Source organism: Physcomitrium patens, chromosome 25, assembly GCF_059467195.1.
Source record: "Physcomitrium patens ecotype Gransden chromosome 25, ASM5946719v1, whole genome shotgun sequence".
NCBI lineage: Eukaryota > Viridiplantae > Streptophyta > Bryopsida > Funariales > Funariaceae > Physcomitrium > Physcomitrium patens.
The window spans coordinates 2,008,504-2,080,592 of NC_143434.1; the positions used below are offsets into that span (position 1 = coordinate 2,008,504).

Below are 72,089 nucleotides of genomic sequence, written 5' to 3' on the forward strand. Positions count from 1 at the left end.
GCTGGATTCAGAAACTTCCCTTGCGCCGACGGTGATTTCCTCAGCGGCATTGCAGTGAGAGTCTGGCGCTTGGAAGAATGCCGATGGTCCCACCCCACCATGCTGCTGGGTACCGCTGGGTGCCGCCATATGCCGCCGCGAGCCGCAGTTTCTTCCTATTCTTTTGCCCCTATTACCGTGTATTCTCATGTAAAACTTTTTGGAAGCCTTGGTTCCCCTTATGGGAATAGGGCCACCTATTTCCTCTCATACTTTTCGCTTCTCTTTTTGGAGTGTTTAAAGTAGGCTTCTAGATGTTGTGACCCTCTTATTTTATTCATCCCATGCCTTCCTCATGTTCATATTAAAAACCTTAGTTAAACTTTATTGTAAATGTGAGTGATTTTACGTTCTTGTACTAATAAATGAACCCGAATGCACCTGAATTTTTGAAAATAAGGATTGTGAAAATACTGAAACAAAACAAATCAAAACAAAATAAATAAACAAGTAAATAAAAAGAAGGCTTCAGAACTATGAAGATGCCATTTGATAAATTATTGATATCCAAGGTGTCAGAACCAGATTGATTTGGACATGCAGATCTACTGACAGTTTTGTTGCAATGACAAGACTTCATTGTTTATGCTGAACCTATCCTTTCGCATCATGGGTGACATTACTTTTATTATGGCATCGAGGAAAAGTGTTTTTTTTTCCTTCTGAAAACGAAATTCAAACAAAAACAGAAAAAGGAAATTATTGTTTTTTCTGTAATTGTATAACTAATTTACATATAGACTTGTTGATGTACCGCATTTAAATTTTCTGGTAGGCTAAATTATTGTTTTTTGTCCTTGAAGTTTGTTGAATGGATGACTTTTTGGGAAAGCAAGTTATTTCTTTATTGCTTAAAATTAAAGAATATAATGTAAATTTAGCTTATTCCTTACCTACGGGTTATAATTACTAGAAATACGCATTAAATCTATTGATTGAGAATTTTTTGCAATTAGAAAATTCAGAAAACATGGATGTAAATGCCTTCTTTTTTAATCTTTTGAAACTAAATACAAAAAGAAAAAAAAAAAAAAATGCTTAAAAAATTAAGAGTAGAAATCATCTCAAATTATTTGTGTTTAATTTTAATATATATATATATATATATATATATATTAATGTAAACTAAGAGAAGTGGCAGCATTGATATTTTTATACAAACTCTACAAGTTAATTGTCAAACTTTAACTCTAAAATATAATAATAAATATTATTAGTACAATGCTATTATTGCAATAATTTTTAAAGTTATTTTGTATATTGATGACAATCAATATTGTTAGGTAGACAATCCCCTTTTAACTAGATGGATGCCCCTTGAGCCATGCACCCTTCCATACACACCCTTGCAAGTAATAACTAATTTTAATTTTAAATTATGATTTTTTAAAATTTTATTATTCTATTACCACAATTTGTTCAATTATATATACTCATCCTTTTGTATTCTATTGCTTCATATTACAATTTTTTTTTAATTCTTTTGTCATTTCAAATAATTATTGATTTAATATTTTAAAAAGTAAAAATATGAAATATTATGTTTTATCATTTTCATTATTCATCATTATCAAATATGAAGTTTAAAATATCTCATATGAAATCAAAACTAGTTGCTTTTTGCAAGGTGTGCATGACAGAAAAGGTAGATGTGTATGCAGAGGTGCATGGCACAAAAGGGAGGTGTTTACATAGTGGTTCTCTATTAGAAATACAACTTCACGTAAATTGAACAATGTTGATTATTACAAAATTCTTAAAAAGTGCAATAACATAAACTATGTATTTGTTTGTTTGTATGTTTGTTTGTTTATTTTTTTCATCAAAAAAATATAAATTTTTATGTAGTTGGAAAATATTATATAAAGAACATAACTTTTATGCTAATATTTGAAAATCATAAATTATTAGCTGATTTAAGATTTCATTTACAAAAAAAGTATTACATGTATCAAAAAACTACAATTTGATAATTTGAGAATATTCTCTATATTTTTTTAAAATTTTAATACAAAAAGTTTAAAAAACAAGTACATTGAAATCATAATGCAACAACAAGTTTGTTATGTCCAAGCAATGAAACATCTATACATTACAAGATAAATACTATTTAGGAATAAATTGAACATAATTAAGCATATTTGTAGTTTTACATTAATATTATTTTGCATCAAACAAACCTAAATTTTATTTTTTTTATTTTTTTATTTCAACATTGAAAGCATTTATTTACAAAATTTTATAATTCTATGAAGAAAATAATGTTACACCGAGCTTTTGCAGTGCTCAGTACAAATACACACCCTTCGATCATTCACTGCAGGGCAGTAACAAATTATACGGCCTTCAATCACTCAATGCAGGGCTGTAACAAACTTATGGCCTCAAATCAAACTATGAAGGATTGTAATATTTATAGCATGTGTAGGAAAACCAAACCCGTGGGCCTAATTTGAAACCAATTCCCCTTAAAGCTTTTCATTCATCTGCCACTTTGAATATTCAGTGTATATTTCCTTTAACATTGTCATTATTATCATAATTAGTACAATTCTTATTCTTATTTAAGTTCTACATTATTTTGTTATAATAGTGGCCTCATAAATTGGGAGCTACAACATGCTAGTGGTGGGCACTGAAGGAACAGAACCCAAAGCTACAAAATCAGGTGCTTGTTCAAGACACAGGTAATCCTGCTGATTCCGCTCCTGGACTACGGCACAGAGAAATCAACCTAAACCGTAGGTTTTGTATTATTACATGCAACTTGCCAGTGTCTCTCGGTTCGTGGAGTGTATGTCAGTTAAGGTATTAAAAAACAGAGTAAAAAAACCAAAAAAAAAGATTCCACCATACTCGTGTTGACAATTGGGTTTCCAATCTTGCGTCATATTGACCACGGTGTGCTGCCACGTTACAAGCTAGCTTGGCTGGAAATGGTTATGATAATGCCATGGAAACAGTAACTAGTAAGCATCGAAAGGCCAGAATTTGATTGCAGCAAAGCGGGAATTCTGAAACCTACGTGACCCTGTCGCATTCGGCAGAGTGCTTTCTTTTTGTCCAGGAGGATGAGAATATTTGTACAAATGTGCACATGGTTGTACATGTAAAGAGGGTTAGATTGTTGTTGATGCGGCAGAGTAGTTGAAGTACATAGTGGTTTTTGTTGAGGAAGCTGGTGAGGGTGAGGTCCAGCAAGATGGGCGTCGTCCATGTTGTGCTGGTGGTGCCGGGTGCCACTGGCCATGCGATTCCGTTCATGTATCTTGCGACGAAACTAGCATCGTTTGGTGTGAAGGTGACGATGCTTGTTTATGAGAAGTTCGAGTCGATGTTCCAGACATCGATTATGTACAAACAACATAGGAAAGCCATCCAGGAAATGGATATACAGATGGTGGGAGTGGATGATGGGATATACGACGGCACGCCTGGTACCTTTCCGGAGTCGGTGAAGGAATCCTCCGAACTGAAGCTTGTTGACGCGTTTACTGGTGCAATGTCCCGCTTGATGTCGAGTACTTCTCCCCCCTGCTGTATCTTGTCCGACATGCTTGTTGGATGGACACAAATTTTGGCTGCAAAATTCAACATTCCCCGTCACATTCTGCACATACAATCAACACTTGACTTGTCAGTCATGCTTCATGTACGCCCTTCGAATGACACCTGTAAAAACTTCTTTTTAGTTACTCTTAGCAAAGCAGCTTCTTTGCGATGCGTCCCACCTACTTCGTCATGTTGTGATGTCATCTAAGTCAGGGTTGTTTATGTAAATTTCCTTTCTATGAGCTAATTTGGCAGCGAGAGGGGTGCAACTTGTCGAATTGGATGGTTACAGGTGTGCTTTTGATGTTTGGTTTGAGTTTTAGGTTCCGACGCTACTAGCAGAGGGGCGGTTGCCGTTTACTGAAAAAAGCCGAAATGAGCTTGTAAAAATTCCAGGAATGGAGGTGCCATTGCACCCTTCAGAACTGCCATCAGATCTACACCCTGAATTCTTGAACATAATCGATTTCAGCTACGAATTTTTTCTTCGGATGTCGAGGAGAGCAATCGAGGCACCAATAGTTCTAGTCAACACACGTTCTGGGAGCTTGAAGAGGGAGTTTTGGCCGCCCTTGACGACCTTCACGCCAGTGACCCTCAGTGAACAAATATGAAGCCCTGGAATACCTTTGATAATGTCCACATTCTGCTGCTGCGTTTATCTTTGTCCTGGTTAGTGATCATGCACTGTCATATTAGCATTGCGTTCATTTTTTGCTCTCCTCGACACCTCGACAATTGAAAACCTCATGAATATTTCTGACAGATGCCCAAAGTGATACCAGTAGGCCCCTTGCACCCATCAGCTGATTTGATCCAGCGCGACTGGGATGAGATTTCAGAGGAACCCACCATACAATTCTTGAGCAAGCAACCACCAAGTTCCGTGATTTACATTGCGTTCGGTACTGGTGGGACGCTTAGCCGGGAGCAGGCAGAGGAACTCGCCTTGGGGTTAGAGGCCAGTGAGCAACCATTCCTGTGGGTGGGGGGCCCAAACAGACTCAATCCGTTGGCCGAAAATCTAGACAAAATTCTTCCCCAAGGTCAGTTCGTCTGTTTGTGATAAAATCAATCTTGAGTGGATTTTTAAGAGCGGTTGCTTAATAGGTAGCGACCTTCCAACGTAGGAACATCCAACTGAGTCAGAATGCCCTTCGAAGTTACCGACAGGGACTCATGGGCAGTAAGAGCATACTTAAGCTGGTTCTCCAGCGACGATGCCCGCTATCAAACAATCACAATCGACACTAACTTGAAATGGGACACAACGTGGGATTGGGCGATCACTGTGGGCTAACAGGATTTGAGAACCGCGTCAAGGACAGGGGCATGGTAGTGAGCACATGGGTCCCGCAGCCAAGCATACTCAGACACCCATCCACAGGCGCGTTTCTGTCGCACACTGGCTGGACATCGACACTAGAAGGGATGGCTGCCGGGCTGCCGATCCTGGCCTGGCCGCAACGTTTCGAGCAGTATCTGAACAGCAGGTCTGAGTCCTGCACAATCGGATCCACCCCATGGGTTTCGTAACACTCAAACATCCTAGATTCGTAAAACAAAGCTCTCTCGCTCATCTCGTTGCGGGGGTGATGTTGATGCAGGTACCTGGTGGACGTGGCCAAGGTGGCGGCAGAGTTCCGGAAGGGCAGCGATGGGCTGGTGACGAGAGACGAAGTGGAGAGAGTCGTGAGGCGCGTCATGAAGCAAGACGAAGGCCGCGCGTTACAATCCAACGCTCATGCGATGAAGGAAGCTGCACACAAGCGCGCCGCCTCTCCCCACGAGCTCCAAACTTTTCTCTCCTTGATGACCCAGGCCGGGCTGCCTCATTAGCCAGCGGCAGCAGCGCCCCCGCCTTGGGAATGAAGCTTCATCCCCGACTTCTTCATTTACGACTTCATCCACTTCCACATTCATCCACTCGTTCGTTCTCGCTAACTGTGCAGACAATGCATTTGTTCACACTTGTTATCCTTTCATTTCACCTGTGTGAACGCGCGGAGCCAAACCCCCGTTGATTATTATAAAATGTTATCAAATGCGGTTCTCGAAATTTTGCTGTCGGATTTCCCGTTTTGATTGAATTGTTAGGGGTTGAGATGTTGCTCTGTCTCAACGTGACAGTATTTTATAGTAAACGTGTGTAATGCATTAAAAACAATGTAAACATTGATGAATAAGATAAATTTTGAGAAAATCTTAACAATGTGTATTCTACATTATTTCTTTTGAAGAAATATTTATACAATTTTAGAACATAGAATTTTATAAAAAATTGACAAGCCTACATTTGGTTGGAGCACCAAAAAATACCATTGGTTGGAGTAGTAGGGTGGTAAAACTAAGTTACAAGTTTAACTTAGTTATTCCTAAGCTATCCAGTTACTAGGATCAAAGGATTAGACATGTCAGATTGGGATGGGTAGAGATGGGATGAGATGGATTGGACTAAAATGGAACAAGTAAGGATAGGGTGAAATAAGCCAAGCTAGGATGGGAAAAATTGAGATGGGATAAGTTGAAATAGGTTGTACTGAGATGGTGATAGCAACGATAGCAGTGCAAATAATCTTGATTTGCACTTAGCTAATGCGGCGCCATTTTGTTTTGTTTTGTTTTGTTTTTTTTTTAATTACAGTAAAGAACATTGATTGGATGTCAAGGTATATTGTGTTTTTTTTTCCATTGGCTGCCAAAAATATACTTGGTGTTGGCAAAATCAATGGATTTAACCAATTCAAAATATATATATATATATATATATATATATGAATCAAACTTTTACTAAATTGATCTATCCTATCTTAACCATTATTGCACCTTATCTCTATTTCTCCTTCTTTTTTTCTTTTTTTTTTTTTTTTTTTTTTTAAATCTTCAATCTCCATTTCCATCGTTTCCAGTCCTAGTTCTCAACCCATGTCTTTCATCTCAACCCCCCTTTCTTTTGTCGTCCCTTTAGTAATGGATTAGAAGAATTCTCTAAACTTGAGGTTAACAAAATAGATCTCTCCAAGTATAAACAACCTCAAAATTCCAACAATATTATCTAGATGTCGACCTTATGTCTATCTAAACCCAATTTGGAGTACTTAGTCAAAGAAAAGCAATCAAAGTCTGACATAAATTCAACATTGAAGCTACTACCAAAATCCGCAAAAAAAATTGCTATCTAATCAACAAAACTATCACATGCAAGTGGAAAACATGTCCAAATAGCAAATATTATTAATAACTACAATCTTTTTCATCTCCACTAAAGATGAAGCATTCAAATAGAACATGAAAATCCATCTATGATTTCATTCAAAAATGTTGACAGAGCTTGACCATATAAGCCTTAGATGCTTTTAGTATAGACCCGACTTTTGATGAGAACAAAAAATTAAAAATTAAAAAATTAAAACAAATAATTGCCATTTGAATTTTCCAATCATATCCTAGCTTCACTTTTTCAATGATCTGCATGAGGAATCAACATTATTTTTGTCGGAGGTGAGAGTTCAGCTCACACTTTGAAGTTATTTTTAGATATCATATTTCTATCATGAGCTCAAGTTTCATCCCAATAAAAAGCTTGTTGTTATTGTTGATGACAACACATCATTTCATGTTAGGATCATTTTAACACTTTTAACCTATAACTAGGAGGATGATGAAGAGAAGGGAGATTGGAAGGGAAGACATGAGTTGAGAATTGAGACTAGGAATAGTAGGAACAAAGATGGAGGATAAGAATGAGGGAAATAGGAATGGAATGCAATAATGGTTATGATAGGATGGATTGATTTAGTTAAAGTTTTGATCATTTTAATATTAAATCTTTATTGTGACTTTTTATTTTATTTTATTTTTAAAATTAAAAAATTACTTTTGTCAATAATAAGTATTTTTTGTTTTTTATTATATATTTTTTTATGATGGAATCAACTTTTCTTTGAATTTTTATAATGTGAACCATGGCTCTTAAACTATCTATGATATCTAAATGTAAAACAAAGTTGGTGTTTGATTTTAGCATATTATTATATAAATTGAATATGAAAGAATATCACATCTTTGTATCCATATTTATGTAATCATTTTATCTTTTGATTCAAAAATAGTATGTATTTAATACATTAATGGAATACAACTTAAAATTAACTACTAAAGTTTTTATATCCAAAGGTATTAAGAACATAGAATAACTATTAAGGCCAGCTAATTGTCATAACTTTGTATAATTGCATCAGACTAAGGTATTTTAAATTTCTATTTAATTATTTTGTTGCATCTAGAACCAAGTATGTATTTAGCCATGCAAGAATTATTCCATTTCTTGAATAGAAATGACTTGTGTTGTAAGTATTTAGTTAATGTTTTTATAAGAAACTCTAATAAATTTGTCCATATTCAAAAAAACTCTGCCAAACTATGCTTGTAATATAGAGTGTACATTGTATTTTGTTTTAAAAAAACAAACGTATTTTTTTAAATTCAAATAGTCCATAAACAAAGTCTTCTTATAATAATAATAATAATAATAATAATAAAATCTTGTAAAAACTTTTGAATCTAAAAAAAGTTTTTTCAAAAATTATAAACATAGCTTATTATCAAATGAAGGATTTTTAAGGACCTTGATTTTAAGAATTAAATATATATATTCTTCTATATTAATATATTCTAAAAAATATGGTAGAATACTATATTAAGATGTTAATTGGACATTCTTTTTTATAGCTTGATTTAATCATTAGATTTTTTTTAAAAAAATATTACTTTTCAGTATATATATATATTTTCAAAAAAAAATATAAAATAATTCTCAATTAGAGCTATTAAAAATAGAAGAATGTCATATATAGATATATATATTTTTTTGCAATAAGTAGATATATATTTTTTAAATAATAAAATAAAGAATTTTGCTTTTATAGAAATCTAGGTGAATTTTAATTAAAGAAAAATAAAAATCCAACTATAAAAATTTAATCCATATATTAAGAAAAGGAATAGGAAGATTTAGTTAAAGAAATTTATACATATTTGAATATAATTTTCTAATATTGTTCCATATTTTAGACTAAATGATCTATTTAAGGTTATTTGGCACATGATCAAATCAAATTTGGTTCTCAATTTTTAAAAGCTTTAGATTTAGCATTCATCATTTGATATTTAAGAAATTGTCAAATATTTATTTGGTCATATAGAAGAACTATCAATAGTTGAGGCTACCTTCTTTTTAAGCTTTGCAACAAATAACTCATGTCACTTTGGACCAAGTTAAAACATTAGTACTATTTCATAAAATTTAATTTCACCAAATAAATTTCATAATTTAATCTTTTGAATTGCCTTTATAAAACAAATCCACATAGCTAGAAAGTAGTACAATGATAAAAATAAAATATTATTTGGAATAATAGTTCTGCCTTTTATGTTGATATTAATCAAATACTAATAGTATAATTCTCTTGTCATTCTATTGATGAAGAATTGATCAACACCCTGCACTATCAAAGAAAAATCTAAAGAACTTACTAATATTGAAGTTAGATGTATATGTCCATGTAAACTAATTAGTCTATGCAAGTTTTTTTTTTTTTTTTTTTTTTTTTTTTTAAGCTGCCAATGGGAAAAAAAATTTAATTAATTTATTTCAAGATTAGACACCATGTTGAATTGCTTAAAATTTCCACCAAATAAAAAATATTTTCTTCTTTTTTATAGACTTTGATTATAGAGTTATCATTATTTTGGTTGATAATTTTTTGATTTAGATTTTACAAAATAGAAGTGCCTTGTACATGGCATTATTGAACAAAATTTTAAATAGAAATATTAAAAAAAAATCCAACCAAGATGAAAAAATAAGATGCATTTGGCATTTGATATTTGGTATCTTATTTCATTCCTCTTTATAATAGAAAATATTTTGTAAAGTTTTTATTAATACATAAATCTATTCTTGCACTTAAAAAACTAATTTTAATCATGTGAATAAAAGAATTATCAAAACCAATTGATTCTATTGCCTTTAATATAAAATCTAAAGAAACTTGATCAAAACCTTTAGAAAAGTCAATGTATAAATTAAAAAGAGGTTTTTTGGAGGTCTTGGCTTAATTTATGGTTTTTTAGAAAACTAATATATTTTCTAAGATAAATCTCAAAGAGAAAAAAATATTTTGGTGAAAGTAAATAACTTCTATGAAATTTATTTGGACACATCTTTAGATTATTTTAGTATAGATTTGTAAGAGGTGATTAATAAGGTTATGGGCCTTGAATTTTTCAACTTTGTTTATTCATTGCCTTTGCAGAAAAAAACTATATGTCCTTTGAAAATACAAAATGAGACTTAATTTGTATCTAAAGCTAGGATAATTGAAGGAATACAATCTTTACTAATGATGTGCCAACATATCTAAAAAGATTCAATATTAAATCTATCTAAACAACATACTTTTCTTTTAGCCATATCTTTAATAACATATTTAATTTCATGCATATTGAATGGCTTAGATAAATTTTTATTTATACTATTTGTGACCTAGCATGAAATGCTATTAAGCATTATAATGGTGGCTTTCTTAAAATCTTCACATTGTTGAGGTTTCTTATATAGATTAAAATAAAAAATAAATAAAAATATTTTCAATTGTAAGAGTCTCTTTTTAGTTCATCTTGAGAACCTTGAAATTTTGTGATAATGGATTTAAGACTATATTTTTTTAATTACAATATAAATGGTTTTTTTAATACTATCTCCAATTTTTTTTCATTTTATTTAAGCTTTTATTGTCTTTTCTTCTTATTTCCAATCTTTATGTTGGTTTAAAGATTTTATAAAATTTTTAAGAGTAGCTTGAAGGCCAATGTATTAAGAATTTTCTTGAAGAGCAAAATAAACCTTATATACTTGCCTTTAGACATTAATGTGACATTTAGTCTACAAAAATACTTATTATTTGTATAAGGATTTATAAAATCATATAAAAACTTGGATATAAGAAATAATAGAGCCTTTAGTAATATCTTATGACCATATCTCATGAAAATGTTCAAAAATCTAAAGATTTTTTAAATAAAAAATATTTATTTTGAAGTTAAAAGATTTATGTTTAGATTTTTTTAGCTAAAGTGTAAATTCAATAAAAAAGTGATCTAAGAGTCAATAATCGTTTTTAAGATAAAAATTATGAATTTTAATTTTTTGAAAAGAATTAGAATTTAAATAAAATCCATCCAACCCTGCAAGGACTCACACATAATTTTTTTTGTGGTTCCATGAATAATTTAATAAGAAACCTTATTTGAAGGCATCAACTAGACAATGACAAGAATAAAAATAATCCTCAAAGTTTAATTTGTTTTTTAAATAATAGTCTCCATCTAAAAAATATATATATATTTAATTTTTTCTACTATATTTTAATCTCTAGCAAATATAAATAAGAATTAAAAGGCAACATTTTGCTAAATCTTCTTATAGTTGACATCTTTCTTGTTTTTTGTTAAATACATAGGTATTTACAATTCCAATGAATCTTTTTTAAGGGTGATTCACAATGCTCTATTATATCTAAGGATAGTCACATTGCAACTAAGTCTTGAATTTTCAGAGAGATAAGTGTACAAACACCTCCAATACCAGTACCACTAGGGTTGTATGTATAATTTAGAGCTCATTCTAAAATATAAAAATATGTATTAAACTATAAAGAATTACTTAATTTTTTAGTACTAGAGCTACATAATTTGTACTCTTTGACAAGAAAAATATTACATTTTGAAATAATACTTTGTAAATAAATTTAGAGTTTTAGAATCTAGTTGCAAATCTGTGTGGACCTAACCTTGCATCTCTTTTTGGAGAATTTTTGCAATGCAAATTGTTCTAATGTCTATATCCATATTTTATTGTTCAATATTGACTTCCAATCTCTGTAAATTCTTGGTATTATGTGAATAGTTTCCGCAACCTAGTTCTTTGATGAAAGTTCTTGTACCAAAGATAATATTCTTTCTTGTCTAACCCATCATATTAGAATTATATTCAATGCAAATGCTTATGGATAATAATTTTTTTCTAGAGACTATAGTATTGTATCACCTAATAAATTACTGCAATCTCTTCTTAATGTATAGAATTTTTTTTTGATAAGCTTTGATTTCTTTTGAGACCGCCTTATATCAAATACAATTACATTTCTATACTTAAGTTAACAAAGTATGTTTATAGAGTCTATTTATAAATAATATTAAATTAGACTTCCTACACTAAAAATGAATTTGGCATGAACTTAATCACTTTTAGTTCTAATATCTCAAATGTATTCACATTTGGAATCACTAATAAATATTTTTTGGCAATAAATTTGGCTCTTTAATATTATTATTATTAAAAACTACAACATTTTTTTTAATCAAATTTAGAATAAACTTGTCTTACTTATCTTGAGCAAAAGAACTACCTAATGCTTAAGAAGATAGAGTTCAAAAAAAAAATAGATAAATCAAAAGTGTTACTAATAGATGGATCCAAAAACATAAAAAAAATTGAATCTAAAATTACACTAGTAGATAAATCTATAATCACATGTATAGAAGGTTCCAAAATTATTTAAATAGCTAGATTTAATGTCAAGTGAGTAAAAAAATTCAATCTAACTTGCTTTGAAGCATTTGAAATAATTTGTATCTAAGTATTTTATATAATATGTGTTGAAGCATTTGACGTAAATTACAAAAAAAAATACAAACTTTGATGCAATGTTTGATTGCTAAATAAAATTTATATTGGTTTAAAATATATAAATAATTAATAAATATTAATTTTTATTTTTATTTTACAAGGTTGATTAATGTGAGTTTAAGTTCTTAGAAATTCCTTGCCTCCATCTCTTTGCAAACTTTTGACTTTTGTAATGTAGTATTATCTTATCCAATTCTGATAATATGAACTAAGCATGAAACAAATTTGCAAGGCCATTGGCAAGAATTATTTGGATTTTTTTTTATTTAAAGAAATTTATATAGGAGTGTTTTAAAAATAAAAATAAAAATTCATTTTCCTTTGAGTTTCAAATTGTATAGGAATTAAAGTTTGATTCTCAAGGTTAAAAGATATAATTGTGAATAGTATATTAGTAGGAAGTTAGAAGCATAATATGGTGCTTGGTTTCTTTTGAAGTTATTTTAAATTAGAAGTATTGACAACTAAGATTCTTTCCAAGTAAAATAGATCAGCCATCAAGATTTTTTAGCTGCTCTTTTTATACATTTGAGCATAAATCTATTGGCATACCTTAAATGAAATACATAACAATAGTCTTTTTACTCAAATTTTTTACAATATAAATCATAACTTCTTCTTCCATATCTACCTCTCAAAAAATAGTTTGTAATAATAATCTAATATAGCTTGTAGAATATAATAAAAGAAAATAGTCATTTAGAAATTGTTTAGTTGGATGCAAACATTTGGATTGGTAGTAGGCATTCAAAGAAGCTATCACCTCTTATTATTTGTAGAAATCTACAAGTAGCCAAATCTAATTGACAGTAAAAATAAATCTATGCTTACTTGTGCATGTTTTCTAATCATTTTGGCATACAATATCATTAAGCACAATCGTGCTGCTACTAATAACATAGAAATAAAATAAAATTGAAATTAAAATTGATAGATATTAATATTGCTTCTTAAGAAATATTTCTTAATAATACTACAATTGAGTAGCACAACCTTATCCATATCTAAAATTCACTTTAACTTTTATAGTGCAAAAAATTTTAGAGCAAAGCTCTACTAGCAATTCCATTGTAACTCCAACATTAGTTCTATGTATGGTGATTACTAACTTTTTATTTTTTATTTTTTATATTTTTATCACTTATATTATTTTTTTAATTTTTTAGATTAATAAAGATAGCCTTTGATAAGAATTGGATGTTTATAAATCATTTAAGATTATATAAAATCCATAATTTATAGTTTATTAAGTATTTTCTTTAAAATTTCTAAATAATTCCATAAATTTTTAAGATATTAAAAAAATTGATGAATTAATTTTAAAATAGTGAATTATAATATTTTAAAATATTTTAATAATTTAAAAATAAGTTCTATCATCATTAAATTTCTAAATTAAAATATTATTAGTTTTGTATTCATATATATATTTAAACTATTTTTATCTATATTTATTAAAAATAATATCATTAAAATCATTAAAAAAATAGTATTTTTTTACAAGATTAAATATTATTTATTCACATAAGTAAAAGAAACAAATATTCAATATAATTTGGATGGAATTTTTTTTCTATTCTTTATAAATATATAGTTTACAAATTCATAAGTATTTTGAAGATATATTATTGAAGTTATTACTAACTTTTATAAATAGTATTTTATTTTTTTAATACAATTTTTTATAACTAAAATGAATTATATATGTATATATATCTTCTTATTATTATTTTGTTTGAATATTCTTACAAAAATTAGAATTTAAAATTGATTTTTTCCAAGTAATACTAAAATGGTAGGAATATTGAAGCATAGTACTCAACATATCTATTGATTATTGATTGTTTTTAAAGATTGATGTAATAATATTAATTTTTTTTAATATTTTAATTTTTAATATCATTAATTTATTCTTCAAAAAATAGCATTGTAAAAGTATTATCAATTATTGTTAATTTGTCGAATATTTTATCAATAGAATTAGAATATGACTTTAGTCTTAAAATAAAGAACATACTTAAGTCAAAGAATGTAATTTAGTAACTTTGATAGTAATGTATATTAACAATTCTAATTTATTTTTTATAACTATATAAATTTTTTATTCTTATATGGAGAAATGTATGTTGTTGTACCTGAAAAAGCTATTAAAACTTTTGGAAGAAATCTCTTCTAAACTATGAAGCTTCAAAAAGCTTCATATTTCAATACTCCTACATTTTTGCATTCTCCTAGTTTTTCAAATTCTCTTCTTCATAGCCAATAGAAATACTTCTTTATTTCTTTATCTTAAATCCAAGTTGTGTTAATAGAGTGTGTAACTTCTATTAGACATAATGTAGAATGGATGGTTGATACTACTTTGGTGATTAATAAGTTGTAGCCATCATTTGTTGGTAGTAATATCACTTAGCCACTATAGCCTACCAAGCCATTATGCGGCCTAACAAGACAAGTGTCTACATATTAATTAAACATTGTTGACTAGGCTAGTTATTTGTATATTCATACAAAAATTCTATGTAGTTAAACATTTGACTAGTAGTATAAGAAAATCAAATCCAAAGCTCATTTTGCAAGCGATTCTTAGTTCTCTTCTCTTCACACATTTGTGCTTCTATTCTAGCTATATACTTCCTCATATTTTATTAAAGATTCTAAATTTTTATAGTGACAATGGTGGAGAGTATATATCTAAGGCCTTCAAATAGTTTTATGAGCAATATGGCATTGAAAGATAATTTTTAATGCCTTATATGCTTCAAAAAAATGGAGTTTCAAAATGCAAGAGTTGAATATTATTTGAAAGTGCAAGGTGCATATTACAACATAAACAACTTTTAAATGCATGGTGGATAGAAGCCATCAACTTTGCAACATATGTCTTTAATTAATCTCCTACTATGGTTGTAGAAGAAAAAATACTCAAAGAAGTTTGATTAGGTACAAAATCTTTAATACAACACCTTTGTATCTTGGGATGTGATGCCTATATACATATTCCAAATGAAAAATGTACAAAACTTAATCCTAAGAACAAGAAATGTACATTTCAAGGCTATGTTGAAGGTACTAAGTGCAATTTTTTATACAACTTTGAGAATGGCTCCATCATTAAGAATCATAATAATAAGTTTATTTAATATAAAGACTCTAAGAAAATTGAAGAGACTTTAGAAGTTTCTATTGATAAACCTCAAGAAATAAGGATTAAAATTGAGCCTATAGAAACTTCATCAAATTTGAAAAACAACAATGAAGATACACTGGAAGATTTGCATATTGGTAAAGGTCACCAATAACCAATTGTTGAATCTTTATCTTCAGTTTGAACTATTTGAATACAAGCTTAAGTACTTGGACAACAATGTGTGGCTTTAATCCTACCTCCAATTCTACCTCTACTTCCACCTTCATTGATGATAAAGTGTGCAAGATCCCAACTTTTGGCACAACAATAAGCAACTCATAAATTAGCATTGGCTTTGATTCCTTTCAAATCATTGATATCTTCAGCATATATGGCACATGCTTTTTACACAAGCACTCAAAAACTATTTACTATCAATGAAGCTACAAGAAGAGATGATATTTGGAAGTAGAAAGAAGCAATGGATTCAGAGTACCAAAGTTTCATTAACAACAAAACGTAGATTTTGATACCATTATCAATAAACAAAAAATCAATTAGTTGCAAATAAATTTTCAAGATCAAATACAATGCACATGGATTAATGGAACACTATAAAGCAAAATTTATTATAAAAGATTATTCACAAAATGAAAGTATTGATTACAATGAGACTTTTGCTCCAATGGCAAAAATGACCTCAATTTATATACTTCTTACACTAGTTGCAATTGAAGATTTAGAAGTTTATCAAATAAATGTCAAGACAACATTCTTAAATGAAGATCTTGACAAGGAGATATATATATATATATGGATTGACCAAAAGGCTATGTATGAGAAGATGAAGAATAATTAATATATAAACTTTCTAAAATTCTCTATAGGCTCAAACAATCTCTTAGTGCATGGTATAGGAAGATAGATAATTATTTTGCTTAACAAAGTTTGAAAAGAAGCCATGCCAATCCTAACATTTATGTATTGTAGACAACTGGTGGATTCTTCATCATCATTACATTCTATGTAGATGACTTGATGCTTATCTCTAATAACAAGAAACTTATCTTGCAAACAAAGAAAAACTTAGATGAGAGGTTTAAAATGAAGGATTTGGAAGAAATCCACTATATTTTGGACATGCAAATTATGAAGAATCTAAAGATTTTAAAAATCTACTTTAGTTAGCAAAAACATGTGGAAAATGTCTTTAAAAGATTTGGCATGAAAGATTGTAAACCTTTGGCTACACCTTTGGCTTCTAATAGCAAATTGTTAAGAAACATGAATCCAAAGATTTTTGAAGAGATTGAAGGAATGAAAGAGATTTCATACCTAAATGCAGTTGGCAATTTAGTCTATGTAATGATAGGCACTTGGACCAATATTTCCTATCAAGTAGGAGTTGTTAGCTAATACATAGCAAATCATGGCCTACAACATTGGATAGTAGTGAAATGCATTTTGTAATATCTACGAGGCACATCAGATCATGTGCTACAATATGGTGGAAGCTCTTCAAGTTTACAAGTGGTTGGTTATTATAATGCAAACTATGCAAGAAATATTGATACACAACATTTGACCACTAGTTATATTTTTTTGTTAGCTAGGAGTGCAATTAGTTGGAATAGCAAGAAGCAACTAATGGTCATATTATCTACAACCAAAGTAGAATATATAATAGTTACTTATGCTACAAAAGAAGCAATTTGGCTTTAAAGATTTTTTTTAAAGATATTGGATTTTTACAAGAGGGTCCTTTGATTATTTTCAATGATAACCAAATTTGCATTTTTCTTTCAAGAAATCCCACATTCTATGCTCGTGCTAAGTATGTTGAAATTCAACATTACTTTATTTAAGAGAACATAAAGAGTGGCAACATCAACTTAGTTTTTCAGAGGACACAAGATATGGTTGCAGATGTTTTGACCAAAGGTCTAACTCATGAGAAATATTGTAAATTCAAAGAGATGATGGACATCATCAAATTGAGTTAGTTTAATATGTCATTAAGTAGAAGTGTTAATAGAGTGTGTAACTCCTATTAGACTTAATATAGAATGGATAGTTGACATCACTTTGATGGTTGATAAGTTATAGTTGCTATTTGTTGGTGATAATACTATTTAGCTACCGTAGCCTACCAAACCGTCATGTAGCCTAATAAGACAAGTGTCCACATGTTAATTGGACATCGTTGATTATGCTTGTTGTTTATGTGTTCATATTAGAAAGTCCATGAGGTTAGACATTAGACAAGTAGTATAAGAACTCAAATCCAAAGCTCATTTTGCAAGTAGTTTTTAGTTCCCTTTTCTTTACATATTTGTACTTCTATTTTAGCAATATATTTCTTCATATTTTATCACAAGTTGTTTTATATAATAGATAATAGATTACAACTATTTGCTTATAGGTGTTATAGATCCTAATTATTCAAAAGTAAAAATAATTATGTGCCTTTGTTTATTAATATTTAATTTATAGATTAAATAATTTGTGGTTTTATAAGTTATCATATTCCAAGTTTTTGGAGGATATTTTAAAAGCTTAAAAGTTGGAATATTTTAAAAAAATTATCCAACTTTTTACAATACTTCTTAGACTTCAGATAAAACAATTATTTTATATTTATTTGTCATCTCTGAAAATCATGTTATTCTTCTCCACACAATATTTTTATATAATAAAAATGATAAATATTAGATATGTATAAATTCAATGGAAAAGTCACAATTTAAACCAATCAATAAACCAAGATAGTCTATGTTTAAATTCACTTTAGCATAAATATTCCTTCCTGATCAAAAAAATCTACTGCAATTGATTATAGTCACAACAAACAAAACAAAAAAAAATCAATTACTACATTGGTTGTCAAAAAATTAGAAAGAGAAGAAAAACAATCAAGAAATCAATACCTGAGTACTTGTGTCCACATGCTACTACTCCATTCAAACAGTCAGTAACAAGAAGAAAAACAACCAAACAAATTAAAATAAAATAAAATAAAATGAAACAAACAAAAAAAACAAACAAACAGGTTAGAATAAAACGATATGAACACACATTGTTAGCATCAAAATAATCAGAGTTAAAATTAGGGTTTGACCCTCCACATCACCAATTCCGGATGCTTAAACCCTAATTCTCTAGAAGGTCGAAACAAGTTTACGTGTGATGCAAAATGCAATCATCTACTGTGTTACCAAACATCAAATTTACCAAAAGTTTGATAGTACCAGAAGTCCATCGACATCATCCCTCGCTTGCCACCAATTCTCTGCGTCGCAATCCCACCTGCATTGCATTGCTGCTCTTGTGTGTGGAAAGACCGAGAGCCATGGTGGAATGTTATGTAGCAAGCTCAAATTCTTAGGGTGTGGGTGAAGAATGCCGTAGTAAGATTGATTGATTGAATGATTGCTTTGCACAAGGAGCTGCAGCAGCAAGGGGAAAGGCGATTTGTGCGTCAGCTATGGATGCTGTGAGGCATCCGGGGTCTGTGTCCACCGTCAAGCTGCAGAACCCTTTTGTTTTGAGGGTGGGTCAGGTGATGACAGGCTTCGGCCTTGGGTGTGGCTTGGGCGTGGGCGTCGGTATTCCAATTCCTATAGGTATGTGTGGATGTTCTCCCCCCCCCCTCATTCTTCTCATCCCGGGTCTGTCTTTTGTGGGTGTGTCTTAATTCTGCTTTGCCTGAATTAATTGTGCCTTCTCCAGAACTTGCCAGTCTTCTTTAGATATGTTGGCATTGTTTTTTTTTAAGGACGGGAAGCTCTTATAGAGTAAGAGCTGGTAGTTTGTAGGTGAAGCAAAGAAAGGCACCAGATTAGTAATTAAACCCAATTCCAGATTATGTGAGAGAAAGAAAGGATCAGGAAAAATGCGGAGAGGAACCGTTTTTTTACTTATTGTCTCGATGGTCTGACGCGGAAAGGAGAGGTTTCTCTCTGGGTGCAATTCGTTATGTAATCCTTCAGGAAGAGATTTGCAGATATACCTGGAGTTGCTCAAGTGATGGGCTCAGCAAACGGTATGATACGACACGTTGGAGGGGGACGGCAACTGCAAGGCTTGGTACTCCTATTCCTGCATCCGCTCCTATTTTTAATTTTCATTATGTAGACGGAGAAAATTCAGCGGTCTTGGAAATGTGGGAACCTCCTCTCTTGGTGGACTTGATCGTAATGAATGTAGGATTAGTCATATGTCAAGTACTATCAATGCACATTAACGGGACGGTCTTTTTACATCAACAGCAGAACATGAACATGTGGTACGCTTGAAACACTTTAGAGGCTCAAAATAGTGGGTAGTGGTTGTTGCTAGAAGGGGCATCGCTGTGGATCCCTATGTTGCAGAGATCCGCTAGGAGCCCGCAGCGATTCCCAAACGGATCACGCCTTTGTTGCACAAGTCTTCACGTTGCGGCATGCGAGTGTGTCAGATTAAGCGAGTGGGCATCAAGAACCTGGAGGCAGGGATTGGATGTGGAGTGGGCTTAGGGCATGGCTTTGGCATTGGTTCGTTTTCTACGTGTTAGTCTCTTCCTCATATGCATACGTTTGAATGAGTATTAGTTGATTGATTAGTACATTATTAGCGACCCGATGTAATCAGACCGATACATAAGAGTTCTTTTTATTGAGTCCGTTAGTCCTCGACTTTCATCGCAGTCGAGCTCAGTAATTTCATTCTGCACGAGTGATTCATGACTGACAGGATTGGCGCTCAAACCTGGAGTATCACAACAAATTCTGCTTTTTCTTCAGGTGAACATAATTTCATATGATAAGGAACACCTAGTATCTGAAGAGCAGGTCTTCCCGCTTCAAAGGTGTAATAGTATTGAACTCATTTCAAAGAACGTGATATTTAGTAATATGCATTCACAAACGAAGTGAGAGACCTTGTGGTATATTCTTTTAGTGATTCGAGCATCTAAATATCTTATCAGGTTGCGTTCTCCCTGAAGTATTTCAAATCAAAATTGTGAGGATGTTGGTAGTCCTGAAGACTTCTGCATGCATTTCAGCGTTTGGATGCCATAGTAATAAGCACCAGGCTGTTGTGGATGGTGAAACAGGAAGGATGCGCAACTGTGTTAAATAAACTGCGGCCTCATGACCATAGAGAAGTACACATCGAGCCACCTGGGGTTCCAGATGGTGGATCCTTGTTGAAATCTTCTCAGTCCCATCTTATGCCTTCGCCTTTAAGCCAACTTTCAAGTACTCTCAGTGCTCCGTCCATCAAGAATTCTGAAACGGAGGTAAATCAAGTCAGCCTCCGTGTCACGATATATTCTCTATGTTGGTTAGTTGTAAGAACATCCTTGATAACACAGTGACATATCAGAAGATTCACTCGTGTACCTTGTGGGGCTCTTGTATGTTACAGGTGGAGGCGTTGCGTTCCCAGAATGAGATTCTTCGCACAGTAAGGATACTTCCCTTGCATCGTATGTTATTCTGTACTATTTGCTTGTCTGCTTAGTTTAATTTGTCTAAATTTTTGGAAATATTCTTTTGTGAACTTGATTTGCAGCTGCTGCGGCATCAGGAAAGAATCGAGGACCTTGAGCATGAGAACGCACTACTTCGTGAGCAGTTGAAGGTCAACGGCATCACCAGGTCTCAAGCTAGTATGGGTTTAAACTTAGAACAGTTAAGTAATGCATGCTTTGAGTGTAGAATGAGATCTCGGAGAAGAAGTTAGAATAATGTTAATATAAGCAAGTGTTTCTGAAATTATCTAAAAGAGTTTGGTTTGCTTTACCAAATGCCGTTTCTACCATCTATTCGCTTAAGTATGAACGATTGCCTTCACGTTTTATTAACTACGTTCGCCATTTACAATTTGTGGCTCTCGGCTGCGTTGAGTTGTTGGTATTCTGAAGCATTATCAGGTCAGCTAGAAGTTCAACATAGCTTTTTTACTGGTGACACCTAGACCTAGATTATTACATATGAATTTGAAGCTGGAGACCAAGGTCACTGATCATAAGAATTTGCAAAAGACAGGAACAACAATTAGAACTGAAAGACTCATAAGACAAACACCTGTTACATCAGTAATCACAATCTACTCTCTTTAAATACAGATGAATCCGCAAAAGTTATTTTCCTTAATTGTTCAGAAAATAGTTCTGAAAGAGGGGGGATCAGTTTATTGACAGATACCAGAAACATATCAACCCCACTTCGTACCTAAAGAAGAACGGCCACTCAATTCATTGAAACAAGAAAGGGAGCTTGGTACATCATTCAGTGTACACTTGGTGTTGTCTAAAAAATCAAACCATCCTAAAATTGTAAAGTGCAGATCTACCATGTGAAGCTAGTACTTATCTGAACTGAGTCATGTTGAGTAGAAAGATCAAGGTTTCTACAGCAGAAACTAGATTGGTCGTCAGATATGAGGACAGATTGCTCGTTAGAAGTTCAGATGCACAAGAGTGATAATTATCCTCGACAATGGGGCAAACGTACATGTTCAGAAGGTTAACATGAAGGAAATGTACATTCATTTACAGCACATCAGACGACTGTATTTCTTATTTCCGGTTGTACAACTACCAGTTTCCAATCCCCCGAACATGATGCTGACGATAAGCAGCTCTCCGCAGTTAATTATGAACGACTTGATCATCTCACTATTAGGAGGAAGACAAATAACGAGAAATATGCCGACTGTAGCATCGTCTGCTTAAAATTTCCAGCTGGACTCTTCTACCAGCCGGCGTGCATTAAGATGCGACAAGAACGCGTTGTCGGTTCGGTTGGCAACTTGCCAATTAATTAAGTGGAGTCTGTTAATCATCTGAAGAGAAAGTAGGAATTTGAAGGAGTGTAAGCTGCAGATGTGAAGATTCCAATGAACATTTGTATATTAATGATCGGCTTAGTTAATGACGTGTTGGAGTGGTTTAAGAATAGTGAGAGGGAAATGGGAAAATATTTTGGCACATTGAAATTGTTTAAGCTACATTGATTCGCAACCTGTTGTTGCCTCTATACAATATCGTCATATCAGCCTCAGCGTTAGAACTGAGAAACAAGGCTGGATAATGTCCATGTGTAATGGATGAGGACACAAATGATCATTTATCCTTCGACCTATCGAGTCGAGCAAGTCTTCTATTCAATTCACTCCCGAGTGAAATCGACTCTCATGAAAATTTGATGAGGAAATTTAGTGCTGGATATTAATGTCAATCCGCACGTCCTTCTGGCTACTTATTAGTATACAGTGCACATAAATGCCTCTAAGCGCGGTGGGATGCCCAATCAGCATGATTGGCTTGGTTCTCCTAGTGAACTGTGTCCTTCGTTATGGATGGTAGGTTCTGAACATAGATGTAGATAACCTCAATGCTTGGAGGTTAAGCAGAGGTTTTGTCGAAATCTGCGAAGTAGGGATGGCTCAATGCAGCCTTGGCAGAGATCCTTTTAGAAGGTTCAAACACCAACATCTTCTGCAGAAAGTTCAAAGTCTGCGTTAGAAATCCTTACCATTGAAGTGAGAACACAATGAAGAAATGACACAACCTCACTGAAAGACCGAGACTTGGGGGTACCATACAAAAAACTTACAGCGAGAAGGTCCAAGCCTACTGCGCATAGACCAGGAACCGCCAGAGATAACTCTTGGGGCCTCCACTGCGGGAACTCGTGCCAATCACGATGCTGGCTAACCCCGGGCCAAATCGTTTCATTCGGTGTGCCAAGTAGCCTGTACATGCAGAAATTGCGCTGTCAGCGAAACTGCAAGGCAATTCCTGGCTAACAACACTTACAGAGGGCAGCTGACAAAAACCAACCTGAAGATGTGGAGGAGCTGTTGAAGTTCTGAATCCCCGGTGAAGAGCGGCATTTTGCGAACGAGCTCAGCTGGACAAACAGTAGTCGGAATAAGAAGCAATCTAAAGGATAACGACTTAGATCAGAAATGAATCATGGACAAACGATATTCCCTATCATATACTAAGATACGTGCGTTTGCTTACCGAAAATACATCCAACAGACCAAATATCAACAGGAAGGGAGTAGTGGGTTGCTCCGAGAAGAACTTCGGGAGCTCGGTACCACAGTGTGACGATCTGCCAGGCACCGAATCACCAGATGTGAGCAAGAATAGAGAGGAGAAATTTCTGTTAGAATAATTCTGCGCAACCATGACAAGCTGTACGTACCTCGTGAGTATAACTCTTCATTGGCACCGTGAAAGCTCGACCAAGACCAAGGTCGGCAATCTTGAGACGCCGAGTTTGCTTGTCCACCAATAAGTTCTGGGGCTTAAGATCCCTGAAGACGAATGCAGTACCACGTCAAAGCGACTCTACTTAACTAAATAAGCTCAGAAGTTAACGCTATAGACTGCTTCGACGAATTCCGACTACACCCACGAGGAATACCAGAAAGATGGATCAGTGAAGCTCAGTAACCTGTGCATAACTCCGTGGCCATGGCAGTGCGCAAGCCCTGTGCACAACTGGTACATAAAGCTCTGTAACAGACGAAGACCCAAACACAGAGTTAGATCATCTCGGTAGTCTACTTCTGAACCTCCTGGTAAATGTGAGACGTGTTTCGAATAATGTGAGACAATGCTACAATGGATGTACCTGCACAACTTTGGGCGGTAAAGGTTTCCCGCTCGGACCACGACCGTGCAAGTCAATGTACTTCTTCAGATCTGTATCCATGTACTCAAAGACCAAGTAGAGCATGGGCTTGCCACCCTTCTCGACGTGCTCCACACAAAGAAGCCTGCACAACCAGAAACATCAATACAAGGTATCTTATACAATAAAACACACATCTCCTTAGGGCATTGCTCAATTGGGCCGGGACTAAAAGCCCATCCGCATCGAAACGAGCGACTATGCCACAATGACAACATTCATCACTCGGAATTGGAATACTATCACCAACAATCCAACCAGAACAACGAAGAGCGTCCAGACCGCTCAAGGAATCCAATCCAGGAGGAAGAAATCCAGCCAAAGCGATGCACCTAACAATGTATATGCTATGCGAGAGCATTTGCAGTAAGGAGACTTCACGAAGAGCCGTAGAAGGAACGCCCTCTTCTTCCATCTCCAACCTAGTCTTTTTCAGCGCCACCAGCTGCCCTGTGAGCTTATCCCGAGCCTTGTACACCTTTCCATAAGTGCCCTCACCAACTTTCTCCAGCTTCTCGTACTTGTCCATCCCCGACATTGTCTCCCTCCCCTCACAGCTCGCTCCCTCACGCACTATGGCTCGAAAAACACACACAGAGAAAACTCTCAAGACTACGACGTCGAACAAGTTCTCAAGGTCTCAACTACCTGCAAATACTACACAATGCAAGCCCCTCGGACAACCTCGATACCGTAGGACAAGGTTTTAATACTAAACGCACGGGAGCAGAATGGAGGAGAAATGGCCGTGGCGATGGCGTGCAGCAGCACTTGGAAGACAAGGCGAGGCCAGCAACGGCTCTATAGGTTTCGAATTCGCATGCGCGGGACCGAAAAACCGGTCACCGGGGTGACCGGTTGATGACTGACACTGCAGAAGCTTGACACGCCATGTTCTCTTTGCTATACTGGGCCGGGACAGGTCACCCGGCCCCGGTCACCCATTCACACCCTGGATGAGGCCTTTCTTTGGCGCTTGGGATTTATTGTCATTTCTCTAGTTTATTTTTTTGGGTGCTTATTTAACTTGCTCTTTTTGTATAGGATGATGTCAGGTTATGACGAGCAGGTAATCAAATATACAAAGAAGTAAATAAATTATACTCTTGCATGTACGATGTAAATGCAATTTATCAGTTTGATAAACCTGCACGTTTGAGCGAATACACCTTCTTTTTCCATTTTATTTTTTTCAATTCCTTTTCTTGGGATTTTCGATTTTAATAAGATAATTTAAATCATTAATTTTAATGCTTGTTTAACTTTTTTACATACAATAATTACAAAAAGATCATTTTTCTGTTACAAACACTTTATTACTTATTTAGATTAAATTATTTTATTATGAAAATAAAATCTTGATATTTAATACGACATACCATAGATTTTCTTAGAAATAGGAACATGATAGTATTAAGATCAAACCCTAGATTATACAACATTGAAAATGTTTAAAGAATTAAAATTAATTAAATAAATAAATCATTTAGAATTTTAAAAAGAAGAAAAAAAAAAAGATGAAAATTGGTCAAATATATTATGTGGCCAATTTATGTAGAAAAAAATGATTTCAAAAAAAAAAAAAAAAAAAAAAAAAACATTGGACAAATATATTTTGATGCCAATTTATATAGAAAATAATATTAAATTATTATTAATTATTTATTTTGTAAATTTTTACAGTTCCTTGTTTATTATTGTCAATAACATCTTAGATTTAGGAATATTAATATTTTCTCTTAAATGCAATAATAATTATTACATCCATTGGTTGAATCTTGGAGCTAGTATTTAGAGAAAGAAAGTAGACTTTAACATCTGTTAAAGAAAGATCTTTTAACTTGTATGATAGAAAGTTATCTAGTAACAATAAGATCTTTTGATTTACAATTTGCATCCGCTTGTTCCATGTTTGAAGGCATTTTCAGAAGAGTAGTCTTTTCATCCATACTTCAATAATATGGCTTTAATAAAATCTAAATTGTTTACTTATTTTTTAATTGAAAGTGCATGGTCTTGTTGTATTTCCAAAAACAAATAGTTTTAGCTTATCCAATCTATTTGCATTGGTTGTTAGAATAATAGTAATCTTAGTTTTTTTTTTGTCTAAGAACTTACAATTTTCTAACTTATAATAATTTTATCTATTTCTCTTTAGTGTTATGTTGCAACACAACTAGTATGTAAAAGAGAAAGAAAATAATTATATTATAGTGTAGCTTATTTAAAAATATAGTAGAAAATTAATTTAAAAACATAAATAAAAGTTAAAAGGGAGTAAAATAATTTAGTGTTAATATAATCTTTTGATAAAAAATAATTTCTACTCACTATGTAGAGCCATGAATAAGAAAAAATAAAATAAATCAACTAAAATAACATCCTAAGCATTTTTAGGTGAAAGTAATGAATAGCTTTTAGAAAAACCTACATAGAAAAATCTTAGATTGATACCCAAAGATGATCAGTTATGAACCAAAGTTGAAATCAAACCTTGAGGTACAAAACCATGCACCAATAATAAATGTGGAGTTCTTTTATTGTTTAAAAAACAAGATATAAGACCAAACTTAATAAGATTTTATTGAATATTGCTTTTTAGAGATTTAATTGCATAATAACTTTGTAAGAACTTTGTAAAGTTAGGATTATTTTGAAAGACTCTATTTTATATTGAATAGTTAGAGATTGTATATTTGGTGAATTTTGTAACTTCTATAGCTACTCTACATTTGAAATCTTATGGATTTGTGATTGTAGTTATTTCAAATGTATAGTAGATTAAGAACCATTTTATTATTTTATAAGTTTGATTTTCTTTAAAATTTATGTACTTATTATCAACTAATAAATTAAAATATATTAAAATTTTAAAATAAAATCAATAATCAAGATAATAATTACTAAGATTTAAAATTTGATATAGAACTCATTCAAGATTTAATTATATTTTTTAGAATTTATTGGAAATTTAATTAGACTTTTTAGGATTTTTTTAGGATTTATTTAAAATTTAATTAGGCTTTAATGAAGAATCAGTTAGAACTTGATTAATATTTAATTATAAATTAATTAAAAATCTATTAGATTTTTATTAAAATTTAAAGAAAATTTATTTAAGACTTTTATAAGGTTTATTTTTATTTCTTTTTATGATTTTTTGTAATATTTTAAAGATTTTATTAGAATTTTTTTTAAAAATATTTATTATTTATTTGAAATAGAATAGAATGTAATATAATGTTTTTAGATTATTTAATATTATCAAAAAGGTATTTTTGAATAGCTTATGCTTTATTTATTTTTTGAATAGCAAATAAAAGTTCAAAAAAAAATCAAATTCTTCTATAATGAGATGTCTAAAACATCTTTAGACTAATATTTACATAATAAAACTTATTTGGTGAATCCAACATAAAAAAATTAGAATAAACAATATTTCGTTTTTTCTTATTTTTTTGAATTATAAAAAAAAGATAAAACATGAATTAAAAGTAGAATTGTAAACAGAGCTTCAATCAAAGCTTCAAATAGATTTACAAGTAGAATTTCAAGTAGAAATATTTTTGGAAGCCAAGGTATGTACTTTAATCATAACTTTACAAGCATTTTTGAAGCATTTGTTTTATTTCTGCAACAAAAAAAAAAAAAAAAAAAAAAAAAAAAGGTTGCAAAGCAAGTTTAGCAAATAAGACTTTATTAGCAGTAGTCAACAAGATTGACTAATTTATATCACAAATGTTTAAATTTAAAATATAGATTTAAAAAAAATAAAAATAAAAACAAAAACAACAACAACAAAAAAATAAGTTATGGATGAGATGTAATTCACAAACCTCAATTGTATTTTGCTTAAGGCAACAACATCTTTCAACTCCAAAAATTGCCAAAATTTTAATTTCAAATTAATTAAAATAAAACTTATACCAATATAAGCTTAATTTTAAATTTTTCATATAATTTTTTTTTATCAAGTACATAAAATTCACAAAGAATTTTTAAAAAAATAATAAAATACACGAAATTGCCAAAGAAGTGAATTCTCTTATATTCAAAAATTTACCACAATTCATTATAGCTCCAAATTGAGCATATGTTACTTTCTTATAAATTTTATAATAAGATATATACACTATTAAAACTTCAACTTCAACTATCAAATGCTTAAAAATTAATTGATAAAAACCTAAGAACAAATTAACAATCCATTCAACAATAGTTTTTTTTAATGTCTTTTGAATTTAAAAAATAAAATATCTTGTTTTTACTAACAAAGAATGGACTACACAATGATGAAGAAAAGCTTTTAATGATTACTTAATAAGACCAAAAAAGATCAATCACAACATATTAATTGCATATTACATACACCATTAGAAGCACTACCTTCCAATAAAGGCATCATTTATATGAAGGTAAAATTTAGCCTTCATTCCAAATTACAAAATGGTCTCCATTAAGAGTTAAATATAATTAGTAGTATAAAGTGGAAGAAGCAATTAATAATAATAAAAAATAACACAAAATAATTGAAATAAGTACAATCAAACCATTACACAATTCAAAACTAGTCACAATCTATTCACTAGATTTTTTATCTAATAAAAATAAAAGAGAAATATGAAAAATATTTTTAGAAAAACAACCATTTATCTTTTTAATGAGTTAAAAAATATTATAAATAAATTATTATAAATTTAAAGATAGAATATAAATAATAAAAAGTTAAATAAATAACTTTTATTTCAAAGATTACTTGCTATAGAGATAAAAAAAATTTGAGCCTCACTAAGACTCACAAGTAGTTTATATGGATGTCCTTGAGAGGCCATAAGGCCTTAGTCTTATCCTCTTACTTACATCTAAAGTCCTACAATCCATACAAAACTTTTGTACATTCTTTTTTCTAATGACTATACTAGTTGCAAGTCTCCATATTTTTTACTAAATAAAATTAATATTATTATATTTTTAAATTTATCATGGTATTTTAAAAAAATTTATTAATTTAAAAATACTACATGCTTTAAAATCTTGCTCTATCTCTTCATAATGACCTTCCTAAGTGGTAAAATTTAATTTTACTTAAGTCTTCAAAATTTCTCTAATAATTCTTAAAATCTTCTAAATATTTTTAAAATAAACTTTAAAAAATGATAATATCTTTGTAATGCTAAAAAAATTATTAAAATTAAAATCTATTGGTAGAACCTATAATTTCTATTGTAGTCATACAAACTTGTTTTCTAATACATTGTCTTCTTTGGCAACTATATTCTTTATTTTGTAATTGTATTGCTTCTTTTAAAAAAATATTGAGTAGTATGCTTAGATTCTCCACAACATAGGCACAATATTTTTAGAAAATATTAAGATTTTGTTTTTTTTTGCTCAATAAGAGATTTAAAGAGCATTATATCAATTTGTAAAAGTTTGATGAATAATTTTTTAAAAACTTAAGAGTTGTTGTAACTTGACTTATTCTTTTTCAACCAAATCTTTATATTTGGTGTCTTTCAAAAAATTGATTGTTACAATAAATTATTCTAATAAGTCCATTCTTGACATTGTTAATAATAAGTTTTTAACATTATCTTTTAATCCATATCAAAATTGATAAATAAAAGCTTTATTATTCTAATTCTTGTTGCAAGTAAGGTTTTGGAATTTACCAATATACATGATAGTGGATTATAATCTATATTGTAAAGTTAAAAGTTTTATCTTTGTTATCTTTTCTATACCATTTTCTCTGAATAGAGCCATAAATACTTTAAAAAATATATTTAGATTATGTAAGAGTTGTGAATCTTTTTCTATCAAAGGTGCAAATCAAGAGGAAAACATTTCTAGATACAAGTGCACCAATGAATTTTATGAAGATATTAAAAAAAACATAACCTTATATAAAGCTTGATTTATTATAAAATCTTTAAAAAAATTGATCTTATTCCATTAAAATTTTTCAACATATAAGTTCTTACTTTTGTTGTATTTGTAGGAGCAAGATTTTTGGATTCAATTGTGAGATTCATCTACTTGCTTCTATCAATTGCATAATTTTTTAATATAGATATTAGATCTTATTTTTGGCTTTTTTCATAGGCATAGAAATAGTACTTCCATGGTTGACATTGGAAAGATGTAAAATTTCTATGTTAAGAGCATTAATAAGATTGTGAGGATCTGCAATAATTAAAAATCTATTTTCACTTCTACTAAGTATAATATCAATAACTTTTATTTTTTATCTCTATAACACAAGATTTTAATATATCTACAAAAAAAATTAAAAGAAGATAATTTAAAACTTTTAATATCAAATAAAAATTTCCACAAAGAAGATAGTCTATTTTTTTAAAGAAAGAATCAATGCTAAATAAATAAATAAATAAATAAAAGTGAATGGTTTATATTTTTTTAAATACAACAAAAGAAGTGATATAATAAGAATAGTATATTAGCACTTTTTTCAAACTATCAAAGATATAAACTATAAGCAATTAAAGAATCAATATATTCTTTTATTAATATATATATATATATATATATATATATATAAAGAAAGTATAATATCAAAACTAGAATGGTTATTGTCAAAGCCAAGAAGACTAGAGACTCTTAAAATAAGACTAAGAAAAAAAAAAAAACCTTTTTGAAAGCAAAGAAGGCCTCACTCTTGCCTCCATATATATTATCTAACTAAGAATTATGCGGCAACATTCTATAGGATCACTAACATGTGTCCAACTTGTAAGATATGTGTGTTACTTGCAAGACAAGTTTCTTATATGTGTGCCAATATATACAACATGTAGCTAACATTTTGGCAAAGTTTTTAGTCTACCAATCATCTATAATTATGTATAAAGTCAAATCTATGTCTATGAAGCTACTTAAAAGCTTTTCTATAAGATATTATGAAATTTTCTTACTTTTATTAATTTTTATTTAAATAATTTTAAGTATTAATTATATCTATAATTATTTCAAATCAATATTTTTAAAATAATTAAATATATATTTTTATAGATACTTTGATAAAAAAATTTAAAAATAAAAAGAATCAATTGTACATTTGATTGATTATGGTCCTAAAATCAATTTGATGACAAAAACTTATATAAAAAGAAAAAAATATATATATCTATTGATATTGAACATGGATGGATAATAAGATTAAAACATATTTAAAAAAGAGATTTAAATGGATTTTTTCTAAATATTAAGGTGATTATAAGTGATTTTATTTATAAACAAAAAATTTATAAAAAAGATATATATATACATATTCCATTATATTCAATGAACTATATATTACTACCATACAAATAGAAACAATAGTTATGAATGATAGTTCTATTTATAGAAAACTAATTTTTTATATAAATAAAAAATAATAATTTGAGAAAAAAACAATTTTTAAACAAAAATAAAAAATTTAAAGATTTTGAAGACCTTGAGAGTTTCTACAATATACCATTGTAAAGCAGGATTATAATGGTTTAGGCAAAAAAAGCTTCTTAATTAATTTTTTAAAAAAAGTTATAATCCATTAAACTTGTTAAATTAATATAAGATTATTTATTATCATTTAAAATTATTGATAAGATGAAAAAGATATATAAAAATTATATTTAAAATCTTGAACAAAATTTGAAGGATAATGAAGAATTGATTAACAAAAAATTTATTTTAAGAGCATTTTTAGAAATAGAATTTATAGATACTATAAAAAAATAGATTATTTGTTAAAATATAGATTAAAATAAAAAATTATTAAAATATATTCTATAAAATTTTATAATGAGATTAAAAAAATTAAAGAGAATTTAAATGAATAAGAAGTATAGATTGAAATTAAGTATAAATCAATGATAAAGAAGGCTAAACCAATGACTTTACTACTACCATCTAATTATTAAAAAATGTGAGTAGAATATCTATGCAACCAAATTTAAGAGATTCTAAAAAAATAGGATATGAATTCACAAATTCTATGTTAAATGGATCAAAATTTAGATATTAAGGATTTTTGACAAACTATTAAAATAAATAAATAAATAAATAAATAAATATATGCTTTCATAACATCAAAAAATACTTTTATTTGAGCTACATAAAATTGAATGTATTGATCTAAATGTTGTAGTATCTATGGTTATTTTTATTATTCTTCATGAATCATAGAATTTGAGACCAATTCTAATATAAAAAGTGCAATAGTTTAAGATAATGGACTAAGATAATATTCAAAAATAATATAATTTAATAAAAAAAATAAAATAGAAATTTTGGAACCATATATGACATCTTATTTTAATTGATGGTTTGTAATATCAAAGAATAATAGAATAATGAGATTTATTATAAATATGAAACTTGTGAATAAAATAACTATTAAAAATGTGGATTTAAATCCAATTATGGATGAATTTGCAAAAGAATTTGCTAGACAAAAATTCTATTCAATGGGTGATATTTACTCAAGATATAATTAATTTCAATTGGCATTACAGAGTAGAGATTTAATTACTATGCAAAATCTATTGGATTTAGCAAAAATGTATACAATGCCTTAAAGAGCTATAAATTTGGTAGTCTACATGATGAATAACATAAACAAATTATTAAAAGATTTCATATCAAAAAATATTATATTGATCTTAGATGACATTAGAAAGGCCTTTCTTATCCATATTGTAGATATTTTTTTTAGCATTCTTTGCAATCTTTAATTTTTATATTATTATTTTTTAAAAAATATTTGATGATCTAAAATTCTACACTATGTTATAGGTAGAGAAGGTACATTAACTTTAGAATTTAAAGAGCAATCTATTTGAGAACTTTAGTATAATCTTACTTAATTGCAACATTTCTATGTTGAGTCTCTTCTTTTATTCAATGAAATTCAAGAAAAGTGCATTTTTTCTTCTTTAGCATAGTAGCATCCAATTAGCCAAGGCTTAATCAGGTTGGAAACGGTGGATAATATAGGTACACATTGAGGGCCAAGTTTTAGAAATTCATTTTTTCATACTATTGGTGTTTCTTAAAGATGTTACTAACTAAGCCTTAGATTGGCACTTTTATAAAGTAGAATTATTCTTTAATCTAATAAATGCATATTAGAAGAAAAGAAAAAAGAACAAAATAGTGAAGACAAATATAAAAGAGAAGAGAAGACTGAATAATTAGAAGATAAAATTCTTGAACTGATGTTTTTTTATAAAAATTATATATATATATATATATATATATATATATTTATTATTTTTTCTTTTATTTTTTGCTCAAAAATAAATTGGTGGATATTTTCTTACTGAAAATTAATTAAGCTATTAGGAAAATTTTATTAGTTTGGTTTTTTAGAAATTTTTTTATATTTAATAATCTCTAAAAATTAACATATTAATTTACTTTTTGTGTAAAAATCAATATTTTATAGCAAAGAAAAAATTACTTTATTACTTTATTTATTATTATTATTATTATTTAATTCAAAAGTATTCATTTTTCTAAATCATATTGTAATTATTTTTGTAAAACTTACTTATATTATAATTTTGACTAAATTCAAGGTATTAATATTAATATATTAATATTGGAGCTAATTTTGCATTATTATAGTTCATGAAGTCAAAGTTGGTAGTAGTTATAATATGCTACATCGAATTATGGATCACATATATGCTAATATAATATTAATATTATACCATTAAAAAAATCCAATGCTATTATTGCCAATCTATTTTATATTATTTTGAATATATTTATATATAATTTTTTATTATAAATTAATTATTTTAAAGCTATAAATCAAATAATAATTTTTATGTTTTTGATTTTGATCAAAATTTGATAATTACTCGTTGCAAATTTTTATCTTTCATATTAATTTCTTGTACATAAATTAACTTGTAGATAAAGCATTATAAAATTATTTCGTGTATTTTCTACTAATCTATTATCAAATTACATAATTTAAACCGTAAAATTTGAAAATTAGAAGATTAAAAGATAGTAGAATAATTTTTTTAAAAAAATACAGCATTCTTAATTTGCTACAATCACTTTAAAATTTTGCATTGCTTTGACATTATTCTATGATCCTAAAATTATTTATAAATAACTCTAATAAGTAGTAAAAAGGTATTTTTTTTAATAAGTTTTGAAAATTTTTGTTAGAAAAAAATTTCATTAAAATCATTAAAACTTTACTATTTATAAATATATTTTATAAAATATTATTATAAAAAAGTATTTGAAAAATTGTTAAAGAGATAAAAATGGCATGTTTTTGGTAGAAAAGTAGTGTTGTCTAATTTTAAGGTTTCTATTTTGATTATAATTTTTTTAATTAGGATATTGTCTCCAATTAATGTTATATCTTGAGTCTTGAATTTCTTCTCATCACAACAAGGTTATGAAATATGATTTGACTTGTTGTAATATATACATAGTTTATTTAATAGTTATTTTTTCTTTATTTTCTTTTTAAAAAATTAAATAAAATAAATTATATTAATTTTTATAAAGTCATCTTGACCTTCTATGTAATTATTTTTAGTATTAGATATTTTTGATTTTATATTTTATTATATGCTACTGTAATCATATTATTTTTTTTCTTTTTAAATAATAGATTACAATATTCAACTACTTATATAATGAACTAAATTAAAATATTGACGTTAAATATTTTTTAAATATAATTATTTAAAATTTAAAATTTAAAATAATAAATAATTAATATACATATATATATTTATTTTTATTTTAATAAATAATTCATTCAAGTTTTTTAAAATTTAGTATTGTACAAAAAGATTTTTTTTTTCTTTGTTGTAGATTTAATAATTTTATACTTGTAATTATTTTTCTATGATAATTATATATGTAGAAATCACAAATAGTAAGAATCAATATACTTTATATCACATTATTATAAGACATGTATAAGAATCTATAAAATAAAATAATCAAATGAGCTAGAATTATTTTTATTTTATAAGTTAAAGTTTATCTTTGTAGTTTTAAAATGCCAATTCAAGAATCTTCTTTTAATCTTTAGATCTTAAATTTAAGACTCACAAGTTGTAATTGCCCAATCACTTATAACACTCATTGCAACCTTCTTCGATTCACAAATATACTTGAAATAAAGTAAGACTTTTTAAGCATTGACTATGATCTTGCCATAAGTAATTGTTAGGGACATAGTCCTTAGACTTTTCTAGAGACAAGTTTCTAGAACCTTCTAGAAAGAAGTCTCTAGAAACTTCCAGAAGATTCCTTCAATATTCTCTTAGAATATTCTTTAAAGATTCTCTAAAGATTCTTTGAAGATTCTCTAAAGATTCCTTTAGAAGGCTCTAGAAGATTCTTAGAATATTCTAGTAGATTCTAAGAAGTTACTTGAGAAGCTTCCTAGCTCTTGGGTAGTTGCTCGAGAAGCTTCATAGTTCTTGGGAAGCTTCTTGATGCGCTTCCTTAGAACCATAGGCCAGTAGTATATATAGGAGTCGAGGCTAAAGAGTTCTTCAGTCTCGACAACACATCTCTTGGAGTTCTAGCTCACCTTTCTGGTGTTGTTCTTGTACTCATCTGTTTAATCTAGTTCTGTCACTTCTTCTTGAACTTCTTATTAGATTTCAAGTCTGTATTTTGTGTCCGAGACAGTTTGTCGAGACTACATTAACTTGAGATATCAGAGCTAGTTCTTTCTTAGTAGAGTGTGGATTACCCCTCTACTTGAAGGTATACTAGCATTTTTTTAGAGGTTGCGGATTACCCTCCTCTAAACTGATATTTTCTCAATCACAATATCAGAGCTTATTTCTTTGAGGCAGAGAGTGGACTACCCCTTTCCTTGGAGATACTTGAGCGTTCTAAGGGTTGCGGATTACCCTCTCTTGGACTGATATTAATTCCTTCTTTTTGTTTAGCATAGCTAGTAGAAAAGACTGTTAACATCGATTTCAGAGGTTTGCGTTCTTGATAGAGTGCGGATTACCCCTCTTCTCGAAAGCATTGAGGCATTTTTAGAGGTTGCGGATTACCCTCCTCTAAAATTGAAATCGTTTAGTATTTTTTTTTTTTTTTTTCTTTTCTCCGAGTAGGTTTTAGTGACAGGTAGTGCTACAATTTTCTCCAAGAAACTTAGCAATTTCTTCTTCTCTCAAAATTTTTCCATCTATTCTCTAAATATGGAAGTAGACCAGGTCATAGACAGTGCATCTCCACAAGTAGACAATAGAGTGGCAACTCTTGCAGATCTTCAAGCTCTTATGAATAGTGTACGAAAGGAGATTGCATTTCTTCGCAATCCAAGTAAAGAACCTCAAATTGATCTAGTGACCGAAGAAGCTAGACGCAAAATTCATAGCCTACAACAAGAGATTATTTGACTGAGAGAAGCAAGACATATGTCACATACGACCCCTATAGATACTTCAAGGATTAGTACGAAAGAACCAAAAGCGAGTATGCCAGATAAGTTTGACGGAACAAGAGCCAACTTCCGAGTTTTTGTGCAACAAGTACGGCTTTACCTACGCCTATATCCTTCTCGTTATCCGAATGGATTTACCCAGGTTGCTTTCATAGGTACTCTTCTATCAGGAAATGCTCGCTCTTGGTTTGCTCTACTATTGGAGAAGGATTCTCCAATATTGTACGACCTAGAGGCTTTCATAGAGAGACTTACTCCTGCGTTTGGAGATAGCGATCGAGAAAGAGTGGCTGAAAGAAAGATACAAAATCTGCGACAAGGATCACATTCTGCTGCAATCTATGCTGCAGAATTTCAACAGCTTACATGTGATCTTGATTGGAATGATAAGGCGTTTATGACACGATTTCGATATGGACTGAGAGATGATGTCAAGAACTTATTGATCACCATGCATAAGGCGGATACTTTAGAAGAACTTATATCTCAGGCAATTATTTGTGACAACCGCCTCTTTGAATTACGACAAGAAAGACGATCAGGCTGGAGAAATGATTGAGCATTTGCTACATTTTCAAAAGGTCCAAAGAATCACTCCACAGATCTTGAATCCATGCAAATTGATGCGGTACGTTTCAAACCCCTCACAGCTGAGGAAAGGAAGCGACGGTTTGAACAAAACTTGTGTTTATATTGCAGAGAAGCGGGCCATAAAGCTGTAGATTGTCGGAAGAAACAGAAGCCTCAAACAACAAGACTTAGGAGTACAAGCATGCAGGAAAACAAGGACGCCCAGCCACAATAGGGACCGTGCGGCTGGACATCTCAACATCCAAAATTAATCAAGGTCCCTTTCTCTCAGCTCAACCTTCAGATTGTTTTATGGTATCTTTACATCTGGGTATTCAAGAACTACAAGTCGATGCTTTATTAGACTCGGGTGCATCCGCTTGTTTTATAGATGAAGAGTTTGCCAAGCTTCACAATATTTCTGTTGTAAAGAAACTTAAGCCTGTCCATGTAGAAGTCATATATGGACGACCATTGTCTTCGGGCAATGTTATCCATGAAACTAAACCATTGAAGGTACGTCTTGAAAACCATGAGAGCAATATTATGTTTAATGTTATCAAGACCCCTTCATGTCCTATCATTTTGGGACTATCTTGGCTTGATAGATATAATCCATTGATAGATTGGAAGTTGCGAAAAGTGACATTTCCAACTCCTTGAAGGTGGAATCTGCCAAGACAATGTCTAGAAACAAATCCTTGTTTATAGGTGCAAGGGCTTTCATGAAGGAAGCCAAGCAAAATACACCTCTTGTCATCTTCGCAACTCCGACTCGAGAAGATGCAACTCCGACTTTGGTTATTCCAAAGCAGTATGAAGAATTCAAAGATGTCTTTGAAAAGAAGAATGCTGATATGCTGCGAGAGCATCGACCCTATGACTGTGCCATTGAATTGCAAGAAGGAGCACAACCACCTTTTGGACCAATCTACAATTTGTCGCAGACGGAGTTGACTGAGTTGCGGAAGTACATTGACGAGAATCTAGCCAAGAACTTCATCCGTCATTCAAAGTCGCCAGCTGGGGCACCAATCTTATTTGTGAAGAAGAAGGATGGCTCACTACGGATGTGCGTGGACTATCGAGGTCTCAACAAGGTGACAAAAAAGAATCGCTACCCACTACCTTTGATCTCTGGTCTTCTAGAACAACTTGGGCGTGCAAAGGTCTTTACAAAGATTGACCTAAGGGGAGCTTACAACCTTGTGCGAATTAAGGAAGGAGATGAATGGAAGACAGCGTTTCGAACAAGGTATGGCTATTTTGAATACAATGTCATGCCATTTGGTCTTACTAATGCTCCAGCGGTCTTTCAACACATGATGAATGACATCTTTCGAGAGCATCTAGACGATTTTGTTGTCATCTATCTAGATGATATTTTGATATTTTCTAAGAACGAAGAAGAACATGAGAAGCATGTTCGTCTGGTACTCAAAAAACTACGGGAGCGAGGACTCTATGCCAAATTAGAGAAGTGCTTATTTCACCAAACTGAGATGGAGTTTTTGGGATTCATCGCGACTACGGAAGGCTTGAAGATGGATCCAAAGAAGGTGGAAGCAATCATGTCTTGGGAAGTTTCGAAGACGGTTAGGGACGTACAATGTTTTCTTGGATTTGCTAACTACTATCGGATCTTCATCAAGAATTATTCTCAAGTTGTTGCCCCCCTCACTCGGTTAACGTGTAAGGACAAGCTCGAATGGGGACCTATCGCAGAAAAAGCATTTCAAGATTTGAAGATGGTATTTACTACAACTCCAATCTTGGTACATCCGGACTTTACAAAGGCCTTTTATTTGGAGACAGATGCGTCGGATTTTGCTTTGGGAGCTCTACTTTCACAGATGGGCGTAGATGAGAAGCTCCATCCAGTTGTGTTCTATTCTCGAAAATTCTCTGCTGCTGAGATCAACTATGAGATCCACGATAAGGAACTCTTTGCTATAGTAGATTCTTTCCAAGAGTGGCGCCACTTTCTCGAAGGAACTGCACATCTAGTGACCATATATACGGATCACAAGAATTTGGAGTATTTTATGTCGGCTCGGATTTTGAATCGGCGTCAAGCCTGGTGGAGTATGTCGCTATCCAAGTTTGACTTTGTTATTACTTATCGGCCTGGGAAGCAACAAGGGTTGTCCGATGCATTATCAAGGAGATCATATCTCGCGCCAAAGGCTGGAGATGCAGCATTTGATCAACAGTGCACGACATTGTTGAAGCCAGAGAAATTTCGGCTCAACGCAGCTATTGTACTAATTGATGCTGACTTCCTCGACAAGGTACGGGCCGCAACCATTGAAGATTCTCTAGCCCTTGATATCAAGCAACATGCTAGTGATGATAAATTCAAGATGGAAGGAGATCTAGTATATTTCGAAGAGCGGTTGTATATCCCAAAAGGGCCAGCACGACTCCGAGTTCTTCAATCTCATCATGACTTTCCAGCTGCGGGACATTTTGGATTCAATAAGACCTTGGAACTTATTTCCCACGATTTCTGGTGGCCTCAAATGTGGAAGGATGTGAAAGATTTTGTTGTATCTTGTGACATTTGTTCAAGATCCAAAAACCCTCGACATCGGCCTTATGGACTTCTACAGCCATTGCCTATTCCGCGCCGACCATGGTCTTCGATTTCCATGGACTTTATTACGGATCTACCACCATCGAATTCATTTGACAGCATTTTTGTTGTCGTAGACCGGCTTACAAAGATGGCGCATTTTGTCCCTTATAAGAAGACATCGTCAAGCGAAGACACAGCAAGACTCTTTCTTGATAATGTATATCGATATCATGGTCTACCAGATGATATCGTATCGGATCGAGGAACCCAGTTTGTGTCAAAGTTTTAGAAATCTCTTTTTGAAATATTGAAGGTGGATATCAAGCTTTCTTCTGCATTTCATCCTCAAACGGACGGCCAAACAGAACGGGTGAATCAAGTTTTAGAGCAATATTTACGTTGCACCATCAACTATCAACAAGATGATTGGGTCGCATATCTACCACTAGCCGAATTCGCATATAACAACACCCTTCATGCGTCAACTCAACAAACGCCATTCTTTTCCAATTATGGATACCATCCGAAGCTTGACTTATGGAGTTCGTCAACGATTAACAATCCGGCAGCTGAAGGATTGGTGAAGGAGCTTTCACAGCTTCAAACTACATTGAAGCTTCAATTGCAAACTGTCCAAGAATCTTACAAGGCGTCCGCGGATAAATTTCGGAATCAGGCACCTAAATTCACGATTGGAGACAAAGTTTGGCTGCTTCGACGAAATATTAAGACCAAGCAGCCATGTGACAAATTGGACTATCGGAGATTGGGACCATTTGTTATCCAGAAGCAGATCAATCCTGTAGCGTATCGTCTGGAGTTACCAGCTACTATGAAGGTACATCCTATCTTTCATGTTTCTTTGTTGGAGCCTTATCGAGAATCGTCTTTTCCTGGAAGAGTACAATGTCCACCACCTAGCATAGAAATAGAGAACCACGAAGAATACGAGGTGAAAAAGGTCCTGGATTCACGGCAAAGACGGGGTAAATTAGAATATTTTGTGCATTGGAGCGGTTACGATATTAATGAACGAACATAGGAGCCGGCCAAAAATCTCGCGAATGTGCCACAAAAGGTACAGGAGTTTCATCGACGATATCCTGAGAAACCCAAGCCGGTTCGACGATAGCTTCTTATTGAAGCTTGCTCATCCAGAAAACAGAAAAGAGGAGAGAGCACCACCAAAATCCATAGTTGATGTAGTCATTCTCTCCAAGATAGCGTAGAGCTTTGTTAGTAGCTCAAGTTTGTTCTTATTGTTTTAGCCTTTGAATATGGATAGCCAAGATACTACACTTGTCATGTCATCTCAAGCAACTAGCTCACGAAGACGACCGCGAGATGAAGAACCGCCTGCACCACGACGACGTCGAAGGATTCCGAGCAACAGATCGCTGGTGATTGTATTTGAGGTCGAGCCTGCCTACAATGGTCAGCCAGAAGGAGTGTTTGTAGGACAATTTCACAATGAAGACACGGAGGTTCATGCTTGGTCAGAAGTTGAAGGCGTGGGCCACTACCGTTGGCTTCAAGGACCATTGAATCACTTGCCTCGTGAACAACAATTGGAGTTCATAGCAGAGATTATGCGACAGATCTTCATTTTCTTGCGTTGGTATTGACTGACGATAACATTACTTCTCGGAGACCTCGAAGCTAAAGGAGGAGGTGATGTTAGGGACATAGTCCTTAGACCTTTCTAGAGACAAGTTTCTAGAACCTTCTAGAAAGAAGTCTCTAGAAACTTCCAGAAGATTCCTTCAATATTCTCTTAGAATATTCTTTAAAGATTCCCTAAAGATTCTCTTAGAAGGCTCTAGAAGATTCTTAGAATATTCTAATAGATTCTAAGAAGTTACTTGAGAAGCTTCCTAGCTCTTGGGTAGTTGCTCGAGAAGCTTCATAGTTCTTGGGAAGCTTCTTGATGCGCTTCCTTAGAACCATAGGCCAGTAGTATATATAGGAGTCGAGGCTGAAGAGTTCTTCAGTCTCGACAACACATCTCTTGGAGTTCTAGCTCACCTTTCTGGTGTTGTTCTTGTACTCATCTGTTTAATCTAGTTCTGCCACTTCTTCTTGAACTTTTTATTAGATTTCAAGTCTGTATTTTGTGTCCGTGACAGTAATTCTAGTATAGAATTTTTTAAGAAGATGCTTAAACTAAGTTCATATTGATATAAGTTTACAATGTTTAATTTAGTAGAAAGAGAATCATTTTTAAAGAAATTATTTTTTAAAGATATTTTTGATGAATCAACTTAAAAAAGTTATTAGAATAATTTTTTTAACACCAAAAATTGCAACCATAGTTTTGGTGGAATTAGATTGTACAAATATTAAATAAAAAGCCAAATGATGTTGTACATCATATGAATTTTTTTGAACATATCTTTGATTTTTTTAGAAACATAAAAAATAGGCAATTCAAACTTTTGATAAAATTTGCTGTTAGAAAAGTAGGTGATGCTATGGATACAAATTGTGTATCTTTCAAAATATCTTATAATATTATAAAATTATTGTTTATTATCTGTTATTTAAAACTCTTATAATCTACTAGAATATTTTATAAGTTTCTAGATTATTATTATTATAATTTTTTCATACAATAAATCTTAAGAACCTTCTATAGTCTATACAAAGGTTCTATAATCTTTTATAACCATCTAAGATATCTATATTTTTAGATGTTTATGTAAAAAAGCTTTTGAACTTCCAAGGCATTTTATAGGTCTTAGAATCTCTCCTAGAAGCTTCCATGGGACTTAATTGTTTAGTATAAATAAGGAGTTAAAATAATGGGCACCTTAGTCTTGTCAACAAAAGATTTGGAATAATTTAAGCACTGTCTTATTTCTAATCATGCATTTAGTTTGTTTCTAATGAATAATTTTTTTCCTTCAATATATATTTATAAAACTGATTCTTTGTCTATATGTCTATATAAATTTGAAAAAAATATATCTAAGTTATTTCATTGTAATAATTAAAAGATTGAATATTTATAAAAATAGATTATATTTTTCATTAACTTATTTCTAACTTACTATAGCTTCATACCAATTATAATTAAACAAAATTATGTTACTTTTGAATATATCAATTAAAATACATACCATTTATTTTATTTTATTTTATTTTATTTTTATGCTTCTAACTTTAAATATGAGTTATTTTGAAATTGAATTGAATTAGAAATTATTGTCTTGTAGAAATGTTTTACAAATTAGATTGTAGTGATCTATTTTTATTTTTAAAAACAATGTTTAAATGGATATATATATATATATATATATATATAGCTTTTGAAATCACATTTTATTTTATTTTATAGTTTTGTGCATATGAAATTCTTAAGATATTAATTAGCTTCTAAATTATTTTTTATTTTATTCTTTAATATTGATTTTTATGTATAGTTTTAAATCTGATACTGCTCTATCTTCATTAGACTTAATTGATTTCATATAAGTCAGCAAGAGTAAAAAATTGATCAAAACTATTTGAAATAAATGTAGAACCAAAGTCAACAATAACACATAAAATACAAGGATATGTATAAGGGTTATTATTCATATATCACTATTTAAAGACCTTCGATTTTTTAAAAAACTTCCAAATTTTTTTTATTAATTTAAAAAATAGATCAAGTAGCAAGAATGTCAATAATTATTTTAAAAAATAATGGGTAGAAATGCACAAATATAGTATCTCCTTAAACATGCATTCAATGCTATCAAATTGTAATTCAATATCATAAACACATCAATTTTTTTTTATAAAGAAATCAATCTACAAATTTCACATTGTGGTTTATATTTTCAAGTGTTGTATTATAAGTTGATAATGCAATATTGACATCATTTTTATAAAAAATAATAATAGGAAAAAGTCAGATAGATCCAAAATGTTACTAAATTTAACCCCACCATCCTAACCATCATGAAAAAAAATAATGATTTCTAGATTCATTTCTCTATTTTTAAATATGCAACCAATAAAAACCAACCGCATTCATCATGATTACCATATTCTTCATCAAGGGAAGGTCTATTTTGCAAAAGCATGGATCTATCTAACATTCCGCTAATAAGAATATTTAGTTATTTAAAACATATTCAATATGATATTTGCGAATAAATACAATACTCCATGTGCAACATCTTTTAAATCCAGGTTTCCAAACTTCACCATTCAGGCATCACTGCATTCATAGGGAACGAGCGAGACAGGGGAACGAAAAATCGTTCCCCTCGAGTTAGGGCTGATGTGGCATTCGAGATCCTCATCGTTACAAGTCCCGTCGTCGCCGTCGTCTTAGCGCTGTCTTGGGATGTTTGCGAGCAGCAACGCTTGTCCCAGTTGTTGCCTCTCCAGCTCCACTCCGTCTTCGATTCATTTTTGTGCCGTCAACCCAAGTCTCGCTTCTTTTCGGTTAGTATTACCCATTTTTTCCATTTTGTAATTTGTTCTATTTTTTGTGGGATTGAGTAATGGCGGAGACATTGGTGCTACGCGGAACGTTGAAAGGCCACTCCAACTGGGTGACGGCCATCGCCTGCCCTCTCGACAACCCCGACCTCATTCTGTCGTCGTCGCGCGACAAGAGCATCATCGTCTGGACCCTCACCCGCGAGGAGGGGAACTATGGCGTTGCCCGCCGCAGGTTGACCGGCCACGCCCACTTTGTGCAAGATGTGGTGATTTCCTCCGATGGGCAGTTCGCCTTGTCGGGCTCATGGGACGGAACCTTGAGATTGTGGGACTTGAACACTGGAACCACCACCCGGCGGTTCATTGGCCACACCAAGGACGTGCTCAGCGTTGCGTTCTCGGTGGACAACAGGCAGATTGTGTCCGGCTCGCGTGACAAGACCATCAAATTGTGGAACACTCTCGGCGAGTGCAAGTACACCATCCAGGACGTGGATGGTCACACTGGGTGGGTCAGCTGCGTGCGCTTCTCCCCTGTGACGGCGAACCCTATTATTGTGTCCGGAGGGTGGGACAAGGTCGTGAAGGTGTGGAACCTGACTAATTGCAAGATCCGCACTAACTTGGTTGGGCACACCGGATACGTGAACACCGTCACCGTGTCTCCTGATGGCTCCCTGTGCGCCAGCGGTGGCAAGGACGGAGTTGCAATGCTGTGGGACCTGGCCGAGGGCAAGAGGTTGTACTCTTTGGACGCCGGTGACATTATCCACTCTCTTTGCTTCAGCCCCAACAGGTATTGGTTGTGCGCTGCCACCCAAAGCTGCATTAAGATCTGGGACTTGGAGAGCAAGAGCGTCGTCGACGAGCTGCGCCCTGAGTTCACCTTCGTCAGCAAGAAGGCTCAGGTGCCTTACTGCGTCAGCTTGAACTGGAGCGCTGACGGAAGCACCCTCTTCAGTGGTTACACTGATGGCCATATCAGAGTGTGGGCTGTTGGACGAGCTTAGGTTTTGTATCCACTGCTCTTGATCACTTGGTGAAACTGCTCTTTTAGTAGGGGCCGGCAATTGCAAGTAGGTGCTTATGAACAGAGGAGACAATTGAGTACAACTTTTTTGCTTTACCTGATGAGACAAAAGGAATACAAAAATTTAGTACGCGTTTCATACCTTGAAATTTATCATGGATTGCAATGCTCCTCCATAGCTTTGGGTTGGTGGCTTTCCCATGGTGCTCATTCTTTGCATGCAACCATGGCTGTTTTCTAAGCTTAGGGGGGTGGTGATGTATTAGGGGCATGACATGGAGAGAATGAGTGAGAGCTAAGAATTGTTAGAGAAATTGGAGATCAATGACAAAGTTTCAAGAGTGCATTTTATTAGATAATGTGACTTTTTTGGAGAATAGTGAGAAGATTAGTCTGGTTTTTCGAGAGAATATGAAATAGATTTTTGTATTAAGATAGTATCTCCCTTTTATTGTGCAGAATTGATTCATCTTTTACTAAAGGAGTCACCTATTCTATACAAAAAGCGTCTGTAATTTTACCTCCAATTCTTTTTAAAACATCTTTTTATTTAATTCATTCAATGCATATTATAAAAATAGTCTTAGTCAACTTACCATTGATGGAAAATAAGTAGTAGAAATCACATTAAAAGAGGATCTTTACACATATAAACTTATTTTAAAATGTTGTGGACTAAAAGCCTTTCAAAAGTTTCTAACTTGAGAATTTGTAAAACCACCTCTATACTTGACATATTAAAGACTACTATCCATCAAAGTATCATTTGCAAGGTTAAGATTTAACAAATCATTTTATTCTTTGTCTAATGCTTGTTTATTACTTCCAAATTTAGAAAAAATATTATTCAAAATTTGGTCCAATATTATTTTGAATCTTATCCAACATTATTCAAAATATGATCCAATATCAATTGTTTTTTTACCTTAAAAACATATCTAAATTCTTTACAAAATAAATTTTTGAATATTTTGGAATATAAAATTTACATAATAAAAATATGTTACTACTAATGTATGCTATCTCAAAATGCCAAACAAGTTATATTAATTTTACACATGATGAGTTTATTTTCTAAAATGTATCTTCTATACCAAACACATATATACTAAAGAAGGATTATTGTATAGATAGACAAACATAATTTTATTATTATAAAGAATGCTTCTTTGCATGTTCTTGGTTTGAAACAAATATCTTGCTAATTAATATAGAAATTTACATCTAATAAGCATTCCCATTTAGAAATATAAATATTCCAAAGATTTGTCAAATCCATATAGCAAGTATATGTCAATTGTGCAAAAAAAATAAAACAAAGAATGAACTTAATATATTCTAATTAATATATATATATATATATATATATATATATATAATATTAAATAGATCCATGGTTTTACTAAATTTATCCATCCATGATGAAGAATGTGATAATCATGATGAATATAATTGATTTTCATTGGTTGTGGATCTAGTATTAGAAAAATGAATCTAGAGTTTTTTTTTTTTTTTTTTTTTTTTTTTTTTCCTATTATGGTTAAATGGATGGATCAATTTAATAAAATTTTGGATCTATTTAATATTACCTTACATTCTTATTTAAAAATATATATATAGAGATATATTGTATAGACCTAGGCTTTTATTAAATCAATTCATCTATTCTATCCATCATTAAAAAAATTTAAAAAATAAAATTTATATATTTTTTATCTACTATTATATCCACAATCAATGAAAATCAACCATATTTATCATTATCCTAATCTTTATTAGTGCCACAATCATGGCGGCCACACAATCTCTTATCTCTACAAAAGAATCATAGTTTTATGTTTAAAAAAGAGCCAAAGAAAGATTTGCATTCAATCTTCTAGGCACTCTTTTCATCTCTCTCTTGTGTCATGCTCTGCCTTTCACATCATGCTCTTGCTTCACTGCCTTGTTATTGAGATGGTTCAGTATTATTGAAACTCATTCTAATAGTACATATGTTATTTATAAAGTTTAATAATTTCCTACCACTTGGTCGTAATTTGGTAATAATGTTGCTTGAGTTTAATGTATTTTGTCTGACTCAATAGATAGCAAACTACAACAAAGAGTCACATGTATCTATGTAATTAATTTTAGAAGAGAATTGCTAGGGCTATAGTGGATTACTGTGACCATGTACTTCCAATATAGAACCTAAGTCTAATCTTCCTACTCTAATATCTCACTTACTTCCTCTTGCTTGTTTTGGACCAAACTCTCTTGAGCTAGTACTAATGTGCCACATAATATATTACTTAGAGATGAATATTGCTAAGCTACCATCCAGCAATGATATTGATAATTTTTATCTTCAAAAATCAAGCCACTCGGCTTCTAGTGAGTCTTATTGCTTTATAATATTCACAAGTTTTGAAAATAAATTGAATCGATAGAAAACATAATTAATAATGTATAAGCCCAAATAAATCCTTTGTATTTGTGTTTAATATGTGGAGCTAGAAAACATGATGATTGTATTAAAAGAAAATCTTTTTGTTTGATTATTTTTTGAAAGAAAATTTTAGGAGGTCTAATTAAGTATAATAAGTGCAATACTTTAAGTTACTATCTTTCTTCATAAAGTTGTAGAAATTATATAAAATATCATTTTTTAGTATGTTTTTGTAATTCAATTTGATTTTTTTATATTCTTTAGCTACTCTTATTGGTGATGTGATCGACTTGCATCAATAGCCTTAATATACTAATCTATGGCTTTTAATAATACCTATCATGATTTTAATTTTGATGTACTCATTGTTAGACTTACATAATGAATTTTATATATAGATCCTTAATAAAGAGGTAGATTGAATTGGAAGCAAGAGTAAGAAGAAAATGGTAGAACCAATGCTATTTGTGGATTACTTAAAGCCATGAAACAAAGAATGTGGTTCATATTCTGTACATATTATTTCTGTAATATTATGCTTTGTTTAAAGATTGAATAAATGCACATAACTATTACTCATTTCAATATAATTACAATGTACTTGTAGATACTTGTGAATTTGTAATATTTTGGCTAGGACAAGTGTATACATTGAGTCCCTAATCTTGGAAACTTTTATAATGTCAAACATTTACTACTACTTCAACAATTTCAAACTGTGAAGCTATATGTTGTGTAGAAGATTTTTTGTCTCTCATACAAATAGCTATTCCATACGATTAGTCTTTTAGATGGCTAACTACTCGATTTTCTAACCTCATACTTGTTGATACAAGCTCTATCAATTGAACATACGTTCTTTCTTGTTAGTAGGAGAATAATAACTCAAAAGTTTGATCAACACCATTGAAAACAATGTGAAGGTTTTTGGAAGTTGCAAATATATTCTTTGGTGGTAAAGGAGGTATTACACCAATACTATATATTAAATAATATTGAGTATAAAAAAATTCTATTGACAAAATATCTCTAATATTTTACATAGTTTTATATTTATGTTTACATAGTATTCCTATTCTCTTCATCAATGTATCTATGTAGGAGTTAACATCAAATATTTCTTTGGTACATTTAAATTGTTCAAAGATAAGATTGAGTGCATACATAGATACTTGTTTCACAACATTTGTGAAAAATGGAATGGTATATTGATAATATATATAAGTCTTTTTTAAACTTTTTTGGGCATTAACCTCTTTTTTTTGTATTTTCAAAAAAAGAAAATGGACAAATTTATACATCTTGTAATTCTTTGGTAGAAAATTTTAAATATGATTTGACAGTTGAATGTTGATCTTCAACTCAAGATGTAGTTACACTTCCAAAATAAAGGTAATTATTTATCTAGGCTTTGAAAAATCATTATTTTTGGTAATATCCATGTATTTTTTAAATACTTAATAGTTGCATAAGCATTAGCAGGAGTATACTTGGTAGTGGAAAGGATAGTCCACTCTTGATTGTAAAGCACTTTAGTAGAAGCATTTATCATATTAGTCTAATCTGCCATAAATGTAAATCAACTTGCTTCTATTTTTATAGTAAAATACTTCTTATAGTTTGCTATTTTTTTTTGAATGTACCATATACAAAGTAAAATATTAAAAGTATTTTTTTTATTGTATTTATTAATGTTAAATCTATATTAGATCCAAAAAAATAGATTAGATATTTCCATGCAATCAGACAAGTTGAATCAAGGTTCAACAAAAAAACACTTTTATTTCTTTTTAGAAAAAAATAATTGCAACTATGGAAGATATTTTAAAGTTAGTTATTTTACTATATCTAACATAATAATTTAAAATCAATTTATTTTATGAGTACAATCTATAATAATAGGAGAGGTATATTTTTTTGATAATTCAACATATTTTGCATGTATACACAAAAAATAAAAATAAAAATAAAAAGGTTATCTTATTTTTTTTCATCACATTGATATGTGAATTAATATGCATTGTTGTGCAAGGTTTTCATAAGTGAAACAATCGAAGCATGACCATCAAGAATAATTTGATGCAATGTTTGATGTTCTTTTTAAATAATATGTGCAATCACTTGGCTTATAAGATTTTTTTTTTACATAATGCATTCACAATATTTTTTGGAGGTACTTCTGCTGTAAGCATTTGAGTTGTTATTTCCTTCTTTACTAATTAGAGACATTGTACAATTAAATGTTCTAGAAGAGATGATGAAGGGCCATGGTTGTATTCTCCATTTTATATTATTAAGTGCTATTGTGTAGTACCTTAGATACCTTGTGCATGCAACAAAAATGGACATTCAATCAATCTACTTGTAATATTTTGCTGACAAATGATATTAGTTTGCTCAATATAATATTAAATATGTCAGAAGAATTTATATCACATTTAACCTTAATGCAATATTTGTGAGATCAATGCTTACAAACAACATAATTGTGAATATGTACAAACTTATCTATACTTTCATTTATGTCTTCAAAACAATCAAAAATTCCCTTCGGTGGAGGAGATACATGCAAAATAATATTCATTACAAAATCTAAATAACCTAAAAGTAGACCCTCTTCTCTCTCTTTGAAAATTGAAAAGAATATCAAACATATTACAATTGAACAATGCACCACCGTATTGTCACATATGTGGAGAGAGCGAAAGAGAGAAAGATACAAAGACAAAAAGGTAGAGCGATAGTGGATGGTTGACGCGTCGGTAGCCAAAAGATATGGGCATTCACGACAGGTTGGAAGCAGCAAAACACCATGCTGAGGCATGATCCGCCCATCCCCTCCCCCCCCCCCACCCCAAGCTCTCGCCCCTTCTCTCGATCTGCGTGCTCCCATGCGGCGAGGGTGAAATCCAACACACGTGATGCCATTGGGGCCCACCACTGCCCCTCCCTCACGCGGTCTTCGGCGGTGCAGAGTTCCGCGTACAACACGTGGAGGACAGGTTGCGAATGCAATCGAAAGAAAGCCCTTGCTATCTACAAAATGGGGTTTCGTCATGGGCCCCGTTGTTCCATTCGCTTTCGAAGTGATCATTCGTACCGCCCTTCCCTTCCTCCCTCCCTCCCTCTCTCGATTCGATTGATATTATGGAAGTGCTAAGTAGTAAAAGTGTAACTCGGACTGAATTATTACAGAAGCTAGGTTGAGTGGACCTGAGCTTCAATTCGCACTGGGCAGTGAATTTAGAAGTGTTTTCTATGAGTCTGTGGTCTGGTTTGGGGTTTTAGAAGCAGCAATAGGGGTGGGTGCACTTTGCAATTGTTTTGAAGCTGTAGAGGTTCTCGTTGAGCGGTGTCCGCCGAGATGGTGGAGAAAGCTCGGTCGGAGTCTCTCAATGCCAAGAGGGGAGGGAACCTCTTGGCGCCATTGAAGACCTCCGCCACTATTTTGAAGAAGTCGACACCATCTTCGCTGAATTCGACGAAGAGTAGCTCGTGCAATTCTAGCTCCAAGCTGTACAAGGGCGTGCGAATGAGAACGTGGGGCAAATGGGTTTCGGAGATCAGGGAACCGAACAAGAGGTCGCGCATCTGGCTTGGCTCTTTCCCAACAGCGGAAATGGCCGCCAAGGCCTACGACGCTGCGGTGGTGTGCTTGCGCGGTCCATCGGCGACGCTCAACTTCCCGGACTGTCCTCCCTCTAACCTCTGCCGATGCACCGCGCCCCGCGACGTGCAGGCAGCAGCGGCGGCGGCCGCGGCAGCCTGCGCACCTCTAACTGAATCAACCGAGTCAACGCCTCAGTCTCCTGGGACCGCTAGTTCTGAAGTTGAAACCGGCTCTCATCACGATTCCTCTTCGGACGGCGCCACAAAGGATAGCTTCCAGTGTTCCACCCCCACAACCTCGCAACCCAACAGCATGGCCATGGACATGAACATGGAGAATTGGCTAAATGCCGAGTTCGGAGGTTTGCAGCCTTCGGACGAGGCTAGCGGCTTTCGTGAGCTAATGATGCAACTAGACCTCACGAATTTCGCTACACTGGATTTCGCAACGCCACCTAGTGTCAACGACGAGCAGAACTTCAGCATGACCTCTCCCTCCAGTGATGACGAGGGCTGCGTTCTCTTCGACCACGAGCTATGGTGCTTCAACTGAGCTATGTGACGCATCGAAACTCCCTGCATCTATCTATCAGGTTCAGTGTGCTGTCCACAACACACACTGCGAAGCTTCAAGACAAGCTGGGAGTAGAGAAATTTTATGGGAAGGAACACACCATTGATCGACCTCGATTGCTCTATTGCGCAACATGCAGAGAGAGAGGGAGAGCACAGATTGAGCAATCCTGCCGGTTTCGTGTGTATAGATAGAATTGAAGTGTGCAATCAATCTATCAATCTATCAATTAATTAGTCAGTGCAATCAATCAATCAGTGAGTGAGTCAGTGATGAGATGGCTTTCGCAGGCTCGAGTAGTAGCAAGGAGCACATTGCTCAATTTTTATAGTGGATTTTCAGTTGTGAGACTCGTCCAGGTGGGTCTCTCCGAAGTGTAAAGTATTTACGTAGTGAAGCCTTTTGATTAATCTTTGCCAAATTAAGGAATTCCAGGTGCATCAGACCTCATGGCGAACTCTAGCTCTCTAGTTGTCGTCGTCCAATATTTTTTCTTTATGTATATACTAGATGAACCCATGTTGTTGTCACTGAAAGTTTGACTCAAATGAAGCTATTTTTTGAAGCCAAAGAATATTTTTCAAATTCAAATACAATACAAATAGAAAGAAAAAAAAAATTACATATTAGAGCTTTCATGCATGAAGTAGGATAACTAAATCCATGCTGTTGTTACTGATAATATACAAAAAAAGTAATCAATTTAGTTCAAGAAATTACTTGTGAAAATATTAAAAAAAGACATTAAATTACATTAAAAAATATATTTATACATTCAAAGATGTATTAAAGTTAATAAATAAATAAATTAAAATATAAAATACAAAAAATAAATTATTGATATTTATCTAATTAAAAATTTTGAAAAAATAATATTCATTGTGGAATTTAAATTATCATTTCTAGGAAGAAGCATCTTGATAGAATGGGAGGAAGTACATTGAAAAAGTGCTGCATAAAGTTGACCATGGAAAAAAATAGGTTATTGTAGATCCAAACCAACAAGCTTCACTGATTGTCGTTGAGATTTGTTTATTGTTATTGCAAATGCAAGACAGATTGGAAATTGCTTTCTCTTTAGAATAAATGGAAGTTCTTTTGTTGCAGAAGTTAATGCAATTTGGAGAATGAACACCAAGTTTCTAGCAAATTTTCTCCTAGGAATTCTTCCTTCAAGAACTTGATCTACTAATCGTGTAATTATCAATTGAATTTTATTGCAAAGTCCTGGCCAAGGAATAATATTTCTTAGTAGCATCATCAAAGTCTCAATCTTAAGACAAAGCCGTGATCTAGGCATTATAGATAGATTAAGTGACTTGATGAATTCGATTGGATAAGCATTATTGTTGTTGATACCATCTTCAACAACTTCATCAACACTTAAATATTCTTATTCTTCTCTGGAAAATATAGCCATAATCTTTTCATTAATATCTTCTACATCATTATTGCATGCAGATAAAATGATTCTATTTCTAAAGTAGGCATCATTTGCTAAAGTGTCTTCTACCAGCCTTGGATAAACAACATCCACTAAAGACATTAATTTTTGATCAACAATCAAGAGATCAGGAAGCTTAATTACATTATTCGACAATAAGTTTGTAATGTTTTCAATCTGCAAGTGGCAAATAGAAATATTAGTTAATAATAATACAACCACAAAGAATTCAAATGCACCACCATGTATATATACAATTTGTGTGTGAATTCTATACTTGAAGAAGCCAATTAGCAAACTCAATATCTGCTTGAAGTGCTTGTGAATTCAACTTCATATTCTCTTTTTATATATGAATTTTTATTTGAAGCCAAAGTGTTGAATGTTGAAAAGATGGTGCTACAATTTCTTCTCAAGTTCTTTTCACAACTATTGGTAATATTTGGCAAAAATCTCCACCAAAAATTGTTGTAGCTCCACCAAATGGGCAATCAATATTCCAAATGTCTCTAAAAGAATGATCAACTACCTCAATATAATAACAATGTTGCATTGGAAGTTCATCCCAACTAATAAGCAAAGTTTGGCAAATGAACTCAGCATGGTGAGAATTCTTAGTAATTGAACAAAAAGAGTCTTAGTTACAATCTAGTAGAATCTTGAATATAGAATGGGTGGTTCTTCTTCCCTCAAGTAGCAATGCAACTTTAGTTGTTAAAGTATTGTAGAGAAATGTCTTACTAGTTCTTGCAAGTTTGTTTAGAAAAAACATGAGTCCATGTTCTTCTATTTTAGAAGCCACAATATCATCATATGCCTTTCTTTATTCAAGATTTAATTGTGAAATATATTGCTTCAAATTTGCTTCTAATTGTTGAATGTCCCATATTCTTTTTTCAGCAATAAATCAATTTTCATTAACTATTGCATTTCAATTTTTTCTTGGTAATGGTATTGGAAGAAAATATGCAAGCATTTTATTAGAGTCTTGCAAAATCTTATCTAACAAGAAAAGTCCAAAATCCTTAATTTGTTCTTCCATTGGATTGCTAATTCCAAGTTATCTTTGCAAATAGAGATTTAAATCATCTAAGATGCTTTTCCAAAATCTTTCCCATAAGTTTAATGGATTTAATAGATTTTCATGTAATATAAAAATAGTAAATAATGCCCTCAATTGAGATCCAGTTTGTATTCTTAATGCCTCTTCTAAATATTGTTGCCACTTTCTATCATCTTCAAGTAATCCTAAAGCTGCACATGTACTTTTAAATGTTAGATGAGAAATTCCATGAATGGTCCTTAAATACTCAAATGATTGTGGATCCTTAACGTGGATTAATAGAAGCCTCAAATAATATCTTTCTCCCATTGCAAGATTTGCAAAATATAATCTTTCAATAGCAAATCCATGTTTTCTTAATATCCACATCTTTATCTTATGCCAAACAAAATTTTGTGGAAATTGTTGGTATGTATATTGTCTTGCCAATGCAATTGCTACACACATCTCAAAAATTGAAGTTAATTTTTTCTTTTGTCTTTCAGCACATTCTAAAATTTTAGATGCCTTATCATTTGGATCATATATCACTTGATGCATTTTGGAAGATGAACGGCCAAATGAACAATATTTGGTATTTCTTCATAAATCAGTATGCCAAAAAGTCTCCAAGCAACCTTTGGAGCTCTAATGTATTTTGCATCCAAATATTGTTCGATTTCATCTTCTTGGTTTTTAAATTGCATTGTAATGCAATCATGGCTCATATAGATGTATTTGTGGATATACTTGACGGTACAAATAAATGCACATACTTTAATATTAATATAACAATTATACTTCCGAGATAGTTTTGGACAAAATGGAACAACATCCATATTATCAACAACCATTCTTCAAACTTCAAATATTCTTCTATCATTTTTTTGTCAATATTAAGGATATCCATTGGCATCTATTGTTGTTTCTTCTACAAATACCTTTAGATACTTCTTTATACAACGACCATCTTCCATGCAAGGCGCTTGAGGATTTTGCATTCCACATAGACCATGTACCATGCATTATAGAATAACTTCAAATAGCTCTCAATTATTGTCTTTAACAATGAATTAATAATGAACACCAATGAATTGTTAAATGAACTCTCAATTTGTTGTCGTTTTAATAAATCTTAATAAATCATTGAAATACAAAACTTAAACATATGCTAGGCCTTCTTTGATGTATTTGCCATTTTAATGTCTATATGATTGCATTACAATATGAAGTGCATAAATTTGAGGAGGAGAAAATCAGTGTGAAACACTATGAAAAATACCTTATAAAATTCCCCGATCAACTGTAAAATGGGTTGTGAACTCCACAAAATATGAACCTTTTTGTATAAGACATGTATTTCTACTTGACTAACGGAATTTTGAATTAAATTATCAAAAAATTAAGGTTATGAAAAATCTAATCTATTTGAGGATTTTATTTTTTAACTAAGATAATTCTAAAATAATCAAATTAGATAAAGATCTTATTATATTAAATATTAATATACTATTATGATCTTTAATTGCTACATCTAAATAAACAATCTCATATGTAACATTTTTAGAAGATAGCAAACGATCATCTAAGACTTCTACATGTACAAGTTTAATTTTTTTGACTAACAATATCTCTTATTTATTGACAAAGTTTTTGTCTATAAAATAGGTTAAGGCTCTTGAATCTAACAAAGCTAAGATTTTGTGATTTTTTGGTCCTAAATAAACTTCTATTGTAAAATAAGGTGAAGGATTTGATGAAAAAATAAGACCTTTATTAGAAGTTTTGGAAAATTTTAGCTGCACGGTCTCTGTTGTAGCTAAAAAAACTTGTTTTTTGATACATTGTCTTCTTTGGCAACCATGTTCCTCATTTTGTGGTTGCATTATTTCTTTGAACAATTTTGAGAAATATATTTAGCAATTTAAAATATGGCCATAAACTTCTAAGAATGAATTAAAATCATAAAGGAGCCATGAATCTTTTTCATTAAAGGTGCAAACCAAGAGAGAGCACTTCTTGATAGAAGTGTACCTATGAATTTGACTAGAGTAAATCCACTAGGATATTGGAAGGAATGAAACCTTAGATAGAGCTTGACTTGTTGTAAAAATTGTCAAAATTTTGATCTTATTCCATCAAACTTCTCAAGCATATTAATTCTTATCCTTGTCATATTTATAAAAACAAAACTCTCTAGATTTGTTTCTGAAGTTGATCTACTTGCTTCCTTCAACTGTGCAACTTCTTGTTGCACATTTTGAACTTCTTCCATAGGCGTAGGAATAGTACTTCTATAATTTACATTAGAAATATGTAAATTTTCTATCTTTAGAGTGATGACAAGTGTGAGTATAAAATTTACTTTTTAACCAAAATTAAAAGATGGCCTCAATTAAGAGTTGCTTATAATTAGTGGTATGAAGTAGAAGTAGCAAGAATAAGAACAAAATAAGTACAATACAAAAACAAGTGAAATAAGTGCAATCAAGCAATTGAATACTACAAAACTAGTCACAATTTGTTTACTAAATTTTTACTTAATAAATAATAAATAATAAAAAGTAAAAAATATATTTTTAGATAGATAATTTTTTTTTTCAATGACATAAAAAATATATAAATCAAATTTATTATGAGTAAGTTATGATAGATTAAAGATAGAAGGTTAATAACATAAAAATTAAGTGAATAATTTTTACCTCAAGGATAACTTGCTTTAAGATATTAAGAATTGAAGCTTTACTAAGGCTCACAAGTAGTGTATATGGATTGTTAAGAGAGGCCACAAGGCCTTAGTCTTATCTTTCTACCTATATTCAATATACTACAATCCATATAAAACTTGTGTACTTCTCTTTCTACAAGGACTAGATTAGCTACTTGTCTTCCTATTTTCTATTAATAAAATTACTTTTTTTATATTTTTAACTTCATTATGTTATTTAAAAACATCCAATTAGCTTAAGAACCTATGAATGGCCTTTCAATCTTGCTTCATTTCTTCATAATGGCTCCCAAGGTAATAAAACTCAATTTTATCAAGGTCTTGAAATCTTCTAAAAAAATTCCTAAAAAATTCTGAATAAATTCCAAATAAATTTTAAAATATCATATAATATTTTTATTATGATAAAAAATATTCAAGGCTATATTTTCCTATCTTGGTTATTTTTTATAAATATAAAATTAATTTACATCTACTAAAAAATCCTTATATATTTTCTATATAATTAACTAAAAATACATGAAATTATCTTTGTGTTTCTTTTAACTACTAATTAATCATTGATAAGATTTTTATAAGTAATAATTATATATAGGATGCTAATAAAGAATTTTTTTTAATAATTAATCTTTAATACTAAATAATAAATAAAAATATAATTCTAACTAAAATAATTGTCTCCATGACTTACTAAGATTCCATTTTTATGACTTTTATTTTAATAAGATATTTTTTCTTATAAATACTTCTAAATTCTAATAAATAATTAATATTTTTTTATAGTAAAATGACTTAAAACTATGTTTTTAACCAATCCACTAATTTAGATGAATTGGAGGGACTCACACCCTTTTAACCATAACTTCTTTCAATGGCCTCAAGTTAGTCATTGTGCTCACAATCTCTACTTCAATGAGATAAGACCCAACCTCTCTTACATGCAATCTATTTATTCTTCCTACATAGTCTACTACAAGCTTCTTCATACATCCTTTTCCAAAATTGAGCTTTAAAGGTTGCCTCATAGTAGTGAGTTTCACTCTATCTTCTTTGAAGAAGATAACTTTTTTTTTCAAGTTTCCATCATAGTTAGAAGAACCTTTCTTCTCATACTCAAGACTATTACAATACATGCATTTCTTAACAAATTCCTTTGATCCTTCAAATGTCTACAAAGATGTAGCTCTTTGGCTCCACTTCAATTCACTCATCTCTACTCTCAATTCTTTCATGTCTTTAATCAACTCTTCAAGGATTTTTTTGGAGAGAGTCTTATATATTTCTTGGATAAGAGTAGATGTCATTAAACTTGATGGAGTGATTGATATCATAGATAATAGAACTTTACACTTTAAAGTCCCTCTTCTTATCTTCATCCATCACTATTTGATCACCAATAATATTGCATCCTCCACTCTCTTTCAATCATTAATTTAACCTCCCTCAATGGACTTATTATTTAAGAGCACAAAGAACATATCTTCTAAAGCTTCATCCATTATTTACAAGAAGAATTCAATCTTTTTTACACCCAATAAAAGTCTCTTTAATATTGAGAATTGAAAGAATTTTCTCTCAAACTTCCTAAGCAACTTATTGGGAGTCATAGACCTCTTTGGTTGTTGTTCAATCTATTCCAAAAATGACCTCTTGATGACCCTATTACAATCTTTATCATAAAATTCATATCTCAACTTTCTTTCAAAGTCACTCAAAACCTTTGAATCATCTATATGCAAATTCTTTACCTTCTTTTTAATTTTAAAAATGCATTCCACTCTAAAACAATGAATATAGTAAAACTTGAGAACTTAATGTATCTTCATCACTCTTACATATATTTGAAGAAACTTGGTGATGTTCCTCCCATCAAATCTTTTATGGTTGTTGACCATGCCTTGCAATGTCTTAGTCACTTCCATCTCACTTGCTTATACTTTTTGTTGTCTCTTCATGAAAATACTTAAAGCCAAGAGCAAATCATTGGCACTTGCTTTTTCAATGCTATTTGCACCGGCTCCTCCAAAATCACCTATTATCTTCAAATGTTAAAAATCTCTTATTATTTTTAAACTCCTCATACTCCAAGCTTACACTTTAGCTCTATAATTCTATTGTGCTTCACTTATATTTTTAATTACTCCAATAATGTTTTTAATGGAAGTACCAAATTTTTGTCAAAAAAGTAACCCTCTTTAAAAAAACATAAGGTCCTTGATTATAAGTGGGTTGTAAAAAGTACAATATTATCCAAGTAAATTCAAATATAAAAAAGGTAGCTCAAAGGCTGAATACAAATTTTATATTAATTTCTTTCTTATGCCAAAATGCATCCAATTCCTAGCTCTAATTTCAAACTCAAACTTCTTCTCACTAAATTAGCTATAATTTACTTATTGTTAATTTAATCTAGACAAAGTTTAACTCATTGAATTTAATTCAAATTATAAACTTCAAATTTTCAAGGTCAATAAATAAAATTTTAAAAAAATGAAAGCCAAACAAAAAAAAAGTTGGTTGCTTATTACAGCCACTGCCTTTAAAATCTCCATCTACAAAGTAACTTACATCTCTCTTGTCATAGCTCTTCTTTTTTTTTTGTACTAAGACTTATTAAAAATCTAATAATTTTTTTTAACTTTTGTTAAAATCTCAGATAAAAAAATACAAAAAATGACATAAAAAACCTCAAATTAATCTTGAATCATGTCCCTTTAAAACTCCAGCAATTCTAGTTCTATAAATTAAAAACAATCTTGAAACTTATCATCTCAAAATTCCAACAATCTTCCTCCCACACATTTTTATTTAAGTAAAAAGAAAAAAAAAAAAAAACCTACTTAATGCCAAAATTCCTACCCTAATCTTCTCTTACTACCTACCTTGAACAACTATAGAATCGAATATCTATCCTAAACGACAATACCTTCAAAACTTAAATTATCCATTCAAGCCTACAATCTTTTATTCTAAATTCTATTTAAATTTATAAATATACTAGTATTATATTTCTTCTTTCCTACAAGTAAAATTGATTAACTTTTAAATATCTTTGATGCACTTAAATTAATAACATCATAATAATAGATGCCTATTGCAAAGAAAAACCTCAATTTTATATTAGCAAGAAGATACAGTTACTTTGTTACAATATCAAGACTAGCCGCTTTTATAATAAGTTGGATTATTGTAAGCTTGCACTAATTCTTGTATGTAAATAAATTAATCAAGTTACTTATCAATTATATCTAATTTTATATTCCATGTTGTTGTATTACATAAAATGTGCTTGAGAATGTATTAGACATCTAGTTGTGAAAGAAAAAACAGAACTTGAAATAAGATGACTGTAACTTGTAACAAAATTCTATTAAATTATAAAAATATTAATCAATCTTTAATTAAATCCAAAAAAATCTCAAGAATTAAAAAAAATATAAAGAATCATAAAATAAACTTAAAATATATAAAATAAAAAACTATTAAAAATATTAAAAATAGAAATTTCAATTAAATCTTAATTAAACCTTAATATAAATTTTAAATTTTTTTAATAAAATATTAAACCATTTTTAATCAATTATAAATAAAATCTTAAATCTTTTTTAAATATTAATAAAATCCTAAAAAAATCCGAATTAAATCCTAAATATTAATCTTAGATCAATTCTTAATCAAATCTTAAATTCTAATTGAATCATAATCAAAATCTAATAAAATTCCAAATCCTAATCTTAAACCAAATCCTAAATAATCTTATTTTCTAATACTAATATTTTCTTTAAAGAGAGTTAATTATCCCTCTTTATAGAAATTTTTATTTGATATTAGATGTTGCACATTATCTTCCATTAATTTAACTTTTTGAACTTGCTTGAGTTGTCTATAGAAAGAAAGATTATAGATGCTACTCTCAAAAGAATTGAGAATAGATTTACAACTATTATAGATCTTCATGATCTTATTGTAAATCATGAAATTGACTCACTAGTTCTTTTAGGCTAAAAAAATACAATTAAAGTTCTTAAAATCATAATATATAGTAAATAGTATAGCAATCTTTAGACAAATAAAAAATTAGAATGTTAATTGTAGACAAAGAGTCTTATTAAGTCTTGGAGGTAATTATCTTAGTTGATTTAGTATTTTTTATTTATTATTGAGTATTAATGATTATTTATTAAGATCAATATTTATATTGGCCTTCTATCTATATATAGTACTAAAAAAAAACTATAAATATTAGTTAGTAGCTAGAAGAAGCATGAAAAATATCTTCATATTTTTTTAGTTATTTATATAGAAAGTAGGATTTATAATAGATTTAAATTTATTTAATTACTATAAAAATTATAAAAATAGAAAAATATAGCTTTAAATTGATATTAATATTATAAAAATATTATAGGAATTTTTAGAATTTATTTAGAATTAGCTTAAAATTTATTTAGAAATTTTTAGAAATTTTTAGAGCAATTTCAAAGACTTTGGTAAAAATAAATTTTATCACTTCGATAGCCATTATGAAGAAATGGAGCAAGATTTGAAAGCACACATTATTCTTAGGCTAATTGGATATTTTTAAATACCTTATAGCAGTCAAAAATGAAAAAATATTCGTTTTAATAATAAAAAATAGGAGAACTAGCAGCTAATTTAGTCCTTGTAAGAAGACCCATATGGATTATAGCACCTTAAATTTATATTTTTCTTATTCTATTGAAAAGATAAAAAAATCACCATTCTAAAATTTATTTTATACTTTTATTTTTTTATATTTTATTAAATAAAAACTTGGTAAATAAATTGTGATTAGTTTTGTATTGTATAATTATTTGATTTTACTTATTTTACTTGTTTTTGTTTTGTATCTTTTTTTTTCTTTTTCTTACTACTTCTACTTTATACTACCAATTACAAAAAATTCTTAATTAAGGCCATCTTGAGATTTAGGTGGAAGGAGAAATTTATCCTCACAAAGAGCGGGAGCCATTAAAATAACAATGGATTGAGATAACTCAATTGATGCAAGTAGAATTAAAGTCTTCTTAAATGGCAATAAGGATTTGGAGGACTATGATAATATTGTGAAAAAAAGAGTAGTAGATTCTTTGAAGATAATGTGGTGGAACTCTTCAATAAGAAAATGCCTCTAAAGGTTAAAGAATCTATTCAAAGAAGAAAAAGGCCTTTCTATCTATAAGTTCAAGCAATGCATTCATCTCAACCAAATAATGGAGTTGAAGCTTAAGAAAGTAAAAAAGAAAAAAAAGAGAAGAAAGGTTCAAACAAGCTTAAAGATAAAGGCCTTTTTTATAAGCTTCAATCAAATATAAAAAGTTCCATTAATATAAAAGAAATTTTAGAGAAGAAGATTCTTGATGCAAAAATTGAGTTCATCTTAAGAGAGGTATTTGGCATTATAAGGAAAGTTTTCGATGAGCTTATTATCAATGTCATCAAGAAAAAGAGATAAATAATAGTAGAGGCAATTATGATGAAGGCATTAGATTCTTATTTGATTGATGACAAAGACCAAGAAATATGACAAGTCTTCTCATAATATTATGCATTTAAGTTTGAGAAGATGTAACTTAAAAAGAAGAAGGAGATGACTACTCAAAGCTATGGTAGAAGTAAAGATCAAAGAAGAGCAAGAAGTAACAAAGAAATAGACCATGGAAAAGACATAAATAAAGTAAATAAATCTAATTGTATTTTTTTTGAAAGGTTTGAAGATAAAAGGATGAGTGTTCAATTTTCACATCTTTTCTAGGCTATGACTACTACGGATACTCAAGTGAAGTTGGAAGACCTCAAGGAGCATACCTTGACACTTATTAATTTTAGATGAAAGATCAACATCATGTTAAGGAAGATTTATGAAATAGACAAGTCATCCATTACTGTTAACTATATATAGATATTGAAGGCTACGAACAATGGACAAGGTGATTTACATGAGGCATGTTTGGAAGTTAGAACAAGTTTTGGAGATGCAAAGATAGAGCAAAATTTCTTTGAATAATATTTTGCTACTTATTTGGTGATTTTAGGATAATCCTATATTATAGCTATAAAAATAAAGACTAAAGTTTCAAATGATGGCTTTCACTATGCAAAGATTAAAGATTATAATGGAAAAAGATTAGAGCAAATTTTCACAATGAGACTAGATCATATAATAAATAGAGACCAATTGAAAGAAGCTCCTTTGAAGACTAATAAAAAAAATTTGGATTTTTTGACGAGCACTTGTATAGCATGAAAGTACAAGAGTCGAAATAAATCTTTTATCCATATATTTTTTTAATATAGATAGTTTTGAGTATAGATTTTTGGATTTGATAATTTTGGAGAGGTTTTGAGATTTCAAAGGATTAGAGAATTAAATCATATGTATAATAATTAAATAAAGAAATGTAATATATATATTAGATTTGATTTCAAGTGGTAAGTGCATTTTGGATATTATTTAAAAAAAAATTGAAGATAATTATATAAAAGTTTTAGAGAGATTGGTTTTGCATATAGATAGAAGTGAAACTAATATTATTGTGGAGCTTCACTCAAGGCAAATATATGAAGAGGTTTTGGAATTTTCAAGGATTCTTAGAGTAATTGATAGTTATGTGGTATTGCAAGCAACAAAAGTGCACATTAAGTATAAGACCATGGCCAAGAAGGTGAAGCCCCTGGCAACTTAATTGCCTTTAGATACCAAAGAGTATATCAAATAAGCTACCGTAGAATTGAAATTTAAGAAGTTAAGAAGGATTGGTCACAACTTTATTAAAGAATCTTTGAACAAATTGAAGATTGAAGACGGTGACTTTTCCACTAAAGTAGAGAAGAAAAAGTTTTTAGATTTTTTTTCCAAATATGATAACATTGACAAGGAGAGATTTTTAGAGCCTCAAAATTCATCAATTAAAGAGATTGCCTAAGAATCATCAAGTTTCTATAGAAAGGCTTAAGGTAGTAAGGTTGAATAATAAAGAAAGATTTGACAAAATTCACCCATTGAGGCTTAAGTTAATTAAAGAAGATGAATGGATTTTAGTTTATAATAGTAATTTAATGGACAAACATTCTATTCTTTGTAAGTGTACATGGCATTGGTTTGGAGCCTATGTAATGGTTGAAGTGTATAATAATACAACTTATTCTCTTCAAAAGTTAGATAGAACAATACTGAAGATTAAATATATAAAAAATCAAGTTTAAGTCTTCAAGCAGCAAGATGAAATGAATGATATAGAAGATTTAGAGGCTTTTGAGCCTCAATATTTTAATCAATGGTTCAAAAGTGATATAGGTTACAATGACTTTGATTCTAATGAAGGTATTGTGGTCTACTTCTTTCATATATAGTAGTGTATATTCAAATTTGGAAGGCGTAAGTATTGTGATGCACTTAATTTAAGTGCATCAAAGATATTTGGAGGGCGTTAGTATTGTGATTCACTTATTTTAAATGCATCAAAGATATTTGGAGGATAATTACTTTAATTTATAGAAAGAAAAGAATAATATATATATATATAAAAATTTGAATGGAATTTAAAATAAGAATTTATTAGCTTGAATAGATTATTTAAGCTTTTAGGGTATTATCTTTTAGGGTAGATATCCAACTCTATAATGGTTCAAAGTAGGTATTGGAAGAAAATTAAGATAGAATTTTTTACATCAAGTAGGATTTTTTTTTTTTTTTTTTTTTTTTTTTTTTTTTTGATTGAATAGAAGTATATATTAAGGACAAGAATTCAATGAAAGTAAATAAAAAGTAAAATTCTCTCAAAAAAATAGGACAAAATAGAAATTAAAAAATATATATATTAAGAAAAGAAACCAAAATGGCTATTCCTAAATGACAAAAAATTAGAGATTCTTAAAACTAGACTAAAAACAAGAAAGGAATTGACAAGAATGAAAAAAGCTTCATTCTTTCCTTTATATATACTATCTACATAGGATCTATGTCGCGACGTTCTATAGGACCTACAAAAATATATTGACTTAATATAATACGTTGTCGTAATACATGTTGTTTTGCTCAGGAATGCACTAGGCACCTAGGTGTGGAAGGTGAGATTGTATTTCACAAGTGGCCAAGAAACCCTAATAGGTTTCATCCATATGAGAAGAATATAATCTGAATTTCAATTCAAAATTACTTAAAATACTCTTCTTAGTAGTCTTAACCATATATAAATCCCAATTACCTTATTACTTTCATATTTAAGCAATTTAGATTTTTCTTATAAGCCCCAATTCTAATCAGAGAGCTTTAATAAGCTATAACATCCAATCCGACCATCCACTTGATGTGGAATTTTTCATGCAATTTTCAATATAAGTCTTCTATATGCTTAAGAATTTTTAGTCCAATCCAATTTATAAATTGTGAAAAAAACTCCAAAAATTGCACTGATATCACTTGGCCGCCAACTTGAAAAGTAAAGAAGAAATTTCAACATTGATTTCTCACTTTCCAACTATTAACTTTGTCTCAAAATTGGTGTATAGCTTGATCTTCAAGTCCTTCAACACCATACCAATTTCCACTTTAGTCCAACAAATACATCTTTAGATATCATAGAAACCCTACCCAACCTCAAACTGCCACCTTTTGAAACCCGCTTGTGCTTAAAACTAGATATCTCTAAACCACGCCGTTAGATTATTACAAAATTTTGTATATACTTAGCAAATCCAATAATCCAAACAATAGTAAGTTTTCAACCGTAGATGTCATATCAATTGCACGAACTAGCCAAAATTTCTAGCCCTAATTATATTATATAAAACCCAAACCACTGATACAAATCTTAACTTTGAACAACAATTGATAAGTCCTCCGAAATCCTTTCAAAACAATCCTTATGTTTCTAGAGAGAAATTCAAGCTAGCTTTCAAACCTGAATCTCTAATCTTCAAATGATCCCCCTAATTTGCCTTCGGCAATCATTTTAGTGACCAAAGGTCTGATTTCAACCCTCTCTCACAAATGGTCGACCCCCAGATATCAATCTAACTTATCTTAAAGATTTTTTAATCCAATTCGATCCTAGTATCAACCATATCAACCATTTATCTCTTCTATCTTGATTTTATCAATTTATGGTCTTTTTAAGGTAGTAGAAGAGTCTCTACAACCTAAAAGGTAAAATTACTAACTAACCTTCAACCTACTAACTATTAAGATAAAAAAATGACCTAAGAGGCTTTTTCAAAAGCCATGTTTAGATACCTCAAATTATAATTGAACTAAGATAATTAGATATTAATTAGAAATTCAATTTTAATTATAATTTTTTTATATAGTTGTGTTACATCACGACATCCACCTCCTCTTAACTTGCGCATCTTTCAGCATGCGCCAAATGATCCATATGTCATAATTGGCATCATTCCATCTCTTCATTTTCTTAGTCAAATCCTTCATTTCTATTTTCACCATCCTCTTCAAAATAATTCTCTTCTTCAAAATTATCAATATCTTCAGCATGATCTTCCATATTCTTTTCTCTATCTCATCTTTTAAAAATCTTCACTTGCTTCCCAGCAATAGGTATTTTCAATTTGGTACCATCTAACTCCCTTAATGAATATGTGACATTATCATGAACTGTTACTATCACATATGGTCCAAACTAAGGTTTTGAAAACTTCATCAAAATATTATGTTGCTTATCCAAAATGCTATCATAAACAAGTATCCAATCACTTTCTTCAATTGTTCTATGCTTCAATTGATGTTACTTACCAAATCGAGTCTTATTTCCTAATCTTGATTTTTATAACTTTTTTAATGCCAATTCCACATCTTCCAATCTATGTTCAAGTTGTCGAATTCTAATGGCTAATAATTCTTTCCTTATCAATCCATCTTCCCATGGTAGCATACTTCAAGTTAGCACATTTTCTTCAATTGGCATAATTGGTTTTTGACCTGTTATAAGTTCCACTCGCATATATCCTGTCACCGAACTATATATTGTTCGATCAGCCCATAATGCATAAAGTAGAAGTGAAGGCCATTCTCTCACTCTTCCATTGCAAGATTTAACTAAGGCTTTTACAATTGGTAGATGCCCACGTTCTTTCTTTGCATTCTCTTTTGGATTATAAGCAGTAGTCAATGATAATTTGATCCCTTATCTCTTAAAAAAATCACGAGCTTCATGTACATACAATTTTCTTTGATCTGCAATGATCTTTTACACATATCTATAATGACAAATAACTTCCTTAAGTAAAAATCTACAAATTCCCTCTTCAGACTTTGTTCTTAGTGCCCTGCCTTCTACTCAGTTTGATAAATCTTCACGAGCCAAAACTAGATATGTTATTTGCCATAGTTCTATCAGCATAATAACCAAATCTACAACCTATTTAAAATGAATAGTCAAAGGATATGTCAGATATAATCCATTTCAATGTCGTATATTTGAATACATCTAACAAGTTACACAAGATTTTACAAATAAAGTTACATCTCAATACATATTCTTCCACCAATATCGTTCCTTCATTTTAGCAAAAGTAGTCCAAATTCTTCTATGTCACGCCCATAAATTCTCATGAAACTCCTTGAGTAGTCTTTGTTGATCTTCTTTGGTATCTATTACTCGTCTTGGCATTCCAATTCCTTTCTTTGGTCTCTTCCATAAAAACCCTTCTTGAAGCAAAAATCCATAACCCTTATTTCTTTGATTAAATTATTTTATTGACCAATTCTCTTGTTTAGTCAAGGTATTCAAATAAAGATCAATTTTTAATAATTTTCCTTCATAAAGTTCTTCAAAAAACATCTTATCTTCCTTATTAAGGTTTGATACTAAATAGAATTTTGTTCTAACATCATCAATATCTTCAACCATCTAGTCTTTTCTTTCATATATTGCTTCAGATAACATATTTGCTACCGGATTATCTTTTTCCATAACATGCCTAAATTTTGGATTTAGTGATTTGATATAAGTAATCCATCTCAACATCGCAATACCTGGTATTATACAATTGGTAACCATTCCAAGTAAAGGCAAAAAATTTGTTTCAATTACCACCATAGCTCTAATTAAATAATCCTTTTCAGCTTTCATAGCTGAAACAACTCCCCATAGTTCCTTTTTTACCTGTAAATGTGCACGTTGGTCAGTACTTAAAACTTTAGCTCCAAATTGTACTACAAATCTATGTCCATTTAAGTCATCTTGACCTAGAGCCCATCCAATGGCAATCGGACTAGTATCCACAATAAGAATCACTGGTCTATTGCAATCACAACCTCTTGTACTCCATATGTAGATTTTGTATTTCATAATGTAAGATGAACTTCTCCAAGCCAAGTCAATATTTTTTTACAATCTTATATATGATTAGCAACATACTTGCAATACCCCTTCTTATCTAAAGTTTCATTCTTGTCCTCTTCTTTGCACCCTTTTATAGAAACATCATCTAGAAAAAGCATAGTCTTCTTTGGAATAAAATCTCTCAATACCTTATTCATCCCGTTCATCATATGCGCAACTAAGTTGGTTGTGCCTTTAGGAAGAGTACACATTCTAACTAATCTAAGTAGTGTCCTCATCATTGTCATATTTCTACTTCCTTCTGAAAGTTGAAATTGGTCATAGCCCAAATACAAATCACCCATTAAATAGATTTCCTTTCCTACAAATGCCTTAGTAAATTCATCTAGTATAGGTCCAATTCCTGCATTCTTGATAGTTATTGCATTCACTAGTTGCATATCTTGAATAAAATATAATGATCCATTTTTCTTAGGCACTGTAAACCATCGACTAGAATATGATACAAAAGAGGGCTTTAAAATCTTTATCTTCATCTTTTCTTTTAACAATTCCACCAAGCTTTGGTAAATGTGTCCTTCGTACTGGAATTAGCCTTAGATTTCAAGGTTCATGTGGTACAGTGAAAATAATCATAGGTGTTAGAATATTTGGATCTAAACATCCAATTTCATAAGATTCAAAGGCAAATGATCTACCTTGTTTTACCCACATCTCTTTGAAGCAGGTAATTTTCTCTGGCAATAAAGAACCATGAGAACCAATCTTTAATTCTTCAAAAGTCTCTTTAATAAATTTGTGACCAATATTCTTTGAATCTCTCAAGCTCTTTTCTCTTGATGCTTCTCCCATTTATTCTTTATAATCTTCTAGCAAAGATCTGACAACCGATTTAACTTTCTTATCTATTGTCTTATATTTTGTCTCAACTACAATCTTCGGTGCTTAGAAAGATTTAATCATATCATAAAATTCTCTTGAATGAATTGGTATAACTTTATCATTATTACCTAATCTAATAGATGCAATTAATTCCAAAGGATCCTCAAGTCCATTTTCTTCATAAATACCAATAATCTTTTCATTATTTTCTAATATTCTTAACTTATACAATTCTTTTTCAATAGTACTTAATTCCTTCCTTTCTTTTCTTTTTAAATCATCAATCTTCTTATACATAATTCTTCTATTTTAAAAAATATTAATAAATCCTCCATTAAAGGTATATACATCTTGCGAGAGTACCTCTCTTTTTATACCTCTATAATCTTGCTGTATAGTGGTACCCTCAAAAAATCCTTGAATTCTTCAACAACCCTTGGCAATGGATTTTCTCTCAATTTGTCTCGATTCCGCTCATGATTTGGAGGCACACTCAAAAATTGTATTGCCCTCCTCCCATCCTTACTATGAATTCATGCATAAGCTAAACCATCATCAAGTATCTTTATTTCCATCCGAGTTGCAATAATATATGGTTGTCCCAAAATAAGAGGATAAGATATTGCATCTTGAACAAAAAAATCCTACTCCATTGCAACATCACCAATCCAAATTTTTACATCCGAGCAAGTACCATATAACTCTTCTCATATATTATTGACTGCCCATATTGTCCATCCATGTTCCATGTCAATTAACTACCTTTTCTTCATATAAAGATCTTTAGACATAAGATTTATCTCTGAACCATGGTCAATCAAAGCAACAACTAATTTGTCTATATCTCCAATCTTCACTAATGCCTTTGTAATTACTCTAGCCCAATGCTTCCGAGTATAATGACTTAAAACCTCTCTATCTTTATTACTTTGATCATCAAAATATACCATTTGATTATGACTCCTCTCCTTCACTTGTTGATCATTTGTAACAATTATCAAATACATCTTCTTCACCTTCATATATGTGTGCATCAAGAGCATGATTTAATCCAACTTTTCCCATTAATTACCTCTTTCATTTAATATTGTCAATAATGATATTATGGAATCTTTTCTTGACAATTCCTAAAATTTCTTTCAATGTAAACTCAACCTTAGTATTGAGCATACGTTCCTCAAGCACTTTCTTTAAATCTGTTGCCACTTCAATATCAGAGAGTAGTTTATAAGTTATCAATTTACCTTTATCTCTCATCTCCTTTGCTTTTTTTTTTTGATATTGTTGAAGTATCCTTTGTGGGCAATTCTTGTGAAGCCGATGTATGAGCCTTATCTCCTCGAGTTTGTCTCTTAGAAGAATTTCCTTCTCTTCAATCATCAAAATTTCTTTTCTTCTTTTCTTCCATTAAAGCTTCATGTTGGCTTTTAGCAATATATGCATGTATTGACAAAGCTTCTACAAGATCCTTCCTACCTGTAGCACCACGAATTATTACAATAGTTCTCAAGAAAGCTTTCCATCGAATCTTCTCTTTTTACATTATAGAAATAGCACAAGACCAAAGTTTACTTGGTTGAACATTTCCAACAAATTTTTTTCTGCCATCATTATCCACCCTAGTTCCATAACTTACAACTTCTATTACCGCAATTCCATATATTGCCAAATAATCTTTAATCAATGCTTTCATGCCACCTTTACCAAAGTTATTTTGGAAAAGATTACTAGTATCTTTCAATGCAACCTTCCCATCATTCCAATAAACAATGCATTGTTGTACCATCTCATCAAATTCACCACAATCTTTTTGAGAATGAAAATCGTCATCACACCAAATATATCTTTGCACATACCCCTTGTTTAAAAGTAGCCTTTGAGCTTATTGTAGAAGTCTTTTCTTCAAGCCTTGCAAGTTTGATTTGAAGATCTTGCATCCCTCGTACAATCTCCTCAAGTTCCATATCTTCTTTCTTTGGTGTAATCAATGGAGGGTGGACAATAGACATAGTCAATCTTCTAGTAGGCATTGGGGTCTTTGGTACTTGTACCACTCTTGAAGTACTAAACCTATCCTTTGTCTTTTCTTTTTTTCCAAGTTATCCAATAGCATCTTCAACAGCTCTCTACTTTTTTCTCAATCCTTCTTCTTCTTCCTTATCTTCAAGAAGAACCTCTAACTTCTCTTGTAATTCTTTATTAGCAGCTTGAAGAAACAATTCAACCTTATTTGGTTTCAATGTTAACTTTTCTATTTTTGATAATCGAGAAAATTGCCTTTCAAATTTTCTTAATAATTTTGTAGCTTGTAAATTTTTGTTAGGTCACTCAATCCATTCTATGTCACGGACACAGAAATACAGACTTAAGATCTAACAAGAAGTTCAAGAAGAACTGGCAAGAACTAGATTAATCAGATGAATACAAGAACAACACTAGAGGGGTGAGCTAGAGCTCCAAGAGATGTGTTGTCAAGACTGAAGAACTCTTCACCCTTGATTCCAATATATATTCCTATTTAGGAAGCTTCTCAAGCAACTTCTACCAACTATGAAGCTTCTAGAAAATTCCAGAGACTTGCTTCTAAAAGGTTCTAGAAACTTATCTCTAGAAGGTTCTAAGGACTATGTCCCTAACATCTTCTACTAACTAAGAAGCTTCTAGAAGGTTCCAGAGACTTGCTTCTAGAAGGTTCTAGAAGCTTGTCTCTAGAAGGTTCTAGAAACTTGTCTCTAGAAGGTTCTAAGGACTATGTCCCTAACATCACCCCCTCCTTTAGCTTCGAGGTCTCTGAGAAGCAATGTTGTTGTCAAT

At 31.0% G+C, this 72,089-nt stretch overlaps 5 protein-coding genes across 5 annotated transcripts; 4 read left to right on the forward strand and 1 right to left on the reverse strand.

Annotated features, from left to right (window-relative positions):
• Window positions 1-1,412: 1,412 nt before the first annotated feature.
• Window positions 1,413-6,197, forward strand: LOC112278255 (UDP-glycosyltransferase 72B1). The gene is made up of 6 exons (XM_073531858.2): window positions 1,413-2,463; window positions 2,633-3,691; window positions 3,915-4,202; window positions 4,358-4,637; window positions 4,895-5,084; window positions 5,199-6,197. Exons 2-6 carry the CDS (start codon window positions 3,242-3,244, stop codon window positions 5,428-5,430), a joined length of 1,440 nt encoding a protein of 479 aa, XP_073387959.1. The 5' UTR covers window positions 1,413-2,463; window positions 2,633-3,241; the 3' UTR covers window positions 5,431-6,197.
• A 12,479-nt stretch (window positions 6,198-18,676) lies between these two features.
• On the forward strand, window positions 18,677-21,278 carry LOC112278292 (uncharacterized). The gene is made up of 7 exons (XM_024511546.3): window positions 18,677-19,096; window positions 19,477-19,559; window positions 19,930-20,005; window positions 20,205-20,254; window positions 20,569-20,754; window positions 20,883-20,921; window positions 21,030-21,278. Exons 1-7 carry the CDS (start codon window positions 18,958-18,960, stop codon window positions 21,198-21,200), a joined length of 744 nt encoding a protein of 247 aa, XP_024367314.1. The 5' UTR covers window positions 18,677-18,957; the 3' UTR covers window positions 21,201-21,278.
• A 1,153-nt stretch (window positions 21,279-22,431) lies between these two features.
• Window positions 22,432-24,942, reverse strand: LOC112278283 (cyclin-dependent kinase B1-1). The gene is made up of 8 exons (XM_024511534.2): window positions 24,502-24,942; window positions 24,110-24,254; window positions 23,930-23,991; window positions 23,678-23,789; window positions 23,491-23,584; window positions 23,305-23,374; window positions 23,078-23,216; window positions 22,432-22,959 (listed from the first exon to the last, which is right to left on the reverse strand). The coding sequence occupies exons 1-8, from the start codon at window positions 24,705-24,707 to the stop codon at window positions 22,867-22,869; spliced, it is 921 nt and encodes a 306-aa protein (XP_024367302.1). The 5' UTR covers window positions 24,708-24,942; the 3' UTR covers window positions 22,432-22,866.
• An 18,633-nt stretch (window positions 24,943-43,575) lies between these two features.
• Window positions 43,576-45,380, forward strand: LOC112278525 (small ribosomal subunit protein RACK1). The gene has a single exon (XM_024512134.3). The coding sequence runs from the start codon at window positions 44,271-44,273 to the stop codon at window positions 45,219-45,221; it is 951 nt and encodes a 316-aa protein (XP_024367902.1). The 5' UTR covers window positions 43,576-44,270; the 3' UTR covers window positions 45,222-45,380.
• A 5,348-nt stretch (window positions 45,381-50,728) lies between these two features.
• Window positions 50,729-52,276, forward strand: LOC112278286 (uncharacterized). Its single transcript, XM_024511539.3, has one exon. It carries the CDS (start codon window positions 51,037-51,039, stop codon window positions 51,832-51,834), a length of 798 nt encoding a protein of 265 aa, XP_024367307.1. The 5' UTR covers window positions 50,729-51,036; the 3' UTR covers window positions 51,835-52,276.
• Window positions 52,277-72,089: the final 19,813 nt, after the last annotated feature.

Coding starts and splice junctions, on each gene's coding strand:
- LOC112278255 (XM_073531858.2), top strand. CDS start 3,242: ATGGGCGTCGTCCATGTTGTGCTGGTGGTGCCGGGTGCCACTGGCCAT. Junction 3,692..3,914: donor ACTTGTCAGTCATGCTTCAT/GTACGCCCTTCG, acceptor TTTGAGTTTTAG/GTTCCGACGCTACTAGCAGA. Junction 4,203..4,357: donor TGACCCTCAGTGAACAAATA/TGAAGCCCTGGA, acceptor TATTTCTGACAG/ATGCCCAAAGTGATACCAGT.
- LOC112278283 (XM_024511534.2), bottom strand. CDS start 24,707: ATGTCGGGGATGGACAAGTACGAGAAGCTGGAGAAAGTTGGTGAGGGC. Junction 23,585..23,677: donor TGAAGAGTTATACTCACGAG/GTACGTACAGCT, acceptor GGTGCCTGGCAG/ATCGTCACACTGTGGTACCG. Junction 22,960..23,077: donor TAGGCTTGGACCTTCTCGCT/GTAAGTTTTTTG, acceptor AACTTTCTGCAG/AAGATGTTGGTGTTTGAACC.
- LOC112278292 (XM_024511546.3), top strand. CDS start 18,958: ATGGATGCTGTGAGGCATCCGGGGTCTGTGTCCACCGTCAAGCTGCAG. Junction 20,006..20,204: donor AGGGCATGGCTTTGGCATTG/GTTCGTTTTCTA, acceptor CATGACTGACAG/GATTGGCGCTCAAACCTGGA. Junction 20,922..21,029: donor AGAATGAGATTCTTCGCACA/GTAAGGATACTT, acceptor CTTGATTTGCAG/CTGCTGCGGCATCAGGAAAG.
- LOC112278286 (XM_024511539.3), top strand. CDS start 51,037: ATGGTGGAGAAAGCTCGGTCGGAGTCTCTCAATGCCAAGAGGGGAGGG.
- LOC112278525 (XM_024512134.3), top strand. CDS start 44,271: ATGGCGGAGACATTGGTGCTACGCGGAACGTTGAAAGGCCACTCCAAC.